This window comes from Vipera ursinii (assembly GCF_947247035.1).
Source record: "Vipera ursinii genome assembly, chromosome: 2".
NCBI classification, from domain to species: Eukaryota; Metazoa; Chordata; class Lepidosauria; order Squamata; family Viperidae; genus Vipera; species Vipera ursinii.
In genome coordinates this window covers 266,452,168-266,524,256 of record NC_139513.1, presented here as the reverse complement: position 1 = coordinate 266,524,256, position 72,089 = coordinate 266,452,168, and the positions used below count along the sequence as shown (strand labels likewise).

Genomic DNA, 72,089 nt, shown 5'->3' with positions numbered 1-72,089 from the left:
CATCAGACCCAAGGCTGGTCTGAACCATGGTAGATCGGCCACCCCCCATAGCCAAACCACCGCTATCTCCCACCCCGCTCCCTAACCTTATAAAAAATTTGGATAAAAAAATAATCAGAGGCTTCCTAGAATTACATGGATAGCCCCTGCCCCTGCCCAGCCATCTCTCAGAGACCCAAAACTCGGGCCCGTCATCAAGGTCATCAACATTTAAGGAGGCAGGTCGCACCCAGGAGAGGGGGGCACCCCTGAGGGCGTACAAACGCGTACTCGTATATTGCCGCATAAGTATAGAAGTCCAAACAGTCCAGGATAGGCATCCCTAGTTGTCCATGGGAGGATTGAACATGACAGAAACCTGGATCCACCCAACTTCACTGCCACTCAGTTGGGTGGCCCCCAAGACAGGCCGCAGCCCGTTCTCTCACAACGGGTAGAGGCTCCGTTCCTGGGGGTGGACCAGATATCCTCTGGGTAGGCAAACCCATAGAGCTCCCACCTCTATGTGGTTGCAGATGGAAAAGTCCAGCCACTCTCCCACCGTGGCCGATACCCAGGTATGTCGAAAGTCCAATGGGAGAGGGGAGAGGATAGGTAGGCAGATGGTAAAGAGTGTGTCCAAGGCAAGGAGGATAGGCAGGCCAGAGTAAAAGTAGTCTAAATCACCAGCGTCACTGCTAAAGCAGTCCAAAGATGATACACGATGCAGGAGCCCCATGTCGTCCTTGCTCCGGTAAGATGACTCCCGGTCGTCTTCTTCGCCAGCCAAGCGGTCCGAAGACGCCGTCGCCATAAGAGGCGGCCTGAAGCAAGAGAATAGGTCCACCATCGTCGCCAAGGTGAGTAATAATAGTCACCCTCTCCACCGCCAAAACGGCCCGAGGGCGACACCACCACCAAAGCGGACCAAGGCGGCTTGGGGCCACATGGAAGTCCCGCCGCCGGCGAAAAGATCAAAAGCCCAAAGGCACCAGAGTCAGCAGCCGGCCACCGCGAACGGGGCGACAGTCTCAGAACGCCGGCACAAACAGAAATGGCCCTAAAGCCAGCTGATGAATCCCCGAGCGTCCGGAGCATATCATCGTCCCTGTCACCACCAAAGCCGGGCCGCCGCCGCCATCGCCACCACCGCCGAGCGCGGCCCAAACAAATCGTCGTGCAGGCTGCCACTCGCGCCCAGGCCGACGCCCACGCCGTCGCCGCCATCTTCACCGCCGCCGACCGGACAGCCCAGCGGACCTCACGGGCGCACCCCTCACCGACAGGCATCCTCCCCAGCAGCTCGAGCCGGTCCGAGAACAAGCAAAGTGGCCCGGACGGCCCGAAAGCGGCGGGGAGCGCCGCGCCAGACACAAGCAGCCCGAACGCTCCAGAGAAAGCACGAAACGGCGGGAGGAAACAGCTGGTAGGTAGCAGGGCCAGCAGCCGGCAGCCGGTCGTTCAAACAGCTCAAATCCGCTGCTGGCTTCAACAGCCTCCGCGTTGTCACACTGCCCCACAACAAACCCCAATCCCATCCCAGCAAGCCATAAGGCTTGTGAGGGGCTCCCAGGGGACGCCTATCAGCTGGAGCTCGCGGAGCTCAGCCGAGCGCGTCCTCCATCTTGGGCATGCGTACAGGAAGTTTAATGTTATTGTCAAAGCAAGAACATCTGATGTTAGCAGCATTGACATCAGACTTATAAAATAAATTAAGAGTAATGGATATGACTCCAGTTACACTTTATAGTAAAGAAACTGATAAAGATGACCCATTTCCTTCCTATTTCCCCATAGGCTTTTAAAATTGTGAGAAAATTACAAAAGGAATAAAGTGGCATTTGGAGAAAAGCTGCTAGGATTAAATGCAGAAACCTTTGTTGTTGTTGTTGTTGTTGGAATGTTTTTTAAGAAAAATAAAGGACCTATATTTAGAGTATCAGCTCTGCAAAGAAACTTGTGACAAGCAAATTTGGTCAACATAGTCACAAATCATCAGATCTTGATAGCATGCCACGAGTGTCCATAAAGAACTCAGTTCTGAAATCACTGAACTCCCAGCACAAATGTACAACTTGTTCTTCAAATAGGGCTAAGTGCTAGAGGTCTGGAAGGAAGCAATATGAAAGCAATTTTTAAAAAGTGACCCAGAAAAGATTTGAGGAATTATAGGCTGCACAGTACAGCAAATTGGTAGAAATGGTAGCCAAGGAAAAATAACTAAAAAGATAAAGGAACAAACCAGATTGAATGAAAATCAGCATGTATTCTGCCCAGGTAAAATTCTGCTTCACCAAATTTCAGAGATTTTTGAGAAGATTAACGGTCTCATCTCCCTTTTGAGAAAGTATCATGATTATGGGGGAAAGGTCCACCATTTTAGGAACTGTTAGCCTGTTAGAAAACAGAAAATGGACAATTTTCTCAATAGAGCATTCAAAAGTATCCATCAAATATTTGTATCAGTCCTTCTGAGCTGGTCATCAATGACTTTTACTTAAGGGAAATAAGTGAACTGGCCAAGTTGATGGAGAATTCTAAATTATTAATGTTGGAAAACCTCAAATAGACAGTGAAACCATCCCTTAGAGGGTACTTTGGGGAGATAGTACGGGATGCCACTCATGTATGGCAGGGACTGCAGCACTTAACCAACTATAAGGGCAGCACGAGGAGCATGGCAAACACCGATGCCTCGTTGGCTGAGGAGCTGAATATCTTCTTCACCCGCTACGAGGTTAAAAGACCAGACCCCGTAGCCTTTGCTGGCCAGCCTTCTGACTCGCAGCCACTCACCCTGTGTGAACACCAAGTGAGAGCTGTATTGAAGGCTGTGAATCCCATCAAAGCCGCAGGCCCAGATGGGGTGCTGGGGATAGTGGTCAGGAACTGTGCCGATCAATTAGCAGGGGTCCTGACAAGAATTTTTAACATCTCCTTGCAAACAGCATGTGTACCATCATGCTTGAAAGCAGCTACCATTGTCTCAGTCCCCAAGAAAACTGCAGTTGAGTGCCTGAATGACTACAGACCTATTGCATTAACGTCTGAAGTCATGAAATGCTTCAAAAGATTGGTTCTCCAACATCTTAGGACATGCCTCCCACTGGACTTTGATAAACATCAATTTGCCTACAGGGAAAATAGGTCGACAGACGATGCCATAGCTACTGCTTTACACTCTGTAGCAAGTCATCTCGAGAGACCTGGAAGTTATGTCAGGATGCTTTTTGTTGACTACAGCTCAGCTTTCAACACCATTTTGCCGACCATTCTCATCGAGAAGCTGACTGACTTGAAATTCTCCCCCGCCATCTGCGATTGGATTCAAGACTTTCTTACGGATTGGTTACAAACAGTGAGGGTCGGGTCTGCTTTGTCCACCACCCTGAAGCTTTGCACCAGCACGCCACAGGGCTGTGTGCTTAGCCCCTACCTGTACTCTTTATACACTTATGATTGTGTATCATCTGACCCACCCACTGCGATAATCAAGTTCACAGATGATACAACTGTGGTGGGTCTTATTACAGGTGGAGATGAGACAGCATATAGGGTGGAGGTACAAAAACTATCCATATGGTCTAGTAACAACAACTTGCACCTAAACATTGGCAAGATGAAAGAGATGGTGTTAGACTTCCGGAGAAAAAAGGAGGAACCTGCCCCACTTTACATCGGGGAGGACTGTGTAGAGAGAGTTTCCTCTTTTAAATTTCTGGGAGTCTACCTCTGTGAAGATCTGACCTGGAAAGTTAACACAACTCAGGTGGCTAGAAAGGCCCAACAGAGGCTTCACTTTCTTAGGGTCTTGTGGAAGAACAGGGTAGAACGATGGCTAATGACCCTGTTTTACCGGTCTACTATAGAGAGCATCCTCTCGTATGGTATTGTCGTTTGGTATGCTGGTCTGACAGCCGCGGACAGGAAAGTATTACAGAGGGTAGTGAGCACAGCACAAGACATTGTGGGCTGTTCCCTGACACCACTGGATGACATCTCCAGGGCTCATTGCCTTGGAAGAGTGAGGAAGATTCTCAGGGATGACTCACACCCTGGACGGTATCTCTTTACTCTCCTACCATCTGGTAGGAGATATAGGAATATAGCCAGCCATACCAACAGGCTGAAAAATAGCTTTTATCCATGGGCTGTTAGGCTTTTAAATGGGACATAATCTCTGTGAACTTATGCAGCATTGACTTGGGAGGCTGGTGTGTAGTGTAGTTGGTTCACATGGTGTGGTAGGATGGAGGGTTTGTTGTCACTGTGTGTTGGGGGGAAAGAGCATGGGGGGAGGCGCAGCTAATCGCAATGTACACATGTTGTACTTTGACAATAAAGGTTTATTATTTATTATGTGCTACCACAGACGCTTTTGTTATACAAAAAGCTTAACAAATACATCTAATTTAAGAGTTACAGTATCAATAAATCTATACCACATACTATATCTATGTGGTATGTTTATGCCTATGTGCGTATCTAATTCCTAAAAGTTCTATGAACATGTCTGTTTATTTGTTGCCCAAATTATAATAAAGGTTTTATCCAACATTTAGCTCCATTAGCTTCTGTTCCTAACTGTGGTTAAAGCATTGCTTTGCACAATCTGTTTATTTGTTGCCCAAATTATAATAAAGGTTTTATCCAACATTTAGGTCTATTAGCTTCTGTTCCTAACTGTGGTTAAAGCATTGCTTTGCACAATCTTTCAGTCTGTTTTTTGGCAAGGAGGGAGAAGGGAAGGAAGTTGCTTTACCAGGTGTTGGCTACCTGTAGGCACTCAACATTTCTGCCAGAGTGGAGAGGTTGCTGGGTTCTGGGTGCCCTTTCAGCTCTTGTATCCATAGTTTGTTGAAATCCACACCTGATCCTTCTTCTTCATCATCCTTCTACAGCATGCTTTGAAATGCCAGTTTCAGGGAAATAAAGATGAGAGAGAAGTAGCAGTATCTGTTTTTCATGAGCACCTCAGAGGACTCTAGACAAATACTCTCAGAGCAAAATTCTGGATTAAGACAGGCCTTGGCTCTCAAGGGTTCATTTTACACCAGCACTTAAAAGCCTCTTTCAGGGAAATGGTGCAACCCTCTGATTGCAGGCACCTATTTATTTTTATCCTGACTTTATCATTTTTATATATAACTCAAGGTGGGGAACATACATAATATTCCTTCCTCTGCCTTTTTTTCTCCACAATAACAACCCTGTGAGATGTGTTGGGCTGAGAGAGAATGATTGGCCCAGAATAACCCAGCCGGCTTTTATGCCTAAGGCAGGAGTTAAATGCAAAGTCTCCAGCTTTCTAGCCTGGTGCCTTAACCACTAGAGCAAACTGGCTCTCAGAGTTTTTCCCCTCACGATGAAGGAAGAAAGATGAAGTAACATTTTTCCCCTTTCTGTTCTTGTGTTGTTACCTCTCTCCTTTTGTCTTCAGGACCTTGTGAGGGATAGGCAATACCCTGGCATTTCCAGACAGTTAAATGACATTGGCAAACAATTCACACAGTGAAATGTTCTTGTTCAATCTATCATATTAACGGTCTCTCTTCCCTGGTGCCAAAGACAGCTTTTAAAAAATGGTTAATGTTGACCAATAAATCTTTTTATAATAAAATGTAACTGTACAGGCTATAATCTAATGAACAGATGTGAAGAATTGCAAGTTTCAGTGACAAAATAAATTGTCCCATTAACACCTTAATCTTATTTCATTAATATTTGATTTGTAGCAATCATTGAAAATAAATGTTTCCCCAGTCTAATGATTTTAAAATTATATCCATAGTGCAACTTCCTTTTTTTTCATTAAAGTGTCATTATTTTGGCATCCCTGCAAGTCATACTCTTGAATACTTCCATCAGAAAACATTTCATAGATTTAAAGTTTCTGTGATGCTTCATAGCTTTGTAACTGTGCAAGATTTGCACTCTAAGCTCATACTTCATACAAAAAAGTGGCAGGAATTATCTGGAGTGAACCAATTGACTGGGCTGTGAGGGAATGAAGTTGAGAAAAGTAGCTGCAGCCAGTCAGAAATGCTTCTCAACCTATTTCACTCACTCACCCACTTCATTCATTCATTCATTCATTCATTCATTCATTCATTCATTCATTCATTCATTCGCTCACAACTTTACTCACAAGCATCCAATCCAGTTATTCCAGCTGCCTGTGATAACTGAGCCACACTCTGGTGTGATGTCCAGAGACACCATCACCCACTGAGGATCTTAGCTTACAAAAGCAAATGCTGAGGTCAAAGAGAGGGGTGCACAGGAGGAAAGGTGATAAACAAACAGCACACAGATGGGGAAGCAGAGGCGATTGGAATGTAGCAACTATTACAAGCAAGCAGGACGACTATCATTCAACTGCCAGGACTGCAAGTAATGATAAAAAGCATATCCTGGTGGGAGACCAACTTGGAGCTTTGCTGTGAACTTGGTAGTAACTAGAAGAGGACAACCAAAGTGAAGCAACATCTCATATCAACTACAGTAAGAACTTTTAGCAGTAGGTGAAAGTTGTATGCCCCTTTACAGACTAATGGACTTTTGTTTGTACTAAGTATTAAGTGACTAGTATTAAAGACATATTTACATAGCAATATCTCCTTGCAAGTCCTTAGAAGGATGGAGAGCAATAATCTATGGTTAGGGAAGGTATGCTTTGTAAAATTTGCTGCACAGTGGTGCGTCCAGTCCTTGGAAAGCAAAGAACCCCAGGGTTCTGCTTATTTCCACCAGTCATATATACCAAATTTCACCCGTTTCCCCTGATAAAAAAGATTTCATGTTTCTATCCCAGCTTCAGATTGGCAAAGATAAGAGATCAGAATGGAATATCTTGGAATCCAACCTAGCTAAAATTAACTATCCCTAAGATGTCCTGCTTTTAACTATGTAAATTTCTTTACTCATGAGACCTCATCCGTCCAGGTGGAGCCTTCAAGCAATTTACCTCTGCTATATCTTAATTCAGTCTTTCATAACTTGAATGGTCTTCAATTTCTGTTCTTCCTAACCCCAACCTAAATACATCAAAATAACAAACATTGCCTATGAGTGCAAATGGCAAATTATGCTGCAGAAAAATAAAACAGAAGAGTAATTGTATATTCATTGCTTTGTTTGTCACTAGAAAGGATTCATAACCACTCCGGAGGATTTTAATTCTTTTGATGTTCTACCATTTTCTTACCTTTCTGTATGAATAAGGGATTAACCAAATTCTGTCTGGCAGCCTCCCTTTTACATGATCTTCGAGTTAAAAAAATAGTAATAATTACAATAAACTGCCATCTGTCAAGCTCCAATGTTTGACGATGTATCTGAGACGTTCTTAGTTCTTTCCCCAAAAACATATCCTTTCAGCTCAGATCTATGAAAATAGAGGTAAAGATGTCTAAAGTTTTAACCCTTTTTAACTTCTGAATTTATACTGCACATTCAGTATACACACAGAGCTGTTCAGATTGAAGTAACACAACAGCCTGAAAATTGTTTTAAAAAGAACAATCCAAAAGAAAATATAACGTTCCGATTAGACCACAAAGTGGTGATGGCCTGCTACAGATGAAATGTCTTCTGCTCAAAGTATTACTAATCAGAAGAAGAGCTTAAATATTAAAGGTTCATGAAAATATTTTAAAGAAGAAAAGAATTATATCTTTCTGAATGTAGCTTGAGTAGGAATGGAGACCGAAATGAATCACCCAGTTTTGTAACATACAGAAAAATCTAAAAAAAATAGACGTAGCACATGACAAAAGATAGAAATGAAAAACTTAGCACAAATTCTCTGCTATGCTAACTATTTCTATAGAAACAGAAGGGTTTCTAAAACAAATGACCTTCTGCTTTGATTTCTTAGATTTCTCCAACTTCCAGTATCAGGGTTCCTTTGGCGATAGCACAAACTCAAGACTCATGCAGACCAACAGCCATTGGAAATCATCTGCATAAAATAAACTTTTTTCTTCATAAAGTTCTAAACTGGCATTTCCTTTGTGCCCTGTTGTCATTTAGTATACTTTCCATATTCCCTTTCTCTTAGTTACTATGGCTGTCAGTCCCAAACCAACATCTGTTAATCTATAGCTGTTCCCTAAAATAATTTAGAGTGTGAGAAGTCATTTTCTTTTACATTCATCCTTTCTTACCTTTGTTTTGAACATCTCCTCTTGCTGGTGCCTCTGCCATCACTGTCAGCTGTTTATTTACTAAACTAGATTAAACCAAGCTACAATAAAATGTATAATACCAAAGACAATTTCATGTACCCCCACCCCCAAACCAACCAAAATCAATAAAACAATCAACCAAGACAGAGGTTGTCTAGGGTGGACTAGTGGTTTGAAGAGGTTTGGCTTTTGGCATATTTGCTGCTGCTGTCCCTGGTTCTGCTTTGCTGCCAGCTTCTCCGTTGCTTTGGATGCCTATGCATTTTTTTTGGTGCTGTCATCCTGACTTTTTGAAAAAGAAATAATTAAAGACTATTATTGCAGTAATAAAAAACAGAAAGAAAGAAAGAAAGAAAGAAAGAAAGAAAGAAAGAAAGAAAGAAAGAAAGAAAGAAAGAAAATAAAAAGGAGTAAAACTAAAGTGAAAGAAGGAAGGAAGGAAGGAAGGAAGGAAGGAAGGAAGGAAGGAAGGAAGGAAGGAAGGAAGGAAGGAAGAAAGAATGAAAGAAAGAAAGAAAGAAAGAAAGAAAGAAAGAAAGAAAGAAAGAAAGAAAGAAAGAAAGTAAGTTTGTTTCATGGAGCCATCTTCAACCCACTACTAATGTTTCTGATTTTTTTAGCCAATCTCCTGTTAGCCAAGTCTCTACTTCCCTAATCTGTATCACCATTAGCTGGCTTCCTAGCCACTTCCCCTTGGACTTTTTTTGTACTGCCTGTCCACCCTCTAACATGGCAACTGACCTTCTTGATATTTTTGGATTCTCTTGTTTGGATCCTGCACTAACTTTGGTAGCCTGACCTGGCAGCCAAAACTATTCCATGTTTCTGGCTTCTTCTCTTCAACCTCTTATCCTGGAATTTATCAGTAGATGACAGATGGATGGAGCTTTTGGCAGCAATCTCCCTGCCAGCAAAAGCATGTCCAGAGATCAGCCTGTTTTTTTTTTTTTTTTGAAGCAGCCTGGCTTTACTTCACATCCCATGACAAGTAGGACAAGCCAGGATTGTGGGAAGAAGGCCATAAGTATTCTTCATTATCTATACAGTCTCTATCCCATTAATTAGATGCTTCTGGGGGCAGTGGAAGCCCTGTTCTTCACTAAGCTCATTATTATTATTATTATTATTATTATTATTATTATTATTATTATTATTATTATTATTATTATTATTATTATTATTATTTCAACCTCTCCTTTAAAAAAAAGCAAAAATCTTTCCTATGTCCAACAGAGGCTGGAACTGGGGTATTCTAACTATCTACATGACAAGGAGCTATCTTACTGCAGGCTAGCATGCAGGCTATGTTCACAAAAGAGACATCAATGAAAAACAGCCTCGGTAGAGTGATTGTTACTTTTTCCCTATCAAGCAAAATGCTCCATTTCTGAAGTCTTGGCTTAAGGGCAGCAAATCAGAAACTTTTCTAACAATTTAACCTAGTGCTTCCCAAATCTGGGTCAATTACCCAAAATTGTGGTAAAAGTGATTTTTCTTTGGGTTGTTGTTGTTGTTAGCTGCGAAGTCGTGTCCGACCCATCGCGACCCTATGGACAACATTCCTCCAGGCCTTCCTGTCCTCTACCATCTTCTGGAGTCCATTTAAGCTCACGCCTACTGCTTCAGTGACTCCATCCAGCCACCTCATTCTCTGTCGTCCCCTTCTTCTATTGCCCTCGATCTTCCCCAGCATTAGGCTCTTCTCCAGGGAGTCCTTCCTTCTCATTAGGTGGCCAAAGTACTTGAGTTTTAGCTTCAGGATCTGGCCTTCTAAAGAGCAGTCAGGATTGATCTCCTCTAGGACTGACCGGTTTGATCGCCTTGCAGTCCAAGGGACTCGCAGGAGTCTTCTCCAGCACCACAGTTCAAAGGCCTCAATTCTTTGGCGCTCAGCCTTTCTTATGGTCCAGCTTTCACTACCATACATTGCAACTGGAAAGACCATAGCCTTGACTATACGCACTTTTGTTGACAGGGTGATGTCTCTGCTTTTTAGTGTGCTGTCTAGATTTGCCATGGCTTTCCTCCCCAGGAGCAAGCGTCTTTTAATTTCTTGGCTACAGTCCCCATCTGCAGTGATCTTGGAGCCCAGGAAAATAAAATCTGTCACTACCTCCATTTCTTCCCCATCTATTTGCCAGGAATTGAGAGGGCCAGATGCCATGATCTTGGTTTTCTTAATGTTAAGTTTCAACCCAAGTTTTGCACTCTCCTTCTTCACCTGCAACAAGAGGCTCTTTAGTTCTTCTTCACTTTCTGCCATTAGAGTGGTATCATCTGCGTATCTTAGGTTGTTGATATTTCTTCCGGCAATCTTAATTCCAACTTTTGATTCATCTAGCCCTGCCTTCCTCATGATGTGCTCTGCATATAAGTTAAATAGGCAGGGTGACAGTATACAGCCTTGCCGGACTCCTTTCCCAATTTTGAACCAATCAGTGGTTCCGTGTCCAGTTCTCACTGTTGCTTCTTGACCCGCATATAGGTTTCTCAAGAGCCCAATAAGATGGTCTGGTACTCCCATCTCTTTAAGAACTTGCCACAGTTTGTTATGATCCACACAATCAAAGGCTTTAGCATAGTCAATGAAGCAGAAGTAGATGTTTTTCTGGAACTCCCTAGCTTTCTCCATGATCCAGCGTATGTTGGCAATTTGATCTCTAGTTCCTCTGCCTCTTCGAAATCCTGCCTGCACTTCTGGTAGTTCTCGATCCACATACTGCTGAAGTCTAGCTTGTAGGATTTTAAGCATGACTTTACTAGCATGAGAAATGAGTGCAATGGTGCGATAGTTTGAACATTCTTTGGCACTGCCTTTCTTAGGAATTGGAATGTAAACTGATCTTTTCCAATCCTGTGGCCACTGTTGAGTTTTCCAAATTTGCTGGCAAATTGAGTGTAGCACTTTTACTGCATTGTCTTTTAAGATTTTGAATAGCTCAGCTGGAATACTGTCACCTCCACTAGCTTTGTTGTTGCTCAGCTTTTCTAAGGCCCACTTCACTTCACATTCTAGGATGTCTGGCTCGAGGTCAGTGACCACCTCATTGTGATTATCAGGGACGTTAAGCTCATTCTTGTATAGTTCTTCTGTGTAATTTTGCCACCTCTTCTTAATCTCTTCTGCCTCTGTTAGGTCCCTGCCATTTTGGTCCTTTATCATGCCCATTTTTGCATTAAACGTTCCCTTCATTTCTCCAATTTTCTTGAAAAGATCTCTGGTCCTCCCTATTCTATTGTTTTCTTCTATTTCTTTGCACTGTTCATTTAAGAAGGCATTCTTATCTCTTCTAGCTATTCTCTGGAATTCTGCATTCAATTGGGTGTATCTTTCTTTTTCTCCCTTGCCTTTCGCTTCCCTCCTTTCCTCAGCTATTTGCAAAGCTTCCTCAGACAGCCATTTTGCTTTCTTGCATTTCTTTTTCTTTGGGATGGTTTTGGTTGCTACCTGTTGTACAATGTCACGAACCTCTGTCCATAGTTCTTCAGGCACTCTGTCTATCAGATCTAATTCCTTAAATCTATTTGTCACCTCTACTGTATATTCAACAGGGATATGATTTAATTCATACCTGACTGGCCTAGTGCTTTTCCCTACTTTCTTCAGTTTAAGCCTAAACTTTGCAAGGAGAAGCTCATGGTCTGAGCCACAGTCAGCTCCTGGTCTTGTTTTTACTGACTGTATAGAGCTTCTCCATCTTTGGCTGCAGAGCATATAGTCAATCTGATTTCTGTGTTGACCATCTGGTGATGTCCATGTGTAGAGCCGTCTCTTGGGTTGTTGGAAAAGAGTGTTTGCTATGACCATCGTATTCTCTTGACAGAATTCTATCAGCCTGTGCCCTGCTTCATTTTGCACTCCAAGGCCAAACTTGCCTGTTATTCCAGTTATCTTTTGGCTTCCTACTTTAGCATTCCAATCCCCCATGATGATAAGAACATCATTTTTTGGTGTTAGTTCTATAAGGTGCTGTAGTGCTTCATAGAACTGGTCAATTTCATCCTCTTCAGCACTGGTGGTTGGGGCATAGACTTGGACTACTGTGATATTGAATGGTTTGCCTTGGATTCGAACTGAGATCATTCTGTCATTTTGAGGATTGTATCCCAGTATTGCTTTTCCTACTCTTTTATTGACTATGAAGGCTACTCCATTTCTTCTGAAGGATTCTTGCCCACAGTAGTATACCTGATGGTCATCTGAATTAAATTCACCCATTCCTGTCCATTTTAGTTCGCTGATACCTAAGATGTCAATGTTCAGTCTTGTCATCTCTTGTTTGACCACGTCCAGTTTTCCTTGATTCATGGATCTTACATTCCAGGTTCCTATGGAGAAAAAATCTTTACAGCATCGGACTTTCCTTTCACCACCAGACACATCCACAGCTGAGCGTCCTTTCGGCTTTGGCCCAGTCGCTTCATTCTTTCTGGCGCTACTAGTACTAGCCCTCTGCTCTTCCCCAGTAGCATATTGGACGCCTTCCGACCTGAGGGGCTCATCTTCCAGCGTCATATCGTTTTGCCTTTTGGTACTGTCCATAGGGTTTTCATGGCAAAGATACTGGAGTGGGTTGCCATTTCCTTCTCCAGTGGATCACGTTTTGTCAGAACTCTCTGCTATGACCTGTCCGTCTTGGGTGGCCCTGCACGGCATAGCTCATAGCTTCATTGAATTACGCAAGCCCCTTCGCCACGACAAGGCAGTAATCCATGAAGGGGTTTCTTTGGGTAATGACACACAAACCCATTAGCCAATCACAATAGGGATATTTAAATTGACTTAAAGTGTTTAACCTATACTGGGTAAAAAGGACTTTCTGATAAGTGATTTTGGGTAATAAAGGAAAAAGTTTGGGAAGCACTTATTTAAACCATTGTCCTAATATGTTCAATAATAAAGGGATAGTATAATTTTCACTCATTGTGTCACTAGGTAAATGGGATTATGTGGGACAGCTTTCTTGTGAAACAAAGGATAAATTCCTTCTATTTAGCTATCTCAGTAGGATTTCAACTAATAAGACGTTTTAGAGAGCAATGTTGTGCTCTGCCAACAAATAAGGGATTGTCACTGTTACACAGTAGCTAAATGCCTCTTTTTATTATGAACCCTCTATGGAATACTAAGTAGTCGTGGGCACGTTTTTAACAAATATTCATGGTTTGACAGGATATTGCTACCATTCCTGTGTACGAATCTAACAGTATTTTCTACAGGTTTGCCTCGTTATCCTTGCAATATTTCTGGAGTACACAAATCACACACTGAGGCACAGACTAGCCAAGTCCATTTCAGTCTAATATGTGGTAAAAAGGTCAGCCCACGACATGTGAAAAACAGAAGAAATTAGATTAATTGAGTAAGTCATGGTTCATTTAATGACAGGTAAGTATGTCAGGGAAATAGCCAGTAAAAAAAGAAATTCATTTACTTGGTTGAAGATATTTGAAACTGGCATTTCCCACATCTAATTCAAAACTTGCCATTACAACAGTGTCACAGTAACCGAAGCACTTGTCAAAAAACATTGACCTACCATTACTTTTATCAAAACACTACTAATAGGATTACCAGATTAATGGAAGATTTGTCAGAAGTTGCTAAAATGTTATCAGTATAAAAATCATCAACATAATGGGGAGCAAAGAATTCTGCAGATTAAACAGATGGTTTAATGAAGACATGCTTTATTTTACCGTGAGCTGAAGACATTGCATCTAATTGGAAGGCTCTGAGTTTATTATATTTATTTATTTATTTATTTATTTATTTATTTTTATTTATATACCGCCCTTCTCCTGAAGGACTCAGGGCGGTGAACAGGGCAGATGTATAAAATACAAAAAATACAAAAGTTAAAAGGAATTAAACATAATGCCCGAAGTAAAAAACAATAAATACAAATATTAAGAACAATAAAAAAACCAACCCACCCCCCCCATCAGGCCAAGCTGGCTTGTTCAAACAAATGCGTTTTCAGATCGCGTCGGAAGGAGCGGAGGTCAGATTTATTTATATCAGATTTATTTCTATGCTTGTAACAATGATCGTACATTGTGGCATGATAGCATATCTTGACTGGAAAAGAGAATAGGTCAAAAATTAAATTATTTAAAATCTATGGATTAGTATACATCTACTAAAAGCAAAGAAGTAAAGCTGCCATCTAAACTGAAACTGATTTTTATTTATCCAGAAGTCAGTTTAGCAAAATTTATGGAGAAGTTATAAAATTTCACTAGTGAACTATTTCATATTTAGAACCAACTAGACAACTCCTCCCCTTCATGGATTACTGAATTCCGTAATTCAATGAAGCTATGAGCTATACCGTGCAGGGCCACCCACGATGAACAGGTCATAGCAGAGAGTTCTGACAAAATGTGATCCACTGGAGAAGGAAATGGCAACCCACTCCAGTATCTTTGCCAGTATCTTTTTTATTTATAAAAAAATAAAAGCAGAATCCCCTTCATGGATTGCTTTGCCATGAAAACCCCATGGACAGTACCAAAAGGCAATACGATATGACTCTGGAAGATGAGCCCCTCAGGTAGGAAGGCGTCCAATATGCTACTGGGGAAGAGCAGAGGGCTAGTACTAGTAGTGCCAGAAAGAATGAAGCGACTGGGCGAAAGCCGAAAGGACGCTCAGCTGTGGATGTATCTGGCGGTGAAAGGAAAGTCCGATGCTGTGAAGATTTTTTCTCCATAGGAACCTGGAATGTAAGAACCATGAATCAAGGAAAGCTGGACGTGGACAAACAACAGCTGACAAGACTGAACATTGACATCTTAGGAATCAGCGAACTAAAATGGACAAAAATAGGTGAATTTAATTCAGATGACCATCAGGTATACTACTGCAGGCAAGAATCCCTCAAAAGAAATGGAGTAGCCTTCATAGTCAATAAAAGAGTAAGAAAAGCAATATTGGGATACAATCCCCAAAATGACAGAATGATCTCAGTTCAAATCCAAGGCAAACCATTCAATATCACAGTAGTCCAAGTCTACACCGCAACCATTGGTGCTGAAGAGGATGAAATTGACCGGTTTTATGAAGCCCTACAGCACCTTATAGAACTACACACCAAAAAATGATGTCCTTATCATCATGGGGGATTAGAATGCTAAAGTAGGAAGCCAAAAGATAACTGGAATAACAGGCAAGTTTGGCCTTGGAGTACAAAATGAAGCAGGGCACAGGCTGATAGAATTTTGTCAAGAGAATACGACGGTCATAGCAAACACTCTTTTTCAACAACCCAGAAGATGGCTCTACACATGGATATCATCAGATGGTCAACACAGAAATCAGATTGACTATGTGCTCTGCATCCAAAGATGGAGAAGCTCTATACATTCAGTAAAAACAAGACCAGGAGCTGACTGTAGCTCAGACCATGAGCTTCTCGTTGCAAAATTTAGGCTTAAAGTGAAGAAAGTAGGCAATAGCACTAGGCCACTCAGGTATGAACTAAATCATATCCCTGATGAATAAACAATAGAAGTGACAAATAGATTTAAGGAATTAGATCTGATAGACAGAGTGCCTGAAGAATTATGGACGGAGGTTCACAATATTGTACAAGAGGTAGCAACTAAAACCATCCCAAAGAAAAAGAAATGCAAGAAAGCAAAATGGCTGTCTCAGGAAGCTTTGCAAATAGCTGAGGAAAGGAGGGAAGTGAAAGGCAAGGGAGAAAAAGAAAGATACACCCAATTGAATGCAGAATTCCAGAGAATAGCTAGAAGAGATAAGAATGCCTTCTTAAATGAACAGTGCAAAGAAATAGAAGAAAACAATAGAATAGGGAGGACCAGAGATCTCTTCAACAAAATTAGAGAGATGAAGGGAACGTTTCATGCAAAAATGGGCATGATAAAGGACCAAAATGGCAGGGACCTAACAGAGGCAGAATTGATTAAGAAGAGGTGGCAAAATTACACAGAAGAACTATACAAGAATGAGCTTAATGCCCCTGATAACCACGATGAGGTGGTCACTGATCTCGAGCCAGACATCCTAGAATGTGAAGTGAAGTGGGCCTTGGGAAAGCTGAGCAAAAACATAGCTAGTGGAGGTGACACTGTTCAAAATCTTAAAAGACGATGCAGTAAAAGTGCTACACTCAATTTGCCAGCAAATTTGGAAAACTCAACAGTGGCCACAGGATTGGAAAAGATCAGTTTACATTCCAATTCCAAAGAAAAGCAGTGCCAAAGAATGTTCAAACTATTGCACTATTGCACTCATTTCACATGCTAGTAAAGTTATGCTTAAAATCCTACAAGCTACACTCCAGGAGTATGTGGATCGAGAACTATCAGAAGTACAGGCAGGATTTCTAAGAGACAGGGAACTAGAGATCAAATTGCCAACATATGCTGGATCATGGAGAAAGCTAGGGAGTTCCAGAAAAACATCTACTTCTGCTTCATTGACTATGCTAAAGCATTTGATTGTGTGGATCACAACAAACTGTGGCAAGTTCTTAAAGAGATGGGAGTACCAGACCATCTTATTTATCTCTTGAGAAACCTATATGCGGGTCAAGAAGCAACAGTAAGAACTGGACACGGAACCACGGATTGGTTCAAAATTGGGAAAGGAGTCCGGCAAGGCTATATACTGTCACCCTGACTATTTAACTTATATGCAGAGCACATCATGAGAAAGGCAGGGCTAGATGAATCAAAAGTTGGAATTAAGATTGCTGGGAGAAATATCAACAACCTAAGATATGCAGATGATATGACTCTAATGGCAGAAAGTGAAGAGGAACTAAAGAGCCTCTTGTTGCGGGTGAAGAAGGAGAGTGCAAAAGTTGGTTTGAAACTTAACATTAAGAAAACCAAGATCATGGCATCCGGTCCTCTCAATTCCTGGCAAATAGATGGGGAAGAAATGGAGGTAGTGACAGATTTTATTTTCCTGGGCTCCAAGATCACTGCAGATGGGGACTACAGCCAAGAAATTAAAAGATACTTGCTCCTGGGGAGGAAAGCCATGGCAAATCTAGGCAGCATACTAAAAAGCAGAGACATCACCCTGCCAACTAAAGTGCGTATAGTCAAGGTCATGATTTTCCCAGTTGCAATGTATGACAGTGAAAGCTGGACCATAAAAAAGGCTGAGTGCCAAACAATTGAGGCCTTTAAACTCTGGTGCTGGAGAAGACTCCTGTGAGTCCCTTGGACTGCAAGGTGATCAAACCGGTCAGTCAACCCTGACTGCTCTTTAGAAGGCCAGATCCTGAAGTTGAAACTCAAAAGTTTGGCCACCTAATGAGAAGGAAGGACTCATTGGAGAAAAGCCTAATATTGGGAAAGATTGAGGGCAATAGAAGAAGGGGACAACAGAGAATGAGGTGGCTGGATGGAGTCACTGAAGCAGTAGGTGTGAGCTTAAAAGGACTCCAGAAGATGGTAGAGGACAGGAAGGCCTGGAGGAACATTGTCCATAGGGTTGCAATGGGTTGGACACAACTTCGCAACTAACAACAATATCAGACAACTCCTGCTTCATTGGGTCATCATTTCAGAGCTATTTCTTTACATACACAATGACCACAGGTGGGCAAAAAAGCAGTGGGAGCAGGAGTGATTTCTAATTTCCTGCCAGCTTCCCCATTGAGCTTCCTTCTGGGAAGATGGCAGGAAGCATCAAAAATCCTCCCTCCCTCTTCAGGGAAATTCAGTTCAGGGCAGGTGTGCAAGGAAGACCGTGCAGGTCAAGGAAAGAGCATGGGGTGCACAAGAGGTGCTGCCTAGTTTGGAGAAGGAATGCATGGGAGGACACCCAGTTCAGGGAAAGCACAAGGAAGAATGGAACAGATTGATGGAATGCACAGGGGGTTAGCATAGGCTGCGAAGATTGCACTGGAAGTCTTTCCTCCCTCTCTTTATTCTTCTATTCCTTTCCCTTCCCAGCAATCAGGCAATCAGAGGGAGAGAGGAGAGCAGGGGGTTATAAGACTGACTGGGAAACTTTACAGAACATTGAAAATGAAGATCATAGGACCACAGCAGAGACACAGCAACAAAGCAGCAGCCAGTGGCACTGAAGCAGCCCCACCTTTCCTAAATTTCATTCCCTCAGGAGTCCTGGGTCCCGGATTCTGGACGCATTCTGAAAATTAGCCCATTTGAGGTACCTTGCTTCAAAGATTGTTGTCCTATGATGTACCATTTTTAAGTTAAATTTGTTATTAGTGTATAGATATTAATATATATATCATGCACACTCAGGTAGAGAGTTATTTTCTAATGGCCTTCCTGGTAGTGTATAATCTTGCAAATGGCTGTGAATTTAAAAGATAATCAGTCTAAAAACCAAATAATATATCAGGACTCTTTCTTGAACAATGCAATTAAACATTTTTACAGTGTTCTTTGAAAGAACGTCCTTGTTAGGGATTGTTGTGCAGATGTCTCCTTGTGCTACCAAGGAGTTGCACAGACAAGGAAGAGTACTGAGAGTAGTAAGAGTCACACAGTAATCACAAGAGTACACTGAGTTGTGAAAACAAAAATAATTTTACTTTGAGGTGGTGTAAAAACAAAAATGCACGGTCAAAAATAAACAGTCCAGGTCATACACAATAGTAACAGTCCAAGGAGTATTCCAAATACAAAGTCTTCTTACTGGTCCAGAGGTCAAAAACACAGTTGTGTAGGTTTATCACAGTAGTAAACCAACAGTACAGCAAAACAGCAATAGTAGAGAGAGAATTCAGAGAGAGAGAAGCTACGTTCCTAGCTCTCTCTTATGGCCATGAGAACAGTTACACACCCATTGGCCAATTAATGTCTTAAAGTCACAATATCATAGTTAATATATTTTCAACCCAACTATGTAGGCTATCATCATATGCCTAACAGTCCTGCTCTTTTGTGTTTTCTTAAAGACAGAGTTCTTCTAAAAGTGCTGCCATTGATGAGAGACTGCACTGTTTCGTGTTGGGTTGGCTCTGGCAAGCAAACCAGGACATGTCCAGCAGGTTATCATTCTTCTCACAGTTCTTTGTTTGCATGCTTCCATTGTATGTATCTACGTGGCTCTTGCCTCATTCCTGAAGTAACAAACCACATAGCTTTCTCCTGGACTTGAGCCAATGCTGCCAGCTTCTTTTCCAGGAAAAATTCTTTGTGGGCTTGCTAGTAAGGGACCAGTCTCTAGGCTCTTCATATACACTGCCTCTTTCCTCCAACTTCATTCTGTTGCAATAACAACAATAGCAGTACAGCAATGCTACCACCAGCAGGATTCATTTTCTTTAGAATCATCCCAACTATACTGCTGTAGTGAGGTCTTGCTTAGAAATGGTTCTGATCCTTGATATTTCAGCATTTTTAAATACTCATCCAGATAGAATTTTCAGAGTTTAAATAGGGGACTTGTCCAGAGAGGACTGGATGAATGGTAACCTTCCCCAAATCCACTATTCTTTCTAGATACAAATTTTAGTTTTTAAGTTTTGCATAGCAGACTTATATTTTAAAAATATATAGACAAAAAATCAAAAATAAACAAAAATTAAAACAGCAATATCAAAACTTGAAACATGTTAAATACCTGCAATACTAAAATGAATCAATAAAGTAGTCATAATATTGGACCATATATGTGAAATATGAATGTAAATGGAATGATTTTGCACTATTGTATGGGTATTCTCGACAAAATGAATGAAAACACTGCAACAGAAGAAATAAAGTCATAGAACATGACAAAATAAAAAAAGTTATAGGAAATATATTGCTAGCAGGGAAAAGTAGAAAATGCCACCATTAGGGGAAATGGAGTAGTGCCTCTGACACTGCACATTATAAACTGGATAGTACTAAGGTGTTGAAGGAATTCTGTAGCATCCACCCTTGAGTACTTTAGATTCAGCTGAAATAATTCAAAGCTATTCAATTATAGGCTTCAACTGACTCTTCTTTTGTCGAGAGACTCACATCTTCAAAGCTACACATTGGTTAAATAAATATGCTCATTGTTAAGGAGTTATTCCATCAGAAAGCTTTGCGTAGGAGTGTGTTTCTACATACATTCCATTCACGTTTGAAAGAAACTGGGCTGAAATTGCTGTCACTGGATTGTGCACTATGATTTTACAATGATCAGAGCAAGTGATATGAAATGTGGGGGGGGAAAAAGTAATTGCTGTTGGCAAACTGTTTTAATCCTAAAGATATCATTAAGATTCAGTGTAGATAAGATTCTCAAAAACAGACAGGGAAGAAGTTTAAGGAAAAAAAGTAAATTGTGAATTAATATATAGAACCAAGGGTAGTTTGCAAAGATAGAAAAGCATAGAACATGAGAGGTTAGCTGATTATGTTATGTCATTTGGGTAATGAAATATCTGCAAGAAAACAAGGAATTTTGAAATATAAAAGCATCCGCAGTTTAGACCTTCTGCTGCTTGGTCTTTTCTTTCTTCCTTCTCTTCTTACAGCAATTTTACATGGCTATATTTAAAGGTCAGCAAATTTTGACATATTTCAGTCTTTCCTGCCAAGTCATTCAGAGAGCTATTACGTCCCCCCAAAGGATCCTAAAATCAATGATATACTTGAGCCTGATATTCTGAAAAGGGAAATTAAATGGCCTTAGAAAATATTGCTGATAACAAAGCTGTAGGATTTGATGAAATATCAACGTAACTGATTAAAATTTCACAAGATTAAGCTATTAAAGCGCTGCATGTGTTTGTAAATAAAGCATGGAAGATACAGCAGTGTCCAAAGGCCTGGAATAGGTACCTTTTTTATTTGAATATTCCAAAGCAGTGCTAAGGAATGCTCAAGTAAAACAATCACACAGCTATTTTATATGCTATTAAGAGTAGTCAAAATTCTACAATGCAGACTTCAGCAACAGATGGAATGAGAACTCTGTACAAGCCAGATTAAAAAGAGGCAAAGGCACCTAAGATTGACAATTGAGAAGGCAATTTATTTTTGCTTTATTTACTGCCAGTTGAATCCATTTGGGTCATGTATGTATGTAAAACAGGAATGAAGCTTGCACCACAATGACATGACACTATTTTTGCCATTTTGCCCATCCCCCTTGACATGTCCACCACCCAATGTCACTGCTTATTGAATCTCTTGTTGCTAAATTCTGGTGTAATGCTTTGTAATTAAATAAAAAAGGCACTGCTAGCTATGTATAGAAGAAAAGTTTATCCTTCTAAGCTCAAAAATTCACAGGGACTGAGAGTGTAGTCATAACATAAAGAGACCTCTTGCTACTTGGGAGAAAGACTATGACACATTTAGAATAAAATATTGACACGAAGAGATATCACATTCATAACAGATACTTAATGCCAAGGATATGAAGTTCTCAATTGCAATATATATTTGTGAAAGATGGAACATCAAAAAGGCTGAACAAATAAAAGGAAAAGCCTTTAAATAGTTGAGGATGCCTTGGACTTCATAAAAACAAACTATTCAGTACTAGATGGAGTAAAGTCTAGGTGCTTACTATTAGAACATTAACAACTACGCTACAGTTTAGATATGTTGAACCCAATACAAAGGTAACAGTTAATTGAAGAGACCCTGATGCTGAAATAAAATGGAAGGCAATAAAAAAGATTGACAATAGACAAGAAAAATAGATATTATCACTAAAGATACAAGTCTAAGCTTACAAGGATATAAAAATAATCAATTACTGATGGACAATCCTGATGAAATGGCAGGTTATAAGAGTGGGAAGCAACTGAATGTCTGAACAACATGACTGTGCAAAGGCTTCAAAGATGATCAGTTGGCACTGAACTTGGCAATTCAACAAGATTTGTTGGACCAGTATTTTCGTTGATTGCTAATCTCTTATAACAGTTAGTTGCTTCTACAGTATATATATTTACTTGGGAATATATCCTTCTAAACCCAATGGGACTTTTGAGTAGCTACTATTTGTCTGGTCCTTGACAGTAAAGCCCATCGAACAGGGCTACAGACCTAGAATCATAGAACCACAGGGTTGGAAGAGTTTTTGGAGGTCTTTATGTACAATTCCTGCCTTGGGCAGGAATCATCAGTCTATATCAGACAGACTGACCAATCTTTGCTTTAAAACCTCCAATGGTTGAATACCTGCATCTTAGGAAGTCAGCCATTTCAACAAGTAATAGCTCTGATGGTCAGAACATTACTCATCTTAGGTTTAGATCTCTCTCTTCTTCTCCTTGGATCTTGCCCTATCCTGGGGAACAATGGAGAGGAAATCCACATCCTCTTCCCTGTAACATTCTTTAATGTACTAGAAAACTTTTATCATACCTTATTTATTCTTCACTTCTTTAGAGATTTTTTTCCATTGTTCTCCATAAGATTTAATTTCCTGGTCCTTCAGCATCTTCATTGCTCTTCTTTGCGCTCTTCCTTCAGCATCATTTTTGTATAATAGTGACCAAAACTAGATGAGGTATTCCAGATGTGGTCTGACCAGGGTAACATAGAGTGGAGCTATAACTTCCTGTGTTCTTGACATTATAACATTGTTGATGCAAACCAAGATTGCATTAGTTCTTTTTGCAGCTGTGATTTATCAGGACATCCAAATCTTCCTTACAGGGACTACTGTAGTGCTGAGCCTTTTGTACTTGTGCATAGTTTTTCTACCAAATGGCAGATCCCTACATTTCTTGACACTGAACCACATTTGGTTGGAAAAGCCGAATATGCACATTGATCAAAATCCTTTTGAACCTTAAGTCAGTCTCAGAAGGTGTTAACAATGGCTCCAAAAGCTTTGGTCATTTTCAAGTTCACTGAGTATCTCTTACATCCCTTTGTCTAAATCATTTATAAAAATGATGAACTCTGGGCTCAGAACAGAATATTGAGGTACCCCGCTGCATACCTCACTTCATTTATAAATAAATCCATCGAAGACCATGTACCTCTGTTCAATCAACTGAATTCTCTTGGGTGTGATCATCCATGCCATATTGCTCCATTTTATAAAAAGGGGGCTATGGTTACCTCTCTCAAATAGCTTACTGAATTCTAGGTATACAATATCTCCAGCATTCTTTGATCCAGTCACTTAGTTTTAAAAAGCAACATTATTAGTCTGGCACAACCTATTTTTAATAAACCCCTACGGGCTTCTAGTGACCACCTTGTTTCTTTCTATCTGCTTGCCAATGCAATATTAGATAATCTTTTTAGAATATTCTACATATTGATTTCAAGCTGATTTGTCTGTAGTTTCTTTTGTCTACTTTTTCTTTTTTATACTTAGTGGTTCTGACACCACATCTGCTGGTTTTCTTTAGCACCTTTTGCCCTGCCCCTGACAACTTGAATTAAAAGTAGCTAAGTGTTCTTTGAGGCCTTTGAACTGTGGTGCTGGAGAAGACTCCTGCGAGTCCCTTGGACTGCAAGGCGATCAAACCGGTCAGTCCTAGAGGAGATCAATCCTGACTGCTCTTTAGAAGGCCAGATCCTGAAGCTAAAACTCAAGTACTTTGGCCACCTAATGAGAAGGAAGGACTCCCTGGAGAAGAGCCTAATGCTGGGGAAGATCGAGGGCAATAGAAGAAGGGGACGACAGAGAATGAGGTGGCTGGATGGAGTCACTGAAGCAGTAGGCGTGAGCTTAAATGGACTCCAGAAGATGGTAGAGGACAGGAAGGCCTGGAGGAATGTTGTCCATAGGGTCGCGATGGGTCGGACACGACTTCGCAGCTAACAACAACAACAACAAAGTGTTCTCTCATTACTTCCTTGCCTGTGTTGACCAGTATTTCTCTTCTGCCCTCCAAGTTAGTAAAAAAAACATACAAAACTCTAATGAAAGGCAATCTTGTTTCTTCTCCTCAATCTCGCAGAGAATCCCATGAACTGTGGAACAGTGAAAAAGCCCTGCCATAGAATATAAAAGGAATTCAAGGTAAATACACAAAGGATTGCTCTGCAAATAAAATACAACTCATCACTGACACAGAAGGGCTTATATCTTATATCCATATGAAAAAATAATGAAATAATAATGAAATAATGAAACAATGCATAATGCATAATGAAAATGTTTATCTTCTTATATAATTTTAAAGTCTGTAATATGATTTATCATGAGCATTGGTAATGAAAAGCAATACATACACATCAATTTTATCATTCTAACCGGGAGCTCCTTAATGAGGGGAACATAAATTTCCCACTTACACTGAGAGCAGTTCAGACAGTTAATTTTTGAGTATTTTGACTTTTATTGCTTTATCAGTGTGTAAAATATAAAGAAAAAAACCCAGAAAATTAAGGGAAGAAAAAAAAGGGGGAAATATATGAGGAAGAAAGAAAAAGGCATTTGACTTCCAACTTTTTTTAGCACAGTACAAGATAACAACATTACAGCCTCAACTTTTACACATTAGTACAGACATGTCAAACTCGCGACATCATAACCAGCCATTTCTATAACAACAAATCTAATTAGCATAACCAAAGTTACAGGCACAAAATCCAGAGGTGATATCCAAATAAAACACACACACACACACACACACACACACACTTTGAATAGAACAATCAATTTAACCATCTCTGCTTCATCTTTCTTGCTGTTAAAATAATATGTATTTGTTTGCACTTAATAATCTTTATAAACTGTCACCATTTATATCAACAAAATTCACTCTGTTCTTTCAGATTCTTTAACCTTAAGGCGAAAAAAACTTTTTTCCATCCACTTTAAAATACTAAGCTTTTATTTTAACATGTTTCTAAAATCAAAGTATTCTAATACATCTTTTTAACTTCCTCTTAACATATATAAAATTCCAACTAACTCCAATTAACACATTAAAATTAGATCACTCCAAATTACTCTCATAGAATATTTGTTTTTTCTTGTATACATCCTTTTTAAAACTTTAATTTTTTTCTTTACACTAATACATCTATTTCTTTAACTTTCTCTTAACATAGATATTTTCAAATATACTTTCAATAATATTTTACAAATTTTAGGGATTACTTAAGCATTATATATAAAGGGGAAAAAAATATGTTCAAACTTTAGATTAAGACTTTCTTTCAATTACAAATATCAGACCAATAAAAATCCATCCTAATTCCAATTGACTCATTAAGTTTAAATCATTCCTTCCAACTTGTTTTCATGGAATAAAATCCCTTTCTTCTCGGGAATGTTTGTCAAGTAGTTATAAGCTTCTCTTTTTCTCAAGGATTTCTCAACCTTGTTAATGTCCATGAGGAAAAAGTCCCAAACTTGTCCTTTTAAAAGTTGCAGATTTTCTTGGCACTCTTCTTTCAATTGTGTAGGGAGGTTTATATTTAAACCATCATAATAAAAACTGATGTTGGGTTTATATTCCAAAATTACAATTGACTCCTCTGCAGTCAGCGACTTGTCAAATTGCCTCAGTGGTTTGATAACTTACTACACATATTTGCATCTCTGAAGCAGTTTGAGTAATTTTTTTGACATCCTGATCTATGAATTGATGGATTTTATTTAAAGATTTTTCAAATACATATCTAATAATTTGCTCTCCCATCTTCTTAACTCCCTCTTTAGTCAAAGAATAGTTTTTTTCTAAGTCACTTAAGAATTGCTGACCAATCAGGAGTCATAAAAATTGGAAAGTTTTAGCCACCCACTGCAAAGCAGACCAAGCTATAAATTACTAAAAATAATAAACTAGAAACACAACTTTCTGCCCTTATATTTCTCCATCAGTTTTTTTAGTAAGAACAGCTGAATGTTAAGGACAGCCAAGAAGATCATAGGAAAATTGGTACTTTAATTACCTCTAACATGTACATAATTTTTCTTTGAGAAGTGAGACTAAAACAAATTAAATTTCTCTTCTCTGCCCCATCTCCAGCTCCATTTCTAAAGAATCTTAAGATTCACATCTTATACTGTATGTTTCCACAACAGAAACCCACAGGGGTCAGTTATATTATATTCCGTATCAATGTAAAATTTAAATATAAGAAATCAATACCATAACAAGCAACAAGAGGCAACATTTTTAATGTTTCTCATGTGCTTTTCTGAAAAGCTATGTTTTCACAGCTCTGAAACATGTTATAAGGAGAGAGCAGTCCAGATGTCTAGGAATTAGGCCAGGGCTTTTCAACCAGTGGTACAGGTACCACCTGTGGTACATTGGCACCTGGCAGGTGGTACGCAACCATCCTAGAAAAGTGGTAGCGGGGGAGGGGAATGAGCTGAACCGGTGGCAGCACTGCACAAGCCTGAACAAGAGACGGCTGGAGCTGCAAGGCTGTCAGGGCTCAGCAGAAGCACCAGGATCAGCGCCAGGCTCCAGCAGGAGCTCGGCGCTGATCCTGGTGCTTCTCGTGAGCCCAGAAGAAGTGCCGATCAGTCGGAATGTGGTAGCATCTCCAGGGTCTTGTGATTTACATTCAGATGCTTGGCAACTGATTCATATTTATGATCTGGATGACTGAAAATCTCATAGACATTCTGTTCTCTTACTTTTCCATTCCAATCTGCCTATCATCTCAGAGGGATGCCATGAAAAGCAAATGTTGACCCAAGGTCTTCCTGGCTGTGATCCACTTCTGTTCAGTGCTAATTTTCAGTGTCAACTTCTACCTGCAAGCATGCATGCCATAATCCTAGGCAACTTTGATTAGATTAGGACAGGCATGTCAAACTCGTGACGTCACGTGACGTCGCACGACGTATTGTAGCTTTTTCCCCATTGCCGGCAATGGGGTGGGCGTGGTTTCATCGTTATGCGTCTGGCCCGCGGCTAGCAGTTTGACACCCCTGGATTAGGAGATAAGAGGACAAATGACCCTTGTAGCATCTTCTCCTGAATAGTAAAAATAGCATATTGTAAGTCCCCATGTTATGAAAAAGAAAAAAGCACCCAAACCATAGGCAACAAACAGAAGCAACTCTATTGATCAGTCTCTGGGTGATTTCTTTTTATTATTATTTATTTAAGTTTTTACTGTTTTTTAATATAATTGCACAGTGCTTATTCAACAAATGTGTTGTCTGAGTTCATCATTCACTAATACAAATTAAATTCCTAATCCCTAGATCGTTTCTCCAACCATTGGTAAAATAAGCTCCAAATTTGAAAATATTCTATTTGAATAGACTGTCCATTAATATTTTTTTAATTATTTCTTTCTCCGATTGTGTTTCTTCATTTTTCCAATATTGTGCAAATATAAGTGTTGCTGCTGTTGTCACATGCAGAATAAAATATATACTCTGTTTATCAAGCTTTTCTGGCATTATACCTAATAAAAAAAAATTCAGGTTTAAAATCTACATGTTTCCCCAGCATCTTTTCTAGCCAATTCATACATTCAGTTCTTGGTGACTTCAGGAACACAGCTACACGCTATAATTTTTTTTGGCAGCGATATCAGCATGATTTGCCTCTTAAGGATGTTTTCTCAATTTCCCAGGAGTAGTCTAACTCTAACCTAAAATGCTATTTCCTGAGAGTTTCCCTTCCAAGGGCTAATCAGTTTCGCAGGTGTGCCTGAGGAAAGGGGCCGGGCCCCCAAAAGTCAAAATGGCAGGGGAAACCACGCGAAGGAAGCCCCTCCTTATTCTACATCCGTCCCCGCCCCTTTTTAATGTGATTACGTGCCAACCAATCGTGTGTGACTTCCAGCGATCACGTGGAGATATTTCATTCCCCCCCCCCTCAAGACGCTCTCTATCTTTTACGTGCCTCGGTTACAAAAAGGCGGGGATTCCATCGCGTGCTTCTCGCCGCCCTTTTGCCTTTCCTGATTCCTCTCCCTGCAGATTTTGACATCCTACGGCGAGTTCCCGGGTTCGAGCGCCTTCCTTGGCCTCCAAATGCCTGAACTGACTTTGCCCTCCCCTCTAAAAGTGCACGTGCCAAACCTCTAGCTGACCTCCTTCTGCTGCGACACCCCCTTCCTCCCCCGCCCCGCAAGCAGCCCAATAAACGAAAAGCTGTTCGCCTCCTGCTTCGCACCCAGGCGGGGAGGGGGCGGTGACGAAGGAAAGGTGGCAAAGGCAAAACCAGCCTGTCGCTTGGCCTGGAGCTGAGCGCTTTTCGTGCCGTTTTGTCTCCAGTCTCTTCCCGTTTCCCGCTACCGTCGCCGCCGCCGCCAATACCGAGCCCGGCGGATTGACGCCGCTGAGACGGCCTTCCCGGCTTTCCTCCTCAACCGCGGCCCTCCCTCCCACCTGCCGGCGGACCCTCGAAGCGTCTCCGGCATGGACCGCGCGCCGCGGCGACGGCGGGAGGCGAGACAGGTAAATGGGCGCGGGCCTGTCGTCGGGTGGCGTCGGTGGCTCGGCCCGCCGTTATGTCGAGGCGGAGGCCTACTCGTGGCGGCGGCGGCGGCTTTAGGACGAGTGCGTGAAAGTAAGATGCTGTCAGGAAAGGTGCTGCTGCTTCTCTTCGGCTAGCCCAGGGGTCGGCAACCTCGGCTCTTTTATGACTCGTGGACTTCAACTCCCAGAATTCCTGAGCCAGCATAGCTGGCTCAGGAATTCTGGGAGTTGAAGTCCACGAGTCATAAAAGAGCCGAGGTTGCCGACCCCTGGGCTAGACGCAGGCGTCTTCAAACTTGGCCCTTTTATGACTTGTGGACTTCAACTCCCAGAATTCCTCAGCCAGCTTTGCTGGCTGAGGAATTCTGGGAGTTGAAGTCCACAAGTCATAAAAGGGCCAAGTTTGAAGACCCCTGGGCTAGAGCAAAGGCCGCCTTGGAGTTGGGGCGTCCCGGTTTCCCTCCTGCTGTTGCGAAGGAGAGCCGCGCTCGGTTTTACGCCGCTTGGTACATCAGGGCACGGAAAGGCGCCGCGCAGATGGGGATGGGGACCTTTTTAAGGTTGGGCTCCTGAAAAAGAAATCCCTCCGGACGATTCTTTATTTTGAAGGGGTGTCTTCTGAATTTTGCAAGAGGTCTCGGCTCTCCTTAGGTGTATTGTTTGAAGGGGGAATATTTCTATCGTAAACTGTACGGGGGGAAAAAACTTTCAAGTGACCAAGGGTTTGTGTTTAAAAAAATGATATTTAAGTCAATCTCGGAGGTAGCAGTTAAAAGTTATTCAGTGTCAATTGGCTGCAGCATCTTTCCATCCCTGGCTGTAAGAGAGGCTACCAACTAATAAAGTAACTAATAGTTTTCTGTAAGTTTAATCAGCATTGTCCCAAAACAACAGTAAGGTGGGCAGGTTTACATTATTTCAAGGATGTCTGGAGGAGATGCTGTAAGTCACCTTTGTGGAATGACCATTAATGTGGTAACCTTGGCAGCATTAAGGAACTAGTTTGATGAGTTCCTATATTTGGAGTAGTGGGGGAAGCATCCTTGCTCTGATCCAATGGTAGGCAAAAATAGATCCATAAATCATGTTTGAGTGATACCTCACTGCCTGTTGACCTCCACTACATGATTAAAGTCACAACAGTTACAAGGAAGACATCTGTCTTTGAAACAGCCACTATATTCCCTTCACTGTCAAGAGGCACAATACCGAAAAGTTATGTTATTTTCAAGTGAAGTAATCTAAAAAAATAATTAAAAGGTGTAACTATTTCCATCAGGAATAAAAAAAGATGCAACTATTTCCAGCAGGATAAAAAGTAATCCTGAAATAATTACCTTTTGATAATGCCCCCTCCACCATTTAATTTAGTAAATTTGTTGAGAATTGTGTTTAACCGTTACTGCCGCTCTAACCAAGAGTTTCTGCTTATGGTTGCAATGCTGAATCAAAGTATCTGGGAGAAAATGGAGTTGAATTCATCTTCAGCAGCAGATTAGTTTCAAACTATCAGCTTTTTGAGATAGGCCAGGTCAGGAAACTGAGATTGCAAAGATTACAGGAATGCTTCAGTGTTGCTCTAAGTTATAATAAAGGAATCTTGAAAGCTTGTTAGCTTCATTTTGACCCCTCTTATACCAAACAAAATCTAGGTGGAATTACAATATTTCTTCTTCATGTTTTGCCCTAACCCAGGGGTAGGCAATCTTGGCTCTTTTATGACTCAGGGACTTCAACTCCCAGAATTCCTGAGCCAGTCTCTTAAATGCTGTTAGTATGAAAAAGCTGCTTAACTATTCAAAACTTTCTTTTCTTCCTAAGAGGCAGACTACAAATTTGTTGAAAGTTCTAAAAAGCCATGACTTATGTTAATTTATAGCCTGTTTTATTTTTGCGCTGAATATTAGCAAAGCACTAGTAGAGGAAGGGAATATAAACAATTAGCATCAAACATTGGTGCCTGCTTAATTTATTTTTTAAACAAAATCATCCAACACATGATTATAGTGTGAAAGAGGAATCATCCTCTTAGATTCAGTAAATTTATCTGCAGTAACTGAAATCATACCTTTCCTATAATTGGTGATCAGTCTCTTATATTGCCATACAGGAATTCAGAGCTGCTTCTCTTCAGTAACTTTCAAAGATATTTTAGCATGAACTGTTTCGGGTCATGAAACTACTTTTCCATGAACTTGGACTTAGCCATCCAAAACACCAAATTTGTTCTTTGTCATCATGTGCACTTGACTGTATGTTTGGAATCATTCTCTTGCTACATCACCTACTTGCACTTCAGCTTCACTTAATATTAATACATAAATGGCCTGAGAGTCTCCCGTAGAATTCTCTGATAAAAAGCAGAGCATTCTTTCTTCAGTGATAACAAGTCATCCAGGTCTTGAGGCAGTAAAGAATTCCCACACCACAACATTACCACCTTCATTCTTTATAGTTAGTATGAAGTTCTTATTATGGAATTCAGTGTTGGTTTAAGGAGCCATAGTGGCACAGTGATTAGAATGCAGTATTGCAAGCTAACTGTGCAAGCTGCCAGGAGTTTGATCCTGACTGACAAAAGGTTATTTCAGCCTTTTATCTTTCTGACATTAGTAAAATGAGGACTCAGATTGATGGGGCAATATGCTGACTCTAAACCATTTAGAGGGTGCTGTAAAGCACTATGAAGTGGTACAGTATATACAGTAAGTCTATTGCTGTTGCTATTTAAGTCACTTTAATTTTATTTCAGTCAGAAATATATACCGTAGTTTCCAGCGTATAAGATGACTTTTTAACCCATGAAAATCTTCTCAAAAGTCAGGGGTCGTGCTGAAACTTTAGGGACAGGACTGGCTGGAAAACCTGGAGCGGATCTTCCATTTAGTCTGCACAGAGAAAGCGGGACTAATTGGAGTAGAAGCTGCAGTCTGTGATTTTTTACAGGCTGGGGTCTGGGCTTCTTTCCTTCTAAAGTTGAAGAGCAGCTGTAGGCAGGTGGGGAATGCAAGAGCAACTTGAAAGGCAGGTAGGGAATACGTAGCCAGAGCAGCAGCTTAGCTCTAAGGACACATTTGACTCAGGAACTGGGCGGGCTGGCTGGAAAACCTGGAGCGGATCTCCCATTTGGTCTTTTTTTTTTAATCCCATTTATATCCCGCCCTTCTCCGAAGACTCAGGGCGGCTTACAATTTAAAGCACAAATCAATGTGCTTAGCAATAGCCTTCATTCTATGTATATGCCTGCTTATTAGAGCTTTCACACACACCCCACAAGCAGCATTATTACAAAGTCAGCTTATTGCTCCCAACAATCTGAGTCGTCATTTTACCTACCTCGGAAGGATGGAAGGCTGACTCAACCTTGAGCCTGGTGGGATGAGAACCTGCACTAATTGAAGGCAGCTGGTGTTACTTAAGGCTCTGCACAGGGAAAGCTTTAGAGTGAATTAGGAAAAGTGAAAAAGTGAATTAGGAAAATAGGAAACGGTTGCTGGAATTGGGTATGTGTAGTTTAACGAAGAGAAGGGTGAGGGGTGACATGATAGCAGTGATCCAATATCTCAGGGGCTGCCACAAAGAAGAGGGAGCCAAGCTATTCTCCAAAGCACCTGAAAGCAGGACAAGAAGCAATGGATGGAAACTAGTCAAGGAGAGAAGCAACCTAGAACTAAGGAGAAACTTCCTGACAGTTAGAACAATTAACCAGTGGAACAACCTGCCTCCAGAAGTGGTGAATGCTCCAACACTGGAAGTTTTTAAGAAGAGACTGGACAGCCATTTGTCTGAAATGGTATAGGGTTTCCTGCCTTAGCAGGGGGTTGGACTAGATGACCTCCAAGGTCCCTTCCAACTTATTATTATTATTATTATTATTATTATTATTATTATTATTATTATTATTATTAAGTTTAGTTAGCTTGCACTGTTTTATGTTTACATGTTTGATGACAAACAGCCTTATGTTTATAAGTGACAGTTTTCCTACTAAGTACTTGCATGTCATAAGCATTTGAATTAAAATTACCATATTAAAATCAAATCTGATGTTTTTAAATTTTTATTTGGTGTGCATTGGAAGAGGGGTAGTCTTATACGGCGAGTATAGCCCAAACCCTATAATTTAATAGGAAATGTAGGGGGTCGTCTTATACTCCCAGTCGTCTTATACGCCGGAAAATACGGTATCTGACAGAATTGAACTATTGAGTCAAAATGTGGAGGGTCAATCCACATCCTTCAGTCATTTGGAAGTACAGGTAGTCCTCAGTTTACAAACAATTCATTTATTGATCACTCAAAGTTAAAACAGCACTGAAAAAAGTGACATATGACTGTTTTTTACACTTTCAACCTTTGCAGCATCCCCATCATCACTGATCAAAATTAATATGCTTGGCAACTGACTAGTATGTATGATGGTTGCTGTTTCCTGGAGTTATGTGATCACCTTTTGCGACCTTCTGACAAGCAAAATCAATGAGGAAGCCAGATTCACTTAATGTGTTACTAATTTAACAGCAGCAGTGATTCACTTAACAACTATGGCAAGAAAGGTAAAAAAATGAGGCAAAACTCATTTAACTACTGTCTCACTTAGCAACAGAATTTTTGTGCTCAGTTGTGGTCATAGATTGAGGATCACCTGTATACATCCTTGAGAAATGAGGAAGCAAATCTTTCAAATTAAAGCAAGGGCAAAATGTTCTTGAGAGAAGACTTTGTTAGACTGGAGGTATATGCTAATTCTATATTTTTTTTACCTAAAAACTTGTCAGGCTTATCAATAAATACCAGCAGGTGACCTGGACATTGTTTGTGATAATTGCCTTCCATATAAATCGATTCTGAACAAATCTGTATTCAATCATTGATCCTTAGCAGGTGTCTCAGAGTGAGTCAAAGACATCATTTTGGTCACCAACTCTGAAGATTTGCATAGCTTTGATAAACTTAGCACCTAATGTGGCAAGATGATCTAAATGTTTACTGATGTATGGAATCTGAATCGATCTTTAGGGTAAATGAAACATCCACAACCCCTTGGATCATCATTTCAGAGATATTTCCTTACCAGATTCCTCAAAACCTTCCCAACAATTGACAAAGCGTTCTTGAACAGTTTTAAAAATTCAGGGAGATATTCAGAGATGTATCAACCTTGAAAGTATTCTATGTCGAATTGTATAGTATAGTCAAAGACCAGCAGGAAATTGTTATATTTTGTATAATGTAATAAAATGCTTCATGATAATTTTTATGTATAAATTGTTTCGTAGAATTTGCCAAATTTAAATTCAATGGGATTTATGAGTTCTGGATTTTTGTACATATTCTGGATGTTAGCCTATTTGAGATGCAGGTACCTTGGTTTAAAAGGTTTTGACCTATGATGCACCATTTCACCCAGTTAAAGGTTATAGACATGAGCATTTTAATAATATATAGATTCAGTTTAAGGCAGTTATTAATGTTAAATTATCTAATTTTAAAAATAGTTGTGTTACTATACTCTTTTTCCAACACTGTGACTGCTATATTAAAATTTCAACCAACTACAGAGAACAACACTCTAGGAAGGCAGAAGATCATTTTGAATTTTGTTGACTTTTTGTTGTCCCAATTACAATATAGAATCATTCTAATTTGTGAAATTCCAGGTGATGGTTATGTTTTCTAATTACTGTGATTCAAGTTTTGAGGATTACTACCTGGTTTTCCAAGCTGTCTTTCAGCTGTCTTATCATCCAGACCATTTATATTTTTCTTAAAGTTGACACTGACTGATTTTTGTATTCCAACCTTCCTTTTTCTAGCAGGAGTCCCTCTCCTCTCCATGCACAGAAAAAAAAAAATCTAGTGCTGGGCTGGAGAAAAGCAGCTTGGGTCTTCATGTTCCAAGCTTCCTTTCTCCTCTTCCCATAGGAGTTCCCCCCCCCCCCCCAATGAACAGAAGGGAGGGAGAATCCTTTGGCAGGCAGCAACAGCTTGCAAATTTTCCTGCTGGTTTTTCCATTGACTTTCTGGGGAAGCCAGCAGAAAAAAATGCAAATGGTAATTACATGATCGTGGGGCACTTGGCAACCAGTCATAAATGCAAACAGATTGCCAAGTGCCTGAGATGTGATTACATGACTGCAGGGGATAGAGCAGCAATTGTAACTTCAAGGACAGGTCATAAGTAGTTTTTTAAAAGTCTGCTGTAACTTTAAAGGGTCCTTAAATGACAAATTGTAAATAGAGGACTACATGTACAACAATGGTTTGCTGAGAAATGGGACACCACAGATAAGATGGGAGTTCTGCATTTTCTATTTTATCACATGCAGAAAAAGTTCTGCATTTTCTACGTTCAAAGACACTGTATCATACTGAACTGATAGTAATAGCGCTACATAAAAGAGTTCAATATTTCCCAAATATTTTGTCAGGGAAGGAGTTATAAAATGAATCCATGAGTCTTTATAGGACATGAGCTGTGACTTCAATGGTCCCCTGTCCATAAGGACACAATAACAGCTTCTATGGGACTTTATTACATTGGCCTTCCAGAACTGCTATGGGGAGAGTGTTAAAACTTGCTACAGTTGGTGCTCTCCGAAATTTAGAAACAGCTATATAAGTATCTCTCTGGTTTGTAAAGGGAGGCATATTCTTGCATAGAGCATACAGATCCTGTTGGACTTCCTGGTCTTTAATACATTTTTCAAATGCACTCCAAATATCCACGCAAGAGGTTATTAACTAAAAAAGTAATAAAAAGAACACAGGTATTTCATTTCAAAAAATTAAAATTATAGTTCCATAAATATGTGCTAATTATAGATATGTCTATTTATTATTACAGTACTTTTGCAGTGTAGAAACTGAGATGATCGACAAGCCAGTTAAATGAATTTAAAATAATAGGATGAACTTTCATGTTATACTAGTATAGGGGAGACTACAGAAATTATAGCATTTTGGCTGAGCTGCATTTTGGTTTGGGATAACAAATGGGAAGCCTAGCAATCATCGTATATGAAAAGCCCTGTTGACATGAAGTATTTTCACATTTAAACAATTTTATGCTTTTCTTTTATGGTTTAAAATCTATGCACTTTAAAAACATATATAATAATATACTGTTTTCAAATTCTTTCATAAGATTCATTTATGTAAATGAAGAATAATATTCCATTAGGTAAAGGTAAAGGTTCCCCCGCACATGCGTGCTAGTCGTTTCCAACTCTAGGGACCAGTGCTCATCTCCGTTTCAAAGCCGAAGAGCCAGCGCTTGTCCGAGGACGTCTCCGTGGTCATGTGGCCAGCATCACTAGAGGCCAAAGGCGCACGAAGTGCTGTTACCTTCCCACCGTAGTGGTCCCTATTTTTCTACTTGCATTTTTACATGCTTTCGAACTGCTAGGTTGGCAGAAGCTGGGACGAGTAACAGGTGCTCACTCTGTTACGTGGCACTCGGGATTCGACCCGCCAAACTGCCGACCTTCTGATCGACAAGCTCAGCATCCTAACCCACTGAGCCACCGCGTCCCTAATATTCTATTAGTTGGCGGTAAATTGGAATGTTACAGCTCCCAATAAATCATTCTAAGACATACTGTAGTATAATTGTTATAGTATATCTTTCAGTGGACATTATATACTTTATATTTTCACTTTATTTGGGAGATATTGCAGATTCAATTATACCTAGTTAAGGCATCAGGTATATTTCCTATCTGAAAAATTAATTTCTTATAAATTAAAAAGTAATCATAATTAAATTTTAGAGTAATCCCTTCAGGACAGCTTATACCAAAACATAAAAAACATCCTTATAATTTGGGATCTAATTGTTTTGGATTATGATATTAAGAACTGAACGTGAAGTATTTTCAGCACTTGCTGAAACTAATCAGCCTTGGGCTTGGTCAGAATGTTGACAGGAAACATATGGGAAACTTACATTTCCTACTAGACCTGAAAGGCAAGAAATAAAGCAGTCTGAAGTATGAGGATGATACTGCAAAAACAGGCATACTTAATTCCAGCCATTTGTTTAAGCTTGTTGAAAGGGTATGAAAGAAGGATAAAAGTAGAACTTTATTAAGAATAAACTAGCTTCAGAATAGAAATATTGAGAATGGAAAAAGTGAAAAGGGGAAAGGAAAATTCTTACAATGAACACATATAATAAAATGTTGGAAGTAAAAAAATAAAAAAACTTTACATTGAAAATATATACAATGCTAATAATACATTTAATTTTATTTTATAGCGACCTTGATTGTCCATTACCTCCCTGGATAAATCTAACGTATGGCACGTGAACATACAACCTTTTTCAGATTGGGTGACTTTTATAATAAAAAAGGTAAGAGCCCCAATTTAATTATGAATTAAACTATTACCGTATATACTTGAGTATAAGCCGAATTTTTCAGCCGAACAGCTGATGGGCGCGGGCGTGGCCGGGCTGTCTCCGGAGCCGGGCGCCTTCCACCGGCGTTCAGCGTTCGCCCGCCAAACAGCTGATGGGCGCAGGCGTGGCCGGGCTGTCTCCGGAGCCGGGTGGGTTCCACCGGCTGGGCTTCCCACGGCTGCCTCAGCAGTTGGCACGGCCGCCGGCGTTTGCCCGCCAAACAGCTGATGGGCGTGGCCGGGCTGTCCCCAGAGCCGGGCGCCTTCCACCGGCGTTCGGCGTTTGCCCGCCGAACAGCTGATGGGCGCGGGCGTGGCCGGGCTGTCTCCGGAGCCGGGGGGGTTCCACCGGCTGGGCTTCCCACGGCTGCCTCAGCAGTTGGCGCGGCCGCCGGCGTTTGCCCGCCAAACAGCTGATGGGCGCGGGCGTGGCCGGGCTGTCTCCGGAGCCGGGCGGGATCCACCGGCGTTGGGCGTTTGCCCACCAAACAGCTGGTGGGCGCGGGCGTGGCCGAGCTGTCCCCAGAGGTAAACTTCGTGACCCACCCAGCCCATGCATAAAACAGAAATGAAAAGTCTTAAAAAAGTTTTGCGCGGTTAAATAAACAGCATTTGCATATTGTTTCTCCACGGAGCACCGACAAAATTCGCTCGAATTAAGGAACGTGGGGAGCTAAAGAATCGGGCTATAGGGAATGTCTGGCATGACGGGCAACCCTGGGAAACACGAGGACTGTAGTGCAGTGGCGTAGCATGGGGGGTGCAGGGGGGGCCGGCCGCACCGGGCGCAACATCTGGGGGGGCGCGACCGGCGGGCTAGGGCAAGGCTGCTCGCGAGCAAGGGGTATCTGTGCCTGCGCCGACACAGAAACGCTTCTCTCTCCGGGTGGGGGAAGGCTCGGCGGCTCCCTGGGTCTATATACGCCTCTGTATGCGCACGCCGCCTCGCGCTCCCGCGAACGAGAAAGAAAGAACGGCAGCGTCTGCGAGCCTCGCCAGCGGCGGCGTTCCTCGGTGTGGGCGTGCCTGCGTCTTTGGGTGTGAGGCTTTCGGAGAGGCTGCCTTTGGCTCCTGGTACTTGCAGCCGGTGTAAAAGAACAAGTCTGTGAAACCGGGCGAGAATTCATTTCTTTTACACCGGCTGCAAGTACCAGGTGCCAAAGGCAGCCTCTCCGAAAGCCTCACACCCAAAGATGCAGGCACGCCCACACCGAGGAACGCCGCCGCTGGCGAGGCTCGCAGACGTTGCCGTTCTTTCTTTCTCGTTTGCGGGAGCGCGAGGCGGCGTGCACATACAGAGGCGTATATAGACCCAGGGAGCCGCTGAGCCTTCCCCCACCCGGAGAGAGAAGCGTTTCTGTGTCGGCGCAGGCACAGATACCCCTCGCTCGCGAGCAGCCTTGCCCTAGTCCGCCGGTCGCGCCCCCCCGATGTTGCGCCCGGTGCGGCTTGGCCCCCCCTGCACCAGGTCTGCGAACCAGCCACCCACACTCTCCAAGCCGCCATCGGACCCGAAAAGTCCCGTGAGGCCCGTGCGACCGTCGGCGGCTGTTTCTAGCTGCTGCTCAGTTGATCGCGCTGCGTGACCACCGGTAGACGTCCCCGGCTGCCCCTTAGCTGTTTGTGCCGGCGCGGAACCTCCGCAGCCGCTCGCAGTCTGCTTCAGCCGCCGATCAGCTGTCTGTGCTGACGCGGACCCTCTGCGCCTGTCCACAATCTCCGGCCGCCGATCAGCTGTTGATGCGGCCACGGAACCTCTGCAGCCGCTCGCAGTCTCCTTCAGCCACCGATTAGCTGTTTGTGCCGGCGCGGAACCTCCGCAGCCGCTCGCAATCTCCTCCGGCCGCCGATCAGCTGTAAGTGCGGCAGCGGGTCTGGCGTTCGCCCGCCGAACAGTTGGGGGTGCGGGTGCCAATGGGCCTTCGGTGCTGCGCGGGCATTGTTGGAAGTGCTCCCCTGGTCCCCGTAGGGCTTGACACCCCCATTTCGGCTGCTTCACAAACTGCTTCCTCCACCCCACCCCACCCCACCTCACCCCTCCCCGCAAAAGATGCCGGGGTCAACAGCGTTTTTTCTACCCGGAACAAGCAAACACGCAGGCAACCCTGCACTATTCAGCTCAGTGAAGTCACGCTTGAAATGGCTTGAAACGCCCGATCAGCTGATTTTCGGGGCGGAAAGCGTGCGGTGTTGTTGTGTTTTTTTTCCTCCCCCCGAAAGTGAACGGCAGCTTTCCGTACTAGTGTATTTGTACTGCCGCGAGTGACAACTGACAAAGCTTGCCGGTGTGATCTTGATTTTGGAACTGATGAAGTCTGTTAACTAATTGATTGGCACTCCGGTTGCTCTTCGCCGTGAAACTAGACCTTGTTTTTTGGGGGTTTTTTTTGTACTTTGGGCTGATCAAATGGAATAAATGGAATAAATAAAAACACTGGCATGTCAAGACACCAGCACAAAGACCAAGGTACAAGCAGCTCTCCTTCAGTCATTATTGAAACATTTGATCAGCCCAACTTCTTCTTCTTATTATTATTATTAAATCTGTTTTTTAACCAAGCGTGACTTCACTGAGCTGAATAGTGCAGGGTTGCCTGCGTGTTTGCTTGTTCCGGGTAGAAAAAACGCTGTCGACCCCGGCATCTTTTGCGGGGAGGGGTGAGGTGGGGTGGGGTGGAGGAAGCAGTTTGCGAAGCAGCCGAAATGGGGGTATATAGAGGATGGGAGGTTCCCACCGAGAGAGCCAGCAGAGTTGTTGTCGAAGCGCGTCACACGCCTTTCCAACCACCAGAGAAGGGAGGAATAAGAAAGAAACACACACACACACACACACACACACACACACACACACGGAAATCGAGGAAGCTTGCGTAAGATCTGAAGGAGACACGATCGTGGGAAAGGCACCGAGCGTGCCGTGGAAAAAAAAGAAAGGGTGGACTTGGGCTCGGCTGGTTTCGCAACGGGAAATGGGAAATCCCCACAAAAGATGCCGGGGTCGACAGTGTTTTTTCTACCCGGAACAAGCAAACGCTGCCCCAAAACTGGGGCGTTTCAAGCCATGGCTCCTCCGGCAACAGTCGCTTAAGCTGCAGTTCATCCGGTTCCCCCAGCCTTTCCAAATATTCCAGGCTGGAGCATTCACTCCCTCCGCAGTTCCTCCAGCCATTACGAGCCGTTTCTGGTTAAGTTCAAACAAATACAAGCAGATTCAAGCCGTGGCTCTTTCCGCCCCGAAAATCAGCTGATCGGGCGTTTCAAGCTGCGGTGTTTCAAAACGGCCACAATCTCCCAGCAAGACCTCCTCTACAGTTCCTCCAGCCATTACAAAGCAACTCTGGTCAAATTCAGGCCGTTTCGGTCTAATTGAGGCAGATGCAAACAGATTCAAGCTGCGGCTCTTCCACCCGAAAATCAGCTGATCGGGCGTTTCAAGACGCGGCATTTCAAAACGGCTACAATCTCCCGGCCAGACCTCCAGCTGCCTCACCTGACAATCGGGGAGGGGAGGGGAGGAAGGAGGAAGAAACCAGCGCACCCTTCGCCCTTTTATTGTCGCAATCGAAGAGGCAGGAGAATGCGGGGTGGGGAGGGGAGAGAGAGAGAGAGAGAGAGTAGAAATCCCTATTTTCGGAGCCGAGAAGAGAAGCGCGGCTACAGCAGTCGCTAGAGTTCCCCCCAAGGGGGCGGAGAAAGAAGAACTCTCGGAGCGTTTCTTTCGTAAATACGCGCGCAGGCACACACTCCTCCAGCCGCGCGCTTCGCCCAGCTTCTCGCGGGGAGTTTGCAAGCCCTTCGTTTCTCTTCAGGGCGAGCAAGTCTCTGCCCTGCCCTGCCCTGCCGTGGGGGTGGGGAGCCAAGCGCGCTTGACGTTCCTGGAAATGAGAAGGGTCTGCGGAGACTGACACCAACCCGAGTGCCCAAGCGGGTCTTCTCAGCGTCAGGCAAAGTAGCTCACATGCAAAACAAGCCCGGCAGAGGAGCCGGAGCAGCTCCGCTGCTGGGGGCGTGTCTCGGCCGGGCCTTGCAGGATCTGGGCCGGGCGCCTCTGCTCGCCGCTCCGGCTCCTCTGCCGGGCTTGTTTCGTGTGCGAGCTACTTTGCCGGCCGCTGCTGAGGGAAGATCTCTGGAGAGGAGCATAAGGTGAGCTGCTGCATTTCCCAGCCTCGGCGTATACTCGAGTCACCAACTTTTCCCATTTTTGGGGGGTAAAATTAGGGGTCTTGGCTTATATTCGAGTCGGCTTATATTCAAGTATATACGGTATTTAGCAATACCTATAAGTCACACGATCCTAATGGACTCTGGGTAGAATGCAAGAAAATCAAATGCAAAAATCAGAACAAAAATAAAAGCTCAATTTAGTTAGTTAATATAATTTAAAGCCATTAATAAAAAAATAGGCATTCTTAACATTAAACTAATTTATTTCAAGGGTTTACCAGAGGCTGAAAGAACTCTAGCTTGTTTGTAAAATGTTAACAGGAATGTGGCCATCTGTACCTTTACAGAAGTGTTTCTCAACCTTAGCAACTTTAAGATGTGTGGACTTCCAACTTCTTAAAGTTGCCAAAGCTGAGAAACACAGGTCTACATAAATTATGGACTACCACTGCGGAGACCTGTTGCCTTGTCCATGATCTATCTAGCTCAAAAGGAGAGGGACTTGCAATAGGCCTAATCTTGATATATTATGAAGATTATATATTAAATCAGTTATCTTGCATTGAAACTGTTATACTGCTTCTTATTGTTGTACTGGGTATTTTGACTTGCTTAAGCATTTTTCTTAATTGTCTCTTTACAATGCCCTCTTTATTACCAACAGTAGATGGTTCTGTTCCTATAGTACTTCAGAAAAACAACAACAGTAAAAGCATTGATAAGCTATTTAGCTTTGATGTAGAACTAGACCCCCAACTTTGGGAAACTTATTTATCAGGTAATATTAATGGCACATGGTATTATAATTTCTCAGATGTTTTTAATTCTGCTTAATGGTTCAAAAATACTCAGTAGTAAGTATAAATATACAATGAATGTATTTAGTAATATCGGAGAATATTTTTAAATGTTTACAATATATCATTAACATGAACATTTTCCAGATGTATTTATCTCAAGGAACTTTTTCAAAAGTATTAAATGTTGTCCTTTGTTATTTGATTATTTGCTCTTTTTCAGTTATAATATGATATGTATATAGTCTTTCCTATTTTGTGGAAGAAAATTGACTTCATGACCATTTCTTATCTCATGAATTATGACGAATTAATGACTTATTTTCTCCCATAGGCAGATGGACAACTGGAAAATTGAACTTCCCATTCTGTGAGGCTTGTCTTGAAGAATATAACTTTATCAGTAATACAGCATGTTTATTTGGACAGTTTACAGATATACATCTTTGTAAAAGACAAACTGACTGCCCGATAGCTGCTAGGTTACCAAAATCACAACTAAAGCACTTGTCACTTTGTAAATGCCATTTTGATTCTAGTAAAGAAATACACCAAAGTGCTAGAAGTTCTGAGAGCTGAAAATCAAAGAGTTCCATATCTGGCTAAAAGTAATGACAGTACTGGAAGATTAATGGAGGCACTTTGCCTAGAATTGAGATCAGCTAACTTTGAGATGAATAATAAAAAACTATGCTTCAAAGTGTCTAATCTAAAAGCAAGTATTTCAGCTTCACTGGCTCAGAATGACGGATACACTGTAAAAGCTTTTCATAGAATACCACAGAGTTTGAGAAAGAGGCTTGTCTTGCTACCTACTTTATATGGAATATCCACAATTGAGAGACCTGTTTTCTCTAGGCAACATGAAACACAGCGTTTTAATTCAAAAGATTGTTTACCACTGAAATCCAACAAAGCACACAATTATTTTCAGTTCCAACTTGAATCAGATACTACCAAGCTTTCAAAGAATTTTTCAGTTACTTCTTACAGAATATTAGCACAAGAAGAAACTGGGTTTAATCCTGTTTGGAAAGCTTCAAAAAGTTATCTTGAGAGTGCTGTTACTGATCAACAGCTGTTTTTACCTTCATCAGAGACTATTGCAAAAGAAAATACTCTCCAGCTGCATATCATACCTTTTTATCTTCTTCAGCCCTTCACAACTATTGATCAAGAGTTGTACAAGAAAAAAAGAAACCAGTTGAACAATTTGGGGAGAAAACATAGGTGGCAAGACCAGGTATGTATAATAATGATTTATAGATTATATTAGATGAAGAATGTTTCTATGAGTACTAAGTGGAGCTTTGGTGTATTTTAAAATTATTTCTGAAAGTTTTCCTTGGAACTTCTAAACATAAAAATAACCTATCATACCTAGCAATTATTTATCTCAATTTTATTTTCAATATTTCAATATTTCCAGCATTTTGTTTTGTAGAACTATTCTACAATCCTCATGAAATATACATTCAATATCATATTTATATTTGAGTATCTATTCTGAAATGTGTAAGCGCTTTCTTTCAGTATTTTTTTAGACATTTTGAAATTGTGACTAAAATATAAAAGTAGGTTAAAATATACAACAGCAACTGTAAATTTGAGAAGACAATGGCAACAATGATTAATATGGATGAATAGTATCAAAGGGATTACAGGACTGTCCTTGGAGCACAGCAAGCATTTGTCCATACAGACATTAGGAATTAAACTTGATACAGTGACAACAAAAGCAGAAATAAAAATAAATAAATTCCAGTGTAGGAAAATATTAACATGTTCACTACAAATAAAATTAAAATGTCCGGGAAAATAAAATAGATGTTGAAAAGACAATATTAGAAAACAATACAGCTATCTAAAGTGATATATTAGTGATAATAGAACAGTTATTAACTTTCTAATTTTTAGATGAATACTCGCCTGATCAGCCATTTGTATTGGACTCTTACAAACACACGGTTGGCAAGTGACAAAATATGCATCAAAACATTGTGATACAAATTAATGTCCAACATCAGAGTGCAAGTATGAAAGAAACTTGATTGCGAGCTGCCCAGAGTTTGTTTTAAGATGGGGGGCTATATAAATGGTTTAAATAAATAAAACATGGTTTGAGGAAAATTGTACAGTTTTATGCAATCTGAGGGAAAGGTTAGTAAAGTTAATGTGTGGTGGGTATATGAGACTACAGAAAAAAATATTGGAGACCCAAGAATGAATGAAAAACATGATTGTTTGCTGAATATCTGCTTAAAAACCGGTGTGTTTCAAATGCAGGCTTTAAGTCTGTTTGTAGGTACAAATGGAAAGGAATGAATGAAAAAGATCTTTCATTTGTTTATGATAAAACACTGTGAGAATTAAAGAAGCACATCATCTGTAGAATGTTGTTTTTATTGCAACTCTAGTTTCTATTGTGTTGAAATTAACTCCTGTGTAGTATGCTGGACATTCAACTTCTTCCATTCACCCTTTTTTCTATCCTTTTAGTTAAACCATCAGTATAACTCACCCTATACATTAAAAACTTATACATTTTTAAAATATAAAGATCTGTACATTTGTATCAGCATTCCTGTCAGTTTTCATGTTAATAGTGCAAACTGAAATTCCCATTCTAAAAATCTCTTTTAGCATGTTAGCACATAATTGTAATTATTTCTATTTCTTGAATATAAGAACTATATTTAAAAAAAAATCCCAGTAATGCTGCCATTTATTATGTAGCATATCTGCATGCTATAAGTTAATCATATGTCTTGAGTTACATTTTTTTTCTCTTTGGTTACTAATTTTTTTTTGTATAAAATTCTTAAGTAACATACTAACAGAAGTTTAGGGCTTTTTTCTAACAGCAGGGGGCACCAAATTTCCTCAAGCTGCCAAGAAACAAAAAATTGTAAATTCTAATAAATAAAATGCCACATGCTATATTATGCTGAAAATGTTTTTTAAAGTAAAATTTAACATTATTTCATTTGTTGGCTGCCGAGATTAAACATAATAATGCTTATATCTGATGTTGAAATGCAGCATCTCTTAATCTCTTGTGAATGGTTTTGTTGCATTTTCAAAATGCTGATGATAAATATGGGTAGCATCTTAGTCAAGAAATATTTCTGTTTCCTAAAAGTCAATGTCAAATAATCTCAATACCATTTAATCATTGGCTGGGCTTTACAGAAGATATAAAACATTTTTATGTTCCTAAGATCTTAATAGGTGCTTTATATCATTATCCATGAGTTAATTTTTTTATGGAAACTTGTACTTTGGGAGCTATGAAAATATTCCATGTTCCAGATCCTCAACTGTATCAAACTTGATAGGCAGTATAGATTTCTCAGACTGCATCCTGGAAAGACTAAATAGGAAGGTTTTTTTCTAGAAAGTTAAAAAGTAGTTATTTTTATTAGATTAAATGCTCCAGAATTTGCACAATATTGCAAAAACAATCTATTACTTAAAGTAATTTAAAGAAGCAACTCAGAACATAAAGATTCAATTCAAAAACCACTGTCATTGTTAAGAGAGAAGAAAGCAGAGGAAATGGCATTTGTTAGTTAACATGATTAGGTTAGATGCTGACCCGTACCTTCTCTGGAAAGGCATTCCCTTGAATGGAGAAACAGAATTGAGATATTAAGAAAGTAAAGTGATATCCAAGAAAATCAACTGATCTTAAAAGTTTGCCTCAAGGTGAACTCAAATGCACAAAGTATGAGGAGAAGCAGCCAGTTTTGGCTGCAGTACAAGTCACCAAGAATACTGTAACAGCTGCAGTTTGTTGGCTTTCAGGGATTCAACTCCAAGCTATTAAAAGAAAAATAAATATTTGTTACATTCTTACAGATATTGTTTGTTCCATGGAACCTAGGAAGCATTCAGTGTATTATTTTAGAATGCAGTGAAGTGTTTCTTGCAGCAGTAGCTTAGGTCAGATATTAGAGAGTAAAAACTATTTTCTAACAGACTCTTTTAAAATTCCACATGTATAAACTTGTCTAGTTTTCAGTAAGTTTAGGTAAGGGAGTATAAATCTGAAGTTTATTAGTTTCTTGAGTTTCTGGTTGGTTCTCCATTGCATCTGAACTGCTTAGAGGTTGCTGGGAAGTGCTGCAAGCTGTGAGTTAAGAGGGAGTGCAGAGCAGAAAGGTAGCTGAGTTTCTGGTTGGTTCTGCATTGCATCTGAATGCGTAGAGGTTGCTGGGAAGTGCTGCAAGCTGTGGGTTAAGAGGTAGAAAGAGAAGAAAGAGCAGAAAGGTAGCTGAGTTTCTGGTTGGTTCTCCATTGCATCTGAATTGCGTAGAGGTTGCTGGGAAGTGCTGCAAACTGTGAGTTAAGAGGGAGTGCAGAGCAGAAAGGTAGCATCCCGCGCGCTGAATCATAACTAAAAATCTAGTAGTAGTAGACTCAGGGCAAGTGCATCTGAAATTGTGATTTCATTTTAATGTTTTGCTTAGTTCAGTGCAACACTTGTTTTGCTGCTGTCTTTCGCAGTACTCTTTTCATACTTGGATACTGTCCTACCTGTAAACAAATCACTAGTCTACAAGGACAGATTACATATGTAGGGTCTGTAATCTGTGCTTTTCAGGCAGAAATTAGGTGTCCGGTTCAGCTTTTCTGCTCTATTGAGCTGCCGTGTTATCTGCCCCCTCTACAACAAAGATCCTGCAGGAGAAGAGTAGTATGGACAACTGTGGGATCTGGCAAGGTGAGAGCTGTGAACCACAAACACAAAGCTTTCGTTGTGTCCCTGCATAACAGACACAGTGCCCTTGCTGATCTAATTAGGGACATTTGAGACAGGTCAAGGTAGTTGGAATGATGATAATTCAAATAAGCAGGGGATCGTGGTCCAAGATGAAGAACTTGTTTTGGACAGGGGAAAGTGTGAATCAGGTATTACACACCAGTCAAGCAAGAAAAGCAAGACATCCAAAAAGAGAAGCCACCTCCTGGTTGTTGATTCAGTTATAAGGGATGTAAATTTAGGAAAGGATACAGAGGTTTCAAAAGATGTCAGGTGTCTTCCAGGTGCTACTGCCAGTAGGGACAAGAAGCATATTTTTAAAATAGTCAAGAATGCCAGCAAGGAGTGTGATGTGGATGATCTGTCCCAAAAATATGTACTCTCTGTGAAGAATGATTTCCAGATCTTGAGGCAGGAACTTAGCAGGACAGGCTGTAGGCTTGCTTTTTCAGAGGTTTTACCAGTGTATAAGGAGCAAAATGGAAAAGGCCAGTGCATAGCAGAATTCAATATGTGGCTAAAGGAGTGGTGTAAATGGGAAGGCTTTGGATATATTAGTCACAATGTCTGTATCTGGTCCAATGAAAAAATGTACAAAAGAGATGGTTTGCATCCATCAAAGAAAGGGACTGAGTTACTTGACAATAAATTAACAGATTTTTCTGGTGAAATATTTAAACTAAACGGGGACAGTGGGTTAATTGAGACAGAACATTTCTGCCCCTGGCAATCAAAAATGTATAGGCTTATCAGTGCATGTAACATAGATGTGAGTGTGGACAAGAATATCAATCTTGCTGTCAAGCAAAATCAAGCTTTTAATAGCGAGTGCCACACAAAGTACATTAATCAAACAGGTGGTAAGAAAATAGGGGAACTCAGGCACCACACAGGTTATGTAATAAAGTCAACACAGATTTAGGCCACCCAACCAAACAGAAATAATAGATCAGGCATGTCAAACTTGCAACATCACGTGATGTCGTGCAACGTTTTTCCCCATTGTTGGCAATGGAGAGGGCAAGGTTTCATCGTGATGCATCCGGCCCGCGGGCCAGCAGTTTGACATGCCTGTAATAGATGAACTTTTTGCTAGTCAGTTAACTAAGGTATGTAGGAAGCACATCACAATAGTAATGGGGGACTTTAATTACCCTGACATCAACTGGGAGACAAACTACACCAAGTGGAAGACCAAACAAACCTAGCAGACAACTTTGTCTCCCAAAAAGTAGAGAAGGGAACTAGGGGATCAGCATATTGGACTTAATTCTCACTAACAGATGAAATGATAAAAGGTGTTGAAACCACAGAAACCTTGGGGGGGGAGTGACCATGCAATATTGGAATTCAACATTATGCAAGCACAAGCAATAGAACACAGTCAAACTAGAATCTTGGACTTGAAGAGAGCTAATTTCAACAAACGTAGAGAAAGTTTGGGAAGGATTCGATGGATGAGAATCCTCAAGGGGAAAACAACTCAAGAAGCTTAGGAAACTTTGAAAAGTAAGATTATAAAAGCCCAGTCTAGAACAATACCAATGAAGAAGAAAAATAACAGCTCTCAAAAGAAACCAGCATGGCTGCATAAAGAACTCTCTGATAAATTGAAAGACAAAAAGGACAAATATAAAAAGTGGAAATGGACGGCCATTTGCCTGAAATGGTATAGGGTTTCCTGCCTGAGCAGGGAGTTGGACTAGGTGACCTCCAAGGTCCTTTCCAATTTTATTATTATTATTATTATTATTATTATTATTATTATTATTATTATTATTATTATTATTATTAATTAGAAAGAGTGCAGTAATTAAACTAGAAACTGGGAGAGTCTGATTTCTAGTTCCACCTTAGATACAAAGGAAGCTGTGTGATCTTGGGCTCTCTCAGCCCTAGAAAGGAACCAATGGCAAATCACTTCCAAAATCTTGCTAAGAAAACCTCAGGGACTTAAATCAACACTGACCCGAAAGTGATACTGATAGAACTTAAACCAGGTCCTTATTAAAAATGTTTATCTGTACAGGCTAAAAGTAAAATCTCCTTTAAGTCATGCTCAACATATTCTGACCATGTGGACATGTTAGTAGAGGGTTTTTTTTGCAACAGTATTAATGGTTGCCTATAGCCTAGGGCTAGGCATTTACTGACTAAGTGAGACCTGTGCTATTAATTGCGGCTTTTATTTTTGCTACACCACTTTAATTCTAATCTAGTTTTGTTTTCTTCTATATAGAATTTAATAATGAATTTAAACCAAAAATAAGTTCAGTTGTTAATAGTTTGATAAGAGAATAAAAACATGAATGTCATTAATAAAATTCTTTGGTGTTACAACGGTGAACACTATTTAAATAATTATTAAATGTAGTTTCAATATGACTGTAAACTTGTCTGTGGCTATGTATAAACAAGGCCAAAAAGTCTGTTTGGGCATTATTGTACATTATTGTACATTGCACAACATTTTACTCATAGTTACAGAAATGCATATATAAGAAAGAACATGCTGATTTCTGCATGAGTTTTATCTAAAAGGAAGGCATATATAGTAGCACAAATAACTAAATCAGTATGGCAGAGGCCTACTTTCACTTGAAATAAAATGTTGGTGATTTTTCAAAAGTATTGTCACAATAGAATGAACTATATTATTCAGTTCACAGGTGTAGATTCTGTGTGTTTAATGTTTGCTTTCTTTGAAATGGTGACTTACAAAAATATGTGACCCATGACAGTATCGCTTATTAAAACGACAAGGGATACACAATTAGTAAGTACATTTCTCCACCAAATGGTGATAATGGGTTTTGCTGTACAGATAATTACAGCAGTGCTATAATTGCAGTTTCAAGAGTTAATGCAATTGTTGGTAAGATAAATGATAGGAAAGCAGTCTTCATTCATGCCATGCTGTTTTGAAATTCATTTCCATGACATTTAACTTCTTGGATTTAAAAAAAAATACGAAAGGGATTGCAAGTAAAAGGGTCATTGTAATGAAATGCAAGATACAATCATGGTTGTAACATAGTGTTCTGATTATCCTAGCTCAAAAAGGTAATTATGAAGCAAAAATGTGGGGGGAAAGAGTAGAAAAAGTGTGTGTGTGTGTGTGTGTGTGTGTGTGTGTGTGTGTGTGTGTGAATATATACATATTCCAATAGTATTAGTTTTTTGTTATGTTTGCACTTCGATTTTATTTATTTAGCATATGGCTGCCCCTCGATGTATTCAGTTAATGGCTTCACATTTTTAAAATACAGCTGTCATCTATTATTAAGGCTAGTCTGTTTGGATCAGATATTCTATGCTAACCTAGTTTTTGATGGATGTAGGATTTGAAAATACACTATAGCTACCTTTTCTTGCGTGCTGGACAGTAAATTTATATAGGAAAGAATAGTGTAATTCCAGTAAAATTGTCATGAATAGATTTGTGAAAACATCTGAAACTATGAAAACACAAGAAATATATCTTGTTTAGGTTATTTAAGAATCATTTGCAAATCATCTGTTACAGGACGATAAAGTATAGTAAATTAAGGAGATGGCAAGAAATGCAAAGAAACTATTAGTATCAGAGCAAAAGAAAGAACCATCTGCCAATATTCTTGAGTAGTATGTATGCTAAATGGAATATTAAAATGGGAAATTCATATAACTGCTTTGGAATGAATGACATACTCAATAATAAATGTATATATTGAATTTACATTATACATTTGTAAAGTGACCCTCACAATAATAAACAGAAGTTCTCTTACAGAGAATTAGAAGAAAAATAAAAGAAAATTTGTTATGTGAAGTTTTGTTGCATAAAATTACTGATGAAGCATCAACCTTCACAAGCAAATGAGCTTGTGCTATATATGAGCCTAACAATATATGTAGATTTATCAAAATAATTCTAAAGCCTACCTCATATTTCCTTGGAATCAGCAGGTAATCAGTAGTTTGATGGCTTGAGTTAGCTCAAACTAAAATACTCTAGTACCCAAGCCCAACAAGCAAACCAGGAGCACCAATCAGCTGGAATGTTGCAGCATCTCCAGGGTCTTGTGATTTACATTCAGATGCTTGGCAACTGATTCATATTTATGACGGTCAAAGTGTCCCAGGGTCATGTGAAGTGACCAAAACCTGCTGCAACCACCCAGCAGACGGGGGTGGGGGTGGGAATAAAACCAAACACACACACACACCACCCCCGCTGCCAATCCTCAACAGAAATGCTCACAAAAATGAAAACCTTGGACAGGAAGAAGAGCGCCACCAGGTGGGCAGGCAGGTGTCTTGCTTGGCTGTGGCTTGGGGGGCACTTTTTTCAGTGCCATTGTAACTTCGAACAGTCACTAAGTGAACGGTTGTAAGTCAAGGACTACCTGTAGTTCATCACTTTTTTCCTTTTTGGGGGGGGTCAAGTTTTTGACACCTTGCTACGCGACTGGTAGTACTCGGATGTTGCCATATCCTAAAAGTGGTATAATGGGTGAAAAGGTTGAAAAGCCCTTTGCTAGAACACCCTGCCTATGCAGAAATAATTGGAAATAAGTGTTGACTCAGGTATCTACATCATATGCTATACAGGGCTTTATACATAATAACTTTGAAGCACTTTGAATTTAATTTGGTACCAATGCAGCTGGTGTAGCAGTGGTGACATGAGGGAACATCAAGAGGTGCCTGTTATTTCTTGCACCGCTGCATTCTGACCCAACTGCAGCTTTAGAGTGGTCTTCAGGGGCGGCTCCATGTACAGTACATTGCTATAATCGAAGCATGAGGTGACCAGAACATATGTAACTATCTGAATATATAATTAGAAGTTTGGGTGCTTTGTTCACAACATATGTAGAGGAATATAAAGGTAATCTTGAAAAAGAATTGCATGATTATGTAAACATCAGCTTGATCATGAAGAAAAGAACGAAAGAGAATCTAAAGAATGGTCTACCTTGATTGTCAGATATAAGATGGGGAAGAGGAGAAAAATTGTCAGGCTTTTAAGAACCTATTGTTGTACTGTGAACAATAAAATAAGGTTACATTGGTCTGTTTCCTGATCCAGCCTACCTCAAATCATTAATATGTTTTGTATATGACAACTGCAAAAGGAATTCATACATTCTAATCAACTTTTCAAAAACATATTTTCTTAAACATTTTTATACAGTATTTGCTCTTAAGATATGAAATTGATTTCTTATTGCATCTTTTAACTTCCAAAATAATGGAAAGGAACAAATGAACCTTTATTATAAAAGTACAACATGTGTACAGTGAGATTAGCTGAGCCTCCCTTCGTGCCCCCCCCAACTCACAGTGACGACAAACCCACCATCTTGTTACACCATGTGAGCTAATTGCACAACACACCGGCCTCGCAAGTCAATCATACATAGAGTTATTTCCCGTTCGGGAGCCTGACAGCCCATGGATAGAAGCTGTTCTTCAGCCTGTTGGTACGGCTGGCTATATTTCTGTATCTCCTACCCGATGGTAGAGATACTGCCAGGGTGTGAGTCATCCCTGAGAATTTTTCTCACTCTTCCGAGGCAGCGAGCCCTGGTGATGTCATCCAGTGGTGTCAGCAGACAGCCCACAATGTCTTGTGCTGTGCTCACCACCCTCTGTAATGCTTTCCTATCTGCGGCTGTCAGACCAGCATACCAAACCATAATACAGTACGAGAGGACTCTCTATAGTAGACCGGTTAAAAAAGGGTCATTAGCCGTTGTTCTACCTTGTTCTTCCGCAAGACCCTGAGAAAGTGAAGTCTCTGTTGGACCTTTCTGGCCACCTGGGTTGTATTAACTTTCCAGGTAAGATCTTCACAGAGGTAGACTCCCAAGAATTTAAAGGAGGAAACTCTCCAAATACACACACACCCGATGTAAAGTGGGGCAGGTTCCTCTCTTTTCCTTTTGAAGTCTAGCACCATCTCCTTTGTCTTGCCGATGTTCAGGTGCAAGTTGTTCTCTAAACACCAAAATGATAGTTTTTGTACCTCTCCCCTGTACACTGTTTTATCTCCACTTGCAATAAGACCCACTACGGTGGTATCATCTGCGAACTTAATGCTCACAGTGGATGGGTCAGACGATACACAATCGTATGTGTACAGTGAGTACAGGTAGGGGCTAAGCACGCAGCCCTGTGGCGAGCCCATGCAAAACTTCAGGGTGGTGGATGAAACAAATCCGACCCTCACTGTAGCCGGTCCCTCAGAAAGTCTTTAATCCAATCACAGATGGAAGGGGGAAAATTCAAGTCGGTCAGCTTTTCGATAAGGATGCTTGGCAGAATAGTGTTGAAAGCCGAGCTATAGTCTATGAAAAGCATCCTGACATAACTTCCAGGTTTCTCCAGATGGCTTGCTTCAACGTGTAAGGCAGTAGCTATGGCATCGTCGAGCTATTCCCCCGTAAGCAAACGGATGTTTGTCGAAATCCATTGCAAGGCATGTCCTAAGATCTTGGAGAACCAGTCTTTCGAAGCATTTCATCACTACAGACGTTAATGCAATAGGTCTGTAGTCATTTAAGCACTCGATTGCTGTTTTCTTTGGGACTGGGACAATGGTGGCTGCTTTCAAGCATGATGGTACAGAGGCCATTTGCAAGGAGATGTTGAAGATCCTTGTCAGGACCCCTGCTAATTGATCGGCACAATTCTTAACCACTTATCCCCAGCACCCCATCTGGGCCTGCAGCTTTGCTGGGATTCACAGCCTTCAAGGAAAAGATATGTTAGAATTTATTATTTATGTAATGACTGCTTGGGCCTTTATTTCAGGAATTGATGATGGCTTGAGCCTTCTTGTTGATTTTTGGATTACTCACTTTGACAAGTAGCCATTTGAGTGTTTTGAGTGTCTCAGCTGCTATTGTATGCGTTTTCTGTCATTTTTAATTTTCTATTCTCTTTTAATTGTTAGCAGTCCAGAGTTATATTTATGAGATGGATAGCCATAAACATACATACATACATACATACATACATACATACATACATTGAATAATTTAGACCAAAAATTACATCACACATCAAGCTAGTTAAGATTGATCCCAGTCTGTATTTGTGAAAAGGTGCCAAGGTGTTTTATCTATCTCATCTTATACATGAATCACTTGGTGGAGAGATAGGCGGCATAAAATTTAATTAAGTAGTTAATTAATAAAATGAAACCTATTATGTTTAGACATTTCTACACAGCTCCACATTGATGGGCACATTTCTTCCTCAACTAATAATTTAGGATTTGTTTTCTGTGAGCCAAAGCTAAAGCCTTCTAAATGTTAAGCTGAGATAATTGAATTACGGTAATATGTACAGGAATAATTGAACAATAGGAGTTGCAAATGAAATAATTAATATTGAAGGACATGGAATCTGTGGTCTGTAAGTTAAGTCAGTAATAATTTAGGCATTAGGTTGAATAGATAGATAACTGTTCAGATAAAGCAGAGTTGAACATTTCATTCTTATGTTTTTGGTTGGTACCGTGAAAGTGTTCTTATTGCTGATGCTACTTATACATGAAATATATGGAAATGTTAATTACATTTAAATCTATTATTTAAAAATTGACTGTAAAAGTTAAATTCCAGTTGTCTTTATAAAGTTTGTTGATAAATTCATAGTAAAGAAATAACGTTTGCTATTTACATTCATAATGGTTGCAAAATAAATTTAGTCTTTCTGCTGTCCTTTCTATTGTTTATTGGTTTTGCATATGTTCTATATAGAACTCTGAATAAAGATGATTTGTGGAATCCCTTTGAAGAAAGTACATATGACAATGAAGTATTACTTGATGTTTGCAATTTCATTGGAACCCTGGAGGTGAAATAATTCAATACTGATACATGCAGTAACAGAGAAATTAACCTTCCCTTCCTAGGTCACAATCCCATTAAAAATTCCCCTATCATACGACTAGCTTAGAATGACTTGATTCTGAAATCTCAGTGAAAAATTTTTAAATTTTTTTTTAAAACTAAATAAATCACCTATTTTAAAGAGGACATTTAGGTTATTTAGTCCAACATACCTTCCCTCCAAGACATTAATTAAAGCATCCTCAAAAGATCACTTTCTACACTGCTTTAGCACGTCAAAAGAGAGCATCATCTCCTTTGGTAATTTGTACTACTATTAAACTGCTCTTACTAGCGGATTCTTCATCACATTCAACCAGAAATTGTATTCCTGTAACTTAAGATATTTATACTGAATCGGGCACTCTGGAATGATAAAAAGCATTTTTCATATGACAGGTTACAAGGAACTTGATTTTTTCTTCTTTTTGTGAGGCTAAACATTCCCAATTATTTCAGTCTTTCTCCATAGCATTTCTTTCCAATCTTCTAGTCATCTTTAAGCATTTCTGCTCTGTTCCAGTTTGTCTCGTTTTTTAAAAGGTATCTAGAACTAAAGGTGGGTTCTTATCGAAGCAGAATGAAGTAAAACAATTTCTCTTTCTCTTTATTGATCCAACATAAAATTGCATTTGCTTTTTAGCAATTGTTGCATTGCTAACTCTTTGTTAGGTTGTGATAAATCGCAATTTTAAGATCTTTTTCATATATGCTCTTATCAAACCAGTGTCATTTGAATTCTTTTGGTTTTGTGAAAAAATTCCATTTATCATGATTTAAATTTCATTCTGGTATTTTCAACCATTCCAGTAACCAATCATTTTGAATGTTTTTATTTTTAGAATATTAGCTATCCTGCAGAATGTTACGTCGTCTGCAAGTTTGAAAATATTCTATTTACCTCTTTATCCAACATTTAATGTAAATGTTGAGAAGTACTTAGCCCTTGACTGAATATTATGACATCTGACATGATAATCTTATTTCCATTTCTTGAGGAATGTTGATGAACACTATCATTTTTTATATCTGCAAATCATCCTAATAACTATACCATTGGAATCTTATGTTTATTAGTTCATGTTATCTGAATGTCTCATTCTGGAGAAAGTTTATCTATCTGGTCACTAAGAATCAATGTTGAATGTCATGGGATATTTTGTAAAATGCTTTAGTATTTTTACAGTCTACTAAGAAAGTCACCTGTTTGGGGGGGGGGAAATCATCTGACACAGGTTTTTATCAAAACTCTACTGACTAATACCTTGTGCATGCTTCTAAGGTATTACAAATAAATAATTTATAACAAAGTTTGGTCAATTGTCTGTTTTTAAAGTACTGGTTTCTAATTCCTTGAAAACAACTTTTTTTTCCATTTTGAAGCTAAGGAAAATCTTTGCCTCCTTCCAATCATTTGATGCTTTGTAAAGTTCATTTTCCTGAACTTCTCAGTAATAATGGATACCGGTTTGGAATGGAATAGAGTGCATTTCATCTGGCTCTGGAGATGTAGATTCATTCAAGATCAATAGATATTCTTTGGCTCTATTTCTATCAAGTTCTTGCTCCTTCAACTACTATCACAATTATTTGATGAAGTGCATATCCACTTGACATGCTTCCAGTCAATGCATTATGTGTGGATTGACTGAAGCAGTCCTATTAGCTATTAACAAGGAACCTACGGGAATACTCGGTCATGTGCAAGTTTAATGCTTATAGCTTTAGTGCTTTAGGGAATTTATTCTGTATAATGATTTATATACAATTCCTTGGCATACTTTATAACAGCCATTTAAGTTAAGCCATAATCTGCTAGGTCATATAGGCGAAACAGGAAACCAAAAGAACTTCCTAAAGACCATATTTCCAATTCAAATAGAGATACATTTTAACTCAGAACTTCTTCAGTTTAATCTTCTTTATTGTCCAGAGTCCATCAGTGTTCAATGAATGCTGCTGGAATATTCCATCCTTTTATCTGCGGCACATGAATCATTGTTTCTTGATGTTATAAGTAAAAGCAACATGTCTTCATTCTTTTTCCCCAATGAGCTATTATCTTTCCCACACTGAAACAGAGTCAGGAGAAGAAGACTTAGCTCTTGCAACTCAGGATGATGAAATTGACAACCTTTATGGGGGGAAAAAAGACTTTGACAAATTTTATTTCTATTTGGAAACCATTTTTGGACTTTTTATGAGAAACTAAAAGAAATGAAATGTTGATTTTAGGATTTGATAATTATAATTATATAGAATTATGGAAATAATACAAATGTTAAACTTAGAGTAAGTGTTCAGTTGTGTTTTTTTACTTATATTTGTACCAAGGAAAATCAGAAGTCACTCACTTACTATTTTTTTATCTTTCTTTCTTGCATGTTCACTTTTTTCTTTCCTGAGCTTTTTTTTCCAGATCTTTTTCCTCTTTATCTTTTAACTTTGCATTTTCAAAAATGTTTGTGTTTGTGTGTGTGTGTGTGTGTGTGTGTGTGTGTGAATGTGTGTGTACGTATCTGTATGTATGTATATTGTATATGTATGTATGTATATCACTAATAACACTATGTCATATAAATTGTAGACCAGAACTAAACATAATAAGTTCTGGGTCCACTTTTAACAAGCTAAAGCTTCTCAAAATCTGATCTGCTGTTCATTATTATCATGTAGCAAATAAGCCAATATTCATTTTAATTAATTAATTAATTAATTAATTAATTAATCTGGCAGAGGAGCATTCTGGAAGTATTAGAAATAGTTTACAGAATCATAAACCTTAAGAACATAAGAATAGATATGGTGAATCAGGATATGTTCAGTCTTATTCCAGCTTTTTGTCTCCATCAGTGACCAACTACTTAATTTAATGAGTGATCCACTCATATTGACAAAACTCTAGTGATTTCTAGTCCTGTTGATATACCCATATCAAAGTGTATAATTTATATATAATCTAATAATCATAAAGTGTGTTCACCATGAGAGTTAACAGTGATTTATCAAGGAGGTTGATTTTGTTATTATTTCAGTTGTTATTAGATGGGTTCATTTTGGTTATTTGAGCCACACTATACTTTTTCATATTATTTTAGTCATATTATTTTAAACCAAAGAATATATTGCAAAATAAACATAGAATAGGTATTCCATTCTCATAAACGATATTATAGCATATATTGCATCTTTAATTTGAATGATTAAAATAGTTTGTGACATTGCCTCATGTTTTGTTCCATTGTAGACAATGAATACAAAAGAAGAATATGAACACAGAAAAGATAAGGAAAGTTACTTATGTGCAGTTTGCTTGGATATCTACTTCAATCCTTACAAGTGCTACCCATGCCATCATATTTTCTGCGAACCTTGCCTACGTATGCTTGCCAAGGATAATCCAACTAGCACTCCATGCCCTCTCTGCCGTACTGCAATTACCCACGTTTTTTTTCAATCAGGTGAAAAGCTTTGTTAAAATACATTTCAGTAACTATTGCCTATATTTCCAATTAGTACTAATATTCCAACTATCTATCCTTCTCAAGAAAATGTCCAGTATTAATTGTATTCCAAATAACAGAATGTATACTAATAACATACAGCCAACGAAAATAGGACTAAGTTAGATGTGATGCAAGCTGATAAGTGTTTCTAAGTGTATCTGTCTCAGTGGCGTCAGTGGCAATGTCATATAGAGTTAATATGTAAAGATCTGAATGTATTTCAGTCAAAATTGTTCAACTACTAGCACATCTTTATGACAAAATCCAGAATGCATGTAGCAGGTGTATTACATTCTCCCCAATTATCATTTATATGCATAGTCTGCCCTTTTAAATATTTTTATTTTATTTATTAAATGTACATGCTGCCTATCTCACTATCAAGTGTCTATAGTCAGCTTAGTTTTTAACTAGGCTTATATGTGAGGATTTCTGAGTAGTGAGAAATGAAAAGAAAACATTTGTGCAGTTAAACTATGATGAGGCAAGCATTTCTCAGGGACCCCCTACCATTTATATAACTGGGTTGAAGTAAGTTTTAGTATGTGAATCCATTTCCAACCAAATTAGCTTAGTTTTAATATTTACTGCTTTTCTTCATTACCTCCTTGACATGCATACAGTTTGTGGTAAATTAAAATTAACCACAGATTCTCAAGTGCTATAGCCTCATAATCATTAAAGACATAGCAATATGGAGTCTTCAACTCTTTCAGTTTGAACAAATCCAGACATGCATATTATGTCTTCAGTACATAATGGTAATCTACCTTTCTCCAAGAGCTAATGAAGTTGCCACCAAAGTATTCCCCTTTAGTAGCATTAAATTGTATAGAAGTAGAATATAATCTTAAAATGCAGTATTTCAAATCGAACTATAAGCCTCTAAGGCAGTAACAGAGGAAAGGGTACATGGCAATAAATAGCAACTGAACATCTAGCTAATTATTTATTGCATTGTCCACTATACACAAAAATCATAGATTATCTTTTGGGAACTTTTATCAAGCAACATGATTTTTTTCTTATTCATATTAATTTTTTTCTGGATAAGAGGAAAAACACATTAATAACAAGTTTTAATAAAACTGACTGAATCGATAATTACATTATGATTGTGGTAGAGATAAAAGATTTCTCATTTATTGCAAAGTTAATGAAAATGAGAAGTGAGATTATTTATGTGTTTTTACATTTTGGATGACTTTGCATAATAGAAGGTCCTAGAACAAATTATATTCTGTATCTTTCTTCAAACTATATTCAGTAGAAGAAATGGGTGTCTTGTTAGTATTCCATAGGGCAAAGATGGAGACCTACTGGACTTTAGACCCAGACCAGAAGGCCTTATTCTGTCCAACTGGCTCTTCTTTTTGATCTGTATAATTTAAAAATTATCTATTGCTTTTATGTCCAACCAATATCATTTCTGCTCTGTATAGTCTTCGTATACTCTGAATTTGGTGAGAAACCCACAACTTCTCTTATAATTGCTTTAAAAATGCTTTTGAAACAGAAAATTGTTTTAAATCTCATTTGCCAGGTAGCACATTTGGCAGCTATTCAAAAAGATAAAAAAGGATATCTTAAGAGTTCACTGCATGGATCTCTAGATTGTCTCATTCATCTTGATGGATATAGTAAATGCTTTTGGAAAGTAACAGACTTATCTTCAAGAACACTCTTGTTTTCATAATGTGAAAAACAATGGAAAATTGATACCAATATTTTTATTACTAAATAAAGATAGCTAACATGTTCTATATTTTTTTCTTCCTATATATTGTAGAACTGAACAACTCCACAGAAACTTTCTTTCCAATGGAATATTCAAAATTAAAGGAAAATTTTCAAAAATCAAATTTAGCAAATTGGCCTCTCCCTAGTTGCAAGAAAGTATTCAGAGTTATTGATGGTAAGTGAATTGTTAATGATATTTTACATTAGAAATTTATTAATTTAAAAGTTAAATGTTCAAGGACATGCATGACCTAATTAGACTTTATTCTCTATGAGGATTTGTTTTTTAATGAATTTTCATCTATGCCTATTCTGAAGGTAATACCATAACCTATATAGAATTGCAACAGAGACAATACAAGTTGAGTTTTTGTTTGAATTTACACTATACATTTGCATGCTTGAGTAGGCACTCTCAGAAAATTCTAGCTGAGTTGTTTAGGCAGGAAGATATCCCATTCCAACACATGTGCCAATATCGAAAAGGGAAACTCATGAATTTTCTTATTTCCTTGAGTTGATGCAAAACCTTAAGACAGTTGTTGCCTATGTAGTAAGAATGGTAAATTGTTGAATGGATAACTATTCAAAGGCCAACAGTTGCAAATATGCAACACTGCATCATAAAGGCAGTGAGTAACAAGGTATGCTTACAGGATCTCAATAGGAAGTTAGAAGATAGTATTACTGACCTGCATTAAATCTTGTGTATAAAATTGAGTAAAAATTAAGAATTGCAAACAGAGTATAGATCAACAAATATCTGATAGCTAAATTTATTAAAAGAAGGCAGTAAAAAGCATGGTAGCCCCACTAAAATGAGAGGTAAGCTTACTGCTAGCTAGTACACCAGGTATATAATAGTTGTTCCCCAGCCAGCAAGATATTGTGATGAAATTGGGATAAGGGATAAGAGACAGATCGAGAGCTGAGATACAATACAGAAAAATAAGTACAGGTAAAAATAAGGCTCCATAAACATCGAGGAGATGAAAGGAAACTTCTAACAATGTAGAAACAAACAAATATAGGTAAAACAATGCTCTGAATGACATAGTAGTGAAGCATCACTTTAAACAAGAATATGCAGGTTGCACAACAGGCTACAAAAATAGAAGAAAATTCCAAACCAGATCATGAAATGCTAAATAATAAACACAATAAGTTAATAGAGTAAAGAGTAATTATTCATAATGCAAAAAAAAATGAATAGCCTTCTAGATTATAATGCCTTGGTAAGGCCACACTTGGAATAATGCATCCAGTTTTGGTCACAATGATGACAAAAAGATGTTGCTACTCTAGAAAGAGTACAGAGAAGAGCAACAAAGATGATTAGGGGACTGGAGGCTAAAACATAAAGAACGGTTGCTGGAATTGGGTATGTCTAGTTTAATGAATAGAAGGACTAGGGGTGACATGATAGCATATTCCAATATCTCAGGAGTTGCCGCAAAGAAGACGGAGTCAAGCTATTCTCCAAAGCACCTGAAGGCAGGACAAGAAGCAACAGTTGGAAACTAATCAAAGAGAGAAGCAACCTAGAACTAAGGAGAAATTTCCTCACAATTAGAAAAATTTATCAATGGAACAACTTGCCTCCAGAAGCTGTGTATTCTCCAATATTAGAAGATTTTAAGAAATGGACAACCATTTGTCTGAAATGGTATAGGGTTTTCTGCCTGAGCAGGGGGTTGGACTAGAAGACCTCTAAAGGTCCATTACAAATTATTATTATTATTATTATTATTATTATTATTATTATTATTATTATTATTATTATTATTATTATTATTATTATTATTTTATTATTATTATTATTATTATCATCATCATCATCATCATCATCATTATAGAGGATCTTAAAGCAGCATAAAGATTTGATGCAGAAGAACATCAAGTGACCGCTCACTTCTCCTATTACAGTTGTAGAAGTAGGCAATGATCTGTGGGTAGAGCTGTCAGTTAATTCTATAGTCTATCTCTGGGAATCACATTATTTTTTCCCCTCCTACTACCTTCTATAAAGAGTTGTCTAACTTTATTGTTGTTATTGTCAGCCATCCAGTTATGTCTGACCCTCGGCCACTCTATGGATCAGCATTCTCACGCCCCTCTGTCTCGTACTGCCTTCTTCAGCTCCACCATGGTCATCCCGTCATCCTTTATAATGTCCAGCCAGCTGGTACTAGTGGGGTTCCCTTCTCCTTTTTCCACTGATCGCTCCCAGCATGATTGACTTTTTGAGTGAATCAGCTCTCATGATGACCAAAATATGACAGCCTTTGTTTAGCAAAGTGAGTTTTGGCCTAGGTCTTCTTTGTTTGTTATTTTTGCAGTTCATTGGATGTCTAATAGTTGCTTCCAGCACCACAGTTAATAACATAATTAACATAACTTTATAGTACTAAAAAGTGTAATATAAAAGCTACAATTTTAACTGTAGCCATATTCCTAATCTGATCTGTACATCTTTGCGGTTATCAGATATCTTGGGTTTATTAGCTTAAAATGTATTATTTCTTGACTGATGACATATAAAAGCAAGTGCTAACCATGGTTTAGAACTGTTAAGTAATTTGTTGTGCAGAGGTCTCCTTGTGCTACCAAAGAGTTGCACAGACAAGGAAGGGTACTGAGAGCAGCAAGAGTCTCACAGAAACCACAAGAGTACACTGAGTTGTAAAAGCAAAAAGTAGTTTACTTTTGAGGTGGTGTAAGAACAAAAAAATGCACATTCAAAAATAAACAGTCCAAGTAGCAATCCAAAATACAAAGTCTTCTTACCGGTCCAGAGGTCAAAACACAGTTCAGGTTTACAACAGTAGTAAACCAACAGCAGAGCAAAAACAGTAATAGTAGAGATCAGTGAATTCAGAGAGAGAAAGAAGCTCCGTTACTAGCTCCCTCTTATGGCCATGAGAACACTTACACACCCATTGGCCAATTAACATCTTAAAGACATAACATCATGGTTAATATATTTTCAACCCAACATTGTAGGCTAACACCATATGCCTAACAAGAACCTTCCAGATTTTTTGTTGGTACTGTCACAATGTGAATTTGTAACTGAATATTCAAATCTAAGTCAGGTACTGGTTTAGCATTATTTGACACTCCATTCTAAAACATCCAAACTTTTTGCTAAAAGATTCAAATCCAGCCACTGTATATAAAATTGTTCCCCAGAACAGAACATTAACTAGGGCAGTCATGACTGGTGTTTTGAGACCGAAAGTAGGAAGCACTTTCTGTGTTCTATGGTACATTTATTACTTTATCTTCAGGGAAAACTAACCCAAACCTAAGTTAACTGAGGTACTCAGATTTTATTTTTATTTTATTTTATTTTAATTCCATTTATATCCCACCCTTCTCCGAAGACTCAGAGCGGCTTTACAAACTTAGCAGTAGTTTACAGCAGTAGTTTTAGAAAATCTTTGTAATAAAAAGATCTCATCCTTTTAGAAATCCTTATGAATGAATGATCATTTTGAAGCTCCAATCAAAAGTAAAAAAAATATTATATACCAACCAATGTGCTGGTAGCTGTTTATTAATAAGAGCAAGATAAGCATTAGAACAGGGGTCACCAACCTTTCTGGGTTGGCGGTCCAGGGCGCCTTTATGCGTGCAAGCATGCGCATGCACAAACAAGGCCATGTGCACATGAACAGGGCTGTGATTGAGCATGTGACGCAAACAGGGCCACAAGCACCTGCGCGATGCTTGGGTGAAGTTAGCACCCTTACGATGTCGCGATGTTAGCATTAGTGGGGATGTTGTGCTAGCAGCAACGCTAGCACCAGCATGCTAGAGCGAGTGGGGGGATGCACTTGTGGTGATGCTAACGCCTGTACTACGCTCACAGCATTGCTAGCGTCCGGGCAACGCCACAATGCTAGCGTGAGGGGTGAACATGCACATGCGTGTGCCCTAGCCAGCCACTCAGACAGCCTAGTGGTCAACAGCCTACGGCCCACTATTCTAGAATGTCTACTTCAACAAATAGTATAATAATAATCCTAACTTTTTACACTTTTACACTTTCCTCATTCAGATTCAATATTTTTAATTGTTTGGGGAATCTTTCCAGCTTCTAAACACCTTTATGAAAATTGGAAGAAAAATTAAATAAAGTTGAACTTGTGCCAAATAGTTTAGAGGTCTTTGGCTACCTTTTTTCGTAGCCAATTGAAAGTGATACGTACTACAGTATGTTTTCTTTAATACATTCAACTTGCTGCCTGTGATCCCCTTCTGTGTTCAACACTTATTTTCCTCCTTATTAAACATTTCCTAAATATAAATTATATGTATTTGAATTTAAATCCATCCTTCAAACTACTGCCAATTCTTTCTGAACAATATTACACATTTTAGCAGCGCCAGTACGAATCTCCAGGATTAATGAAAATTAGTGTTCATCAAAAAGCAAAATCTTCAAAGAGTATCTCTAATGCTGTATACTTATTGGGAAATTACTTGGCATCTATTCTTTCTAAATTGTATCTTTTACAACTGATAAAATATTTATAGTGTCTCTAAAGTCTTTTAGGTCATTCCTCCCAGAGGCTCTGTAGATTATATTTTAAACATAATGGATTATAATTCTTTTCTCATCTTTCTAGACTTTCAAAACATTCAGAGTACATAAGTTTTATTGCTACACATTGTAATTTTTTTCCCTAATAACCTATATTCTCATTATTAGATTTCTTTTACTTTTCTAGGTAGTAGCTATTTCTTAAAATCAGTGTTGAAAAAAATCATCTCTGGTACAAAATTAGCATTATTTTCCAATATAAACTGATGTCTCAATATAAATTGACAGCAAAATTTGTGAAGTAGTACCTTTTTCTGACCCAATTTATGACTGTTTTCAATTTACAGCCATGATGAGCAGGTTCCATTATGGTAATAAGTCAAGGACTACCTATAGTTAAATGTAGGGAACAAAGAAACATACTATATCTCCATGTTGATTACACATCACATTTCTGTTTTAATGTCTTTTGTAATCTAAATGTAAATACTTGAAAAATGGATATATGGATACTATACATATTGACCAAAGCACTGAAAGATACACTTATTCATCTAGTATTTGTAATATTTACCCTAATAGCTACTATTGGCAATAGTCAAAGAATTTCCCTTTTTGAGATCCATTACATTCCTAAACTGAAGTTCTTAAAGTCTATTATAATTTCCAATCTCCTGCCATACCTTCCCATGCCTGACACCAGTATGATGTTGTGGCCTGTCTCCCTTTCCTACCCATGGAAGCCCATTCCCCCACACCAGGCTCTCTAAGACCCAGGATCAGGAACTTCTCAATGTCATCCTCCGCCATCCAGAGAAGCCAGAGCCCCAAGACACTGTAGCATCACCAGCTCTCAGCATCAACAGAATACTCAGCCTTACCTCCCCATCCACTACAAAATATATACACACATTACAGCATGTTCATTACATTCCAACACGCAAGGCTCCCTTCCCACCTTCATTCACCAACAATTCCTTCCTGGCTCTTACCCAGTGGAGGCAACTGTCCATTCGCAAAATACTTAAAGACAAGGAGCTTAAAAACAGATGAAGCTAGATGGAATTTCTTCTTACTTCCTGCCTTCATGGGGCCATCTCACCATTTTTCAAAGGAAGAAAGTCAGAAATTTAGAAGAAACCAGGCAGTGTCAACGGCATCCACTAGCAGAGTCCCCAGCAAAAATGCCAACAGAAGCCCAAGAGTGTCTGGCAGAAACATTCCACAGCAATCCATATCAGCCCTTCCTTAGCATCCAGCAGCAATCCAGTCCTCAGCAACAGCATTAGTCATCTTCCCCAAAACAAGTCCTCAAAATTAGCCTCCTAAACCAAAAAGCCATTGTCCAGCCGCAACAGCATGGCACAATGCAACCAACCAAAACTGGCTCTGCAGGCACAGCTAACAAGATGTTGGGAAATTACAAATGCAACAAGTCAAACAAGGCCAGAAAAACAAATAGAACAAAACCACAAATGCTGCTGTCCTCTGGTATGCTGCTCCTTGGTATAGTCTGATCTGCTCTTGAGCCAGTCTAAAAAGCTTCCATCCAGGTAGCAATTCCTAAAATGAAAAAAAAAAATTCTCTCTCTCTCACACACACACACACACACAAACATAGAGGGATAGCCTGAATGTGGATCCTGTCTCTTGACTATCTTGTCTCCAAGATTGTACTTGACAATAAAGGTTCATTCATTCGTCCAAGTGGAATGATTCTCCTTCTCAAAAGAAGACTGCTTTTCCCAAGGTGCAGTATGACCAATGCTTGGTCAGTAAAAACAATTCAGGATGATTTACACGTAGATACTATTAATTTTAATCTCTGGCAACTAAAGAAAAAATGATTAGATAGTAAATAATGGAAAAGTCCTATGTTGGGAATCTAGAGAGTTACCAATAATAATAGAGAACAGTGGAGCAGATGCACAATTATATGGCTGCTTCCTCTATTCTTAATGCTAATATTGCATTTCATACTTATGGTACTCATCTTTTAAAAATTGATCAATTGCTTGATTAATATTTTCATCTCTATAGAACTTTCAGGTGGTATCTATTTTTTTCTTTTGTCTTCTTCTATAAAGCTTCACTCATATTAGTTATGTTCATTAACAACTGTGGCTATGTGAAACCTAAGAGGAATTTGAGTGACTGTCTTCCACGTGATTTTCTCAACATCACACCATACTCTCATCTAAATATAAATTGCTTTGCCCAATTATCATACGATAAATCTCACTTTATAAAAAATCCTTTTTAACTGAAAAATGCAGATGTTGCTGAGAATGTTCTAAAATGTTGGCTCACTTTGACAAGCAACTTAGAATAAGTAATATCCACTATATTTTCCATCACTTCACTGTGTGCTATTCTTCAGTTCTTAATAAAATGAGAATGGTATGTTGTTGTTGTCATCATTTTGTGTCATCTTCTTTAATGCCATGGATTTTTGACTATCATTTTCTTTACTGGGAGTGCATAGAGTAGAATTGTTCTTTCTTAAATGCTACAAAAATCAATGCAAGGAAATGAAAGGAGCTGAAGGAAAGAAGATGTAAGCAGACTGTTAATTGAATCTCAGTTCCAACCTTGGAGAAAAGCCTAACTCTTTCCAGTTCAGTAAAAGCAGCTCACTTTGGAATTCTTTATTCCAACATTACACATAAGCAAGTAGATTTTAGAATCTGAAAACATAATAGTCTTAATTTGAATTGAATCATTATATTACCTAACTTTAAGGTTCAGGGTAAAAGAAACCAATTTAGAAAACAAATATATTAAAATCATTATGAAAAATAAACATAAGAAAAATCTGCCATCCGAAAAAAGTTCTGCTTATTCAAGACCACATCGTGATTGTTTGAACCACAAACTATTTGGCATAGGTGGATCTAACCACTCACCAATATTCAGGTCTATCGGTTGCCCATTTAAATGTAAATCCTCTGGAGAATCCAGAATATCCTTAATGTGCTTACATGACACAGATTTAAAGCCAGAGCGTGTGTTAGAATTTTGAAGCTTTTAAAAATGTGAGCCTATAATTTATACTTCAGATTTGTGATTGTGTTTGTTTTCTTCATTTGAGGAACGCTGCATGTTCTCAGGTGAAAAAAATTGAGTTAGGCATTTATATCTTTTTCTGCCATCGGTTTTCTGTGTTTCTATATTAAGAGTTCATTTGTTAGTAAATTCAAACCATCTTGAATGAAAACATTTTAGAGGACCAAATGAAGTTTCTCAGCCAAGCAAATGGAATGACCTGTTTTCCTTCTTTTTGTGCAGAGGTGGAAAGACCACTTTCCACGTTGAATTAAGAAGGTGACAAAGAAATGGCACTGCATAATGATATTTTTATTTATGTAAGAAATGGAAAAATGGCAATTTAATAAATGCAACTAAATTAAACATGCCCTTATATAATAATAGCAATAATAATATTCACACTGATGCCAGATCATCCAATCTCAAAAGCTTTTCTGAACAGTCAATTTTTTTCAAGCTTCTGAAAAACTAGGAGAACATAGGACATACTTGCTGTGGCAAGCTACTACAGAGAATGCCTTCTTTTGAGCACCCTCCTATTTTATTTCTTGGAATGTAGACTGAGCAGGATAGTGGAAATTGGTTGGGATGTGAATTTTAAATCTTGAATTATACATGGAAGCCAATTCAGTGCCTTCAGCAGAAATATTACATTACATAATGAGGCTTCTCAGCAAGCATACGGGCTGCTGCATTTTGCATCAACTGAGTTTCCAAGTGCTCTGCATAGGCAGCTCCACATAAAGCAAATTACTGTAATCCAGCTGGAGGGAACAAGCCTGTGAGTGACCATACCCAGTGCCTCATTTTGCACTAGTGGAGCCAGATGAAGTCACTCTTGATCATGGTCTCCATCTTCGTTTTTAGCAGGAGAATTCAGAAGTACTTCCAAATTGCCAGCCTGTTCTCCATTATTACATTAAGGTGGTACAACCCCAGAGTCAACAGCCTTCTAAAGAAAAGGTCATTCTGTCTTGTATGGTTGAGTCTGAACCTGTTTCTTTGTTAATGAGACATATATAGTCACCCATCTTATGTATCATAACTCTGACAACTAGTTATGACAACTAGAACAGGGGTAGGCAACCTTGGCTCTCTTATGACTCGTGGACTTCAACTCCCAGAATTCCTGAGTCGGCTGTGCTGGCTCAGGAATTCTGGGAATTTAAGTCCATGAGTCATAAAAGAGCCAAGGTTGCCTACCCCTGAACTAGAACAAACACAAAATAAGCAATAAAATGTCCTTCCCTTCTTTGTGCATTTTCATTTCCATGTATTGTGCATATATACAAAATAGTTGTAAAGGTTATAAAACCAAATTATTTTCCAAAAGCTGTTTCATTAAATTGTTTTATATTCATCCAGCAGGTTTTCAGAGTACAGACTCCTTTACACGAAGGCATTTTCCACATGCTGCCCACAGAATGGATTATATGGACTTTGAGGACGATAGCCGAGGTTGGCGATTTGACATGGACATGGTGATAATCTACATTTATGCCATCAACTGGGTTTTGGGATTTATCGTGTTTTGTTTTCTTTGCTATTTTTTCTTTCCTTTTTAAGGATTTCTGTTCCCTATTTTGTATGTGAGTGGTGAAACAAAATATAGACAATTCTGGATTAAAGAATGCAGATGATGTACAATCTTAGGTCTCCTGTATAACAGTGATAAAGCTGCACAACAATAATTCACTTTGTTTTTTTTTTGGTTTTCTAATTTTTATTATATTTTGAAATGAAAAAAACATTTGCATATTAAACATGTTAGATTGCTTTTCCTAATACCTGTTAAGATGGCCTGGTGCTTTGAGTCTGTATTTGCAATCTGTACGTAAACGTGGGTAGCTTCATGAATGAGTATTCATATAGCAGTGAATCCTCACTGACTACCTTCAACTTCTACCTGATATGTATAAAATACATATACAAACTATCACCTCACACTTAATGGTTTCTGTAGAGATAGTTCACATATTAAATGCTTACGTTCATTTGAAATATTTTTCTCTTCAGCTTTGGAATTCAGTGTGATATTTTTTCTTTATATCCAGTACTTATTGTATATAATGGTCATGTTGAGTCTCACTTTTCCACCTCTTGAAATCAATTCATGACTTTCATGAGAGATTTTTTTGTAGTAAAATGTATTATGTACTTTAAGATATATGGGATATGACTTGGAAGAAATTTGTTAGAGAAATGTGTACAGTACCTATGGTGGTTAGTATTTCAGCAGGGACAATCGAGATGTCTTTTTATTTGTGGATGTCTGTGAAATTACTCAAAAGACTCATTGGTTTGCCTTACTGATCAACAGTGTCTATGCTAAGATATTAAATAAACAAAATCAGATTTTAAATTTTCTACCTATGTATATAGAATCAAGAATAATTGATTCTTGTACAAAGGGGAAGGAATGAAGCAGCACTTTATTCTAATTTTATCTAGTGCAGAGATGAAGACCTTTAGGTCTGTATATTTTGCTGTTTCTAATGTTTTGTGATCACCAACCCACTTTCCCCAAATGTGGGAAGATGAAGGGAAAAGAGAAGAGAGCAAAGAGATGGTCAGAAAGAGAAAGTCAGAAGCTCCTCTGATCCATGTTGAAAACGTCTGATTCCTGACTCTTACATGATTGTCCTATAAATTCTGTTTGTAAGAAACCTTGAACATCTGACATGTTAACTAGCAACCTTGACCGGGCTGTTGGAACTCTGCCTTGGATTTGGACTATTTTGCGTGCTCCTATTGAAAACTAACTCTTCAAGTAAGCTTCTGTTTTGTTACATTCTTTGTTTGATGTTTGTCTCTCGAAGTAAAATTGCTAATCTCCATAGCAATCACATTTAAGTGTGTGTGTGCATGTTTGAAATGTAAAGCAAGGTGCAAGATAACAGTCTGATTCAAAAGTTGAAACCAGAAGTTAGTGAAAATCAGTGGGTGTCTGCTTTGCCTGGTATACTCGGACTGCAATTCTGGGGGAAACCTGAGTTTAGGGTTATGGAACACATTTTCTAATAGTCATCAATTTCTTTCACTTCTGGAACAGTTTCCATCCCCCCAAAATGCTAGAGTGATACCATTTCCTTGCCTTGAGTAAAATATGGTTTAATTAATTAATGTATAATTATGCAGTGTATTTTATTTTAAAAAAATCTTTAGAAGATTAAAGCAAATTGTGGACATACTCTTAATAGTTCTGAATATCCTGAATTGGCTCTAGGAGTTGGAGATGACAAGTGTTAGCCTTGAAAGTATTAATAATTGAACATTGTACCTGCAGTTGATTATATGTACATGTTGGGATCACATTCTTGATTGCTGTTCTTCATATATAAGTAACAATTCTCTAAAATTCCTGGCCTAATTTATTTTCAAAGATACAGTGTAACCTTTCCATCTGAATAGTCATGATTTTAAGTAAATGAAGTTTTAACTATAAGTTCCCATCTCTAAAATACTTGTTTCTAGACTCCAATAAATGCAGTGACTTTCTCAAATGTCTGAATCCCGAGAGTTGGATATATACTGTAATCATAATCAGTATAAAAAGTTCTTAAATTATAATGGCAAGAATTGACTTTTGGATTCAGATGTATGTTACTAAACAATTGGGAATATTACTTTCAATTTGAGGAGAGCCAGAAATTTTAGCAGTAGAAATGGAAATAGTATTGATATATTTTTAAAACTGTGATTTTTTTTGTAAATACAATTCTGAAATATTGAGGCTTAAGTCTGTTTGTTAAGTAAACTATCATGAATATGCCGTTTGATATACTAGTGAGCCTTCTGAGACTTTAATTTTTTGAATAATTTTTATCTTGGTTGCATATTTTTATCTATAATGTTATGGTGCTCATAGTAACTTTTAAATTTTAATCCTCATTAAGAGTGTTATTGTATGTTTGGAGCAATTAAACTAAGATTTTTTTTAAAACATAGTTTTAACTTTCATTTTTATGCATAGTGAACTAAGAAGGAGGTGCTGTTCATATAAAGTAAAAAGCTTTTACTGATATGCAAGCTCTACGTGAAAAATTAAGGAGTTCAACAAATGTAATTGTAAATTTCCCATTCCATATCTGCTTTGCAGCACTAATCCAATAACATCAATACATAGCAATGATTATAGTCCAATACTCTTTAACATTTTTTTCTGTTCAACCATGTCTGATTCTCAAGAGACTGCCAATGCATCTATAAGTGTGTAGGGATGTGTGTATGTTTGTGTGTATGTCTGCTTTCATTAAGACTGTATTTGAGAGTTACAGTTCATACTGTGTCCTGGTGATGGTTGGCTACAACTTTGAGCTGCATCCAATGTTGATCTTCCATTATTAGATTATAATTATTGAACAAACATAATTTTTAAACAAGTTCTCATCACATATATACAAACTTACATGTGCATAAATGTATGGCTAATAGTGAAACAGTTGAACAGTTCATATAATAAAAAAATAATAAAATGGCATGTATGAAGTAACACAATATACACTGTTGTTTTTTCGCAATTTAGGAAATGACAATCTTTGACTCCCAAGTGGGGTTTATCATCTCAGATCTTGTATTCAGATTTACAAACAATAGAACATCATTAGCTTGGCAAGCCTCACAGTGGCAAACACTGAGAAATTATTAATTCAAGCTAAAACAGAAAGGCGATTATTCATTTTATGAAGAGAAAATAGCTTGTTGGGATACTTGCCCTCTAGCATGTGAAAACTAACTCACTAG

At 39.0% G+C, this 72,089-nt stretch overlaps 1 protein-coding gene across 1 annotated transcript; it reads left to right on the top strand.

Annotated features, from left to right (window-relative positions):
* Positions 1-28,215: 28,215 nt before the first annotated feature.
* On the top strand, positions 28,216-71,793 carry RNF180 (ring finger protein 180). Its single transcript, XM_083351602.1, is given in 8 exon segments — positions 28,216-28,467; positions 36,749-36,844; positions 41,720-41,833; positions 42,187-42,412; positions 42,414-43,095; positions 57,751-57,964; positions 59,799-59,924; positions 68,712-71,793. Coding segments are annotated over 7 exon segments (1,617 nt in total). The 5' UTR covers positions 28,216-28,467; positions 36,749-36,789; the 3' UTR covers positions 68,912-71,793.
* Positions 71,794-72,089: the final 296 nt, after the last annotated feature.